The 60,948-nt window shown below is 45.5% G+C and overlaps 2 protein-coding genes, 2 long non-coding RNA genes and 4 other non-coding genes across 9 annotated transcripts; 3 read left to right on the top strand and 5 right to left on the bottom strand.

Annotated features, from left to right (window-relative positions):
- The first annotated feature begins 259 nt into the window (after positions 1-259).
- Positions 260-22,251, top strand: LOC140422130 (uncharacterized). Of its 2 annotated transcripts, none has more exons than XM_072507129.1 (2): positions 260-338; positions 19,620-22,251. In XM_072507129.1, exon 2 carries the CDS (start codon positions 19,976-19,978, stop codon positions 20,984-20,986), a length of 1,011 nt encoding a protein of 336 aa, XP_072363230.1. In that variant the 5' UTR covers positions 260-338; positions 19,620-19,975; the 3' UTR covers positions 20,987-22,251. The 2 variants fall into 2 exon arrangements, with proteins under 2 accessions (XP_072363230.1, XP_072363229.1); XM_072507128.1 differs by lacking the exon at positions 260-338 and adding an exon at positions 18,185-18,384.
- On the bottom strand, positions 10,571-18,181 carry LOC140422152 (uncharacterized). The gene is made up of 2 exons (XR_011947285.1): positions 17,674-18,181; positions 10,571-11,297 (listed from the first exon to the last, which is right to left on the bottom strand). It is a non-coding gene; the product is annotated as an uncharacterized lncRNA (long non-coding RNA).
- Positions 22,252-31,260: 9,009 nt separating the features above from the next.
- Positions 31,261-40,141, bottom strand: LOC140422124 (uncharacterized). The gene is made up of 2 exons (XM_072507119.1): positions 39,935-40,141; positions 31,261-36,751 (listed from the first exon to the last, which is right to left on the bottom strand). The coding sequence occupies exon 2, from the start codon at positions 36,213-36,215 to the stop codon at positions 34,845-34,847; it is 1,371 nt and encodes a 456-aa protein (XP_072363220.1). The 5' UTR covers positions 36,216-36,751; positions 39,935-40,141; the 3' UTR covers positions 31,261-34,844.
- Positions 40,142-40,305: 164 nt separating this feature from the next.
- LOC140422147 (uncharacterized) lies at positions 40,306-42,312 on the top strand. Its single transcript, XR_011947280.1, has 2 exons — positions 40,306-40,398; positions 41,486-42,312. It is a non-coding gene; the product is annotated as an uncharacterized lncRNA (long non-coding RNA).
- A 1,823-nt stretch (positions 42,313-44,135) lies between these two features.
- On the top strand, positions 44,136-44,207 carry trnae-uuc (transfer RNA glutamic acid (anticodon UUC)). Its single transcript has one exon. It is a non-coding gene; the product is annotated as a tRNA-Glu (tRNA).
- Positions 44,208-48,397: 4,190 nt separating this feature from the next.
- Positions 48,398-48,469, bottom strand: trnae-cuc (transfer RNA glutamic acid (anticodon CUC)). Its single transcript has one exon. It is a non-coding gene; the product is annotated as a tRNA-Glu (tRNA).
- A 4,984-nt stretch (positions 48,470-53,453) lies between these two features.
- Positions 53,454-53,525, bottom strand: trnae-cuc (transfer RNA glutamic acid (anticodon CUC)). Its single transcript has one exon. It is a non-coding gene; the product is annotated as a tRNA-Glu (tRNA).
- A 1,195-nt stretch (positions 53,526-54,720) lies between these two features.
- trnae-uuc (transfer RNA glutamic acid (anticodon UUC)) lies at positions 54,721-54,792 on the bottom strand. The gene has a single exon. It is a non-coding gene; the product is annotated as a tRNA-Glu (tRNA).
- Positions 54,793-60,948: the final 6,156 nt, after the last annotated feature.

The following is a 60,948-nucleotide window of genomic DNA, read 5'->3' as shown; positions in this document are numbered from 1 at the left end:
GTGCTGATTATCGGGTTCAGTTTCACTCCCACCTATTATCCTCCCCAATATGTTAGCCACATTGGGTTCCGTATGAATAATGGCGGGTATAACTCCCACAATCCCTCACGCTCGGGAAACTGCTCTATCCGCCGCGCAGGCGTCTCGGGATGCGCATGTCCAAGGGAGATGGAAACTGCGCATGTGTGGAAGTTTCACCCCCCCCCAATTCGGCTGAGATGTTGACCAATGGGAAACTTGGAGGACCGGAAGGACTCTGGTCCTCCAGCCAGAGTGCGGCCTTTCTTGAGGATGAAGATTGAGTAAAAGACTAAAACGTCCTCCTGTCTCCAACATCTGTGAGTAAAACACTTTCATTTCTCCCCCCTTTCCATTTCTTTTCTCATTCTCACCTTCAATTGGTCACTTGCAGCAACTGAAGGGAAAGGAAGTGAATCCAGGGAGGGTGCAGACTCTGCAAAGCTTGGCCCAGGTCTCTCTCTCTCTCTAAGATATTGGCATCCTTTCCTCCCTCAGCTTGACACATTTATTTGTCTGGCTAAAAGGATGGTCTCTTTCCTGATGTTCACAATTAAAAGGCTGCTTTCCGAGGAAGTGGCTGACAGTAAATTAATATCAGACAGAGAAATATCCAGTATTGTTATATTATGCAGATTAGATATATTATTTATGGTTCTGTAATAAAGTACATTTATTATTTCTAGTTGTGTAACATTGTATTGTCGCTACATTTTATATTTCCAGACACAGAGTCATTGAGTCACAGAAGCAATCCATTCTGTAACTGACAGGAGAAATGTTTGTGATTTTGTGAAACCTGTTTTTGATGTATCAGCTATTTAAAGTCGAATTTATCATGTCTATTCAAATATTGGTCATGCCAGTGATGCCGCTATCTTAAGAAGGATAAATAAATTCAGAGTGTTGTGGATGTTCAGTCACTGAGTTTGTTCAAGACAGAGAATAGAGGAATTTTGGATATTTTAGGAATGAACGGACTTGGGGTGAGCGCAGGGATGTGAAGATCAGCCGTTATCTGATGAAGTGACAGAATAGTCTTGAGGGGCTGAATGGCCTCCTGCTGTTCCAGTTTCTCATGTTCTAATGTTATAAGAATTATCAGGAGTAAACAATGGCGACAGAAGGAGCGGGGGAAGTGAGGGTGCATGGGGAGGATTACAGTCAAGATGGGGGAACAACTGAATCAAATATAAAATGGTCTGTTCTGAATTTCTGTCCTGTACTGACAGTGATGACTTTTGAAAACACCTTTTACAGGATGTTCGAAGAGGACGATTTACAGACAGAAATCTCAAACCAATTGTCAAGATATGGCATTCACTCAATTCATCAGGATCTGAATCTCAAGGGTGATTTTTTGTCTCTTTTGTCGGCTTCAAGATATTTAAAATTTCAGTGTGACTGGAAAAGCACTGAGACGCACACACCTGAGTGGGAGTGTTCCAGTGCACTGACTGTGGAAAGAGCTTTAACCAGTTATCCAGTCTGAAAAAATCACAACGTTCCCAGCAGGGTGAGATTGCACCTTTGTTCGCTGTAAAGTCGAGGCTTCAATTGATCGTTCAACGTGGAGATAAACAAGGGCACCCACGCCATGGGGAAACCGTGGACATGTGGGGACTGTGGGAAGGGATTTTGTACCCCATCTGCACTGGAAACTCATCGACGTGGTCACACCGGAGAGAGGCCGTTCACTTGCTCTGTTTGTGGGAAGGGATTCACTCAGTTATCTCACCTGCAGACTCATCAGCGAGTTCACACTGGAGAGAAGCCGTTCACCTGCTCAGAGTGTGGAAAGGGATTCACTAATTCATCCAACCTGTTGGTGCACCAGCGGGTTCACACCAGGGAAAGGTCATTCATCTGCTCTGAATGTGGGAAGGGATTCAGTGATTCATCCACCCTGCTAACACACCAGCGAGTTCACACTGGGGAGAGACCGTTCACCTGTCCAGAGTGTAGGAAGAGATTCACTCAGTTATCCAATCTGCGGAAGCACCAACAGGTTCACACTGGGGAGAGGCCATTCACCTGCTCCGAGTGTGGAAAGGGATTCATTCAGTTATCCAACCTGCTAACACACAAGAGAATTCACACTGGAGAGAGGCCATTCTGTTGCTCTGGGTGTGAGAAGGGATTCACTGATCTATCCAACCTGCTGGCACATCAGCGAGTTCACACCGGGGAGAGGCCGTGCATCTGTTCTGAGTGTGGGAAGGGATTCACTCACTTGTCAAGTCTGCTAAGACACCAGCGAGTTCACAAGCGATGACAGGTTGGATTCTGCTGTTATTGCTGGTGTTAATCACATCCAGGACTGAACCATGTTCATTCTGACACTTGGTGAAGTGGGAGGGTCGCAGGGTTTCTTTCTGCTGGACTGGCCGGTCTCACAACTTTGCTTCCAGTGGGCTGATGCTCTTTGAGCCGAGGAGAGCACATTTCCCTGAAATGATCCACAAAAGCTGATGAAGGACATTTATTTTATCCTGGATAATAAATAGTGTTTTTCCTAACACTACAGGTAGATCTAAAATAAATATGTTCATAAGAAATGGGACTTTGAATTAATGATTCTTTTGAGCGTATGTCTAGAAGTTTTACAGAATCAAGAGGAGGAGGGGGGGTTTAAACTAAAATAGTCAGGGGGTGGGAACCTATGTCAAGATTAAGAGCAGGGGGAATCAGAAACACAAGAAAAATACAGCAAAGAGAATAAAAAAGCAGAGAAACCAAGGGCCTGTATCAGATAACGACATTGTAATAAATAGTAGGGACCGGTCAAGGAATGTTAAAAGGACTATCCTTTTTTTCCCCATAAATTTAGGATACCCAATTATTTTTTTCAATTAAAGGGGAATTTAGCGTGGTTAATCCACCTAACCTGCACATCTTTGGGTTGTGGGGGTGAAACCCACGCAGACAAAGGAGAATGTGCAAACTCCACACGAACGCTGACCCAGGGCTGGGAGCGAACCCGGGTCCTCAGCGCCGTGAGGCAGCAGGGCTAACCACTGTGCCACCCAAGGTTTTGTACTTGAATGCTCAGAGCATTTGAAATAAAATGGATGCATTCGCTGTGCAGACGGATGTCAAGGGGTCTCACACAGCAGATTGCTAAATCAAAGGGCATAGGATTACGGGTAGTGTCTTGAGATGGATAGAAAGCTGGTTCGCTGGCAGGAAGCAAAAAGTTGGAATGAATGTTTTTTTCCGATTGGCAGGCAGTGACTAGTGAAGTGCCACAGGTACTGTGCTGGAACCCCAACTGTTCACATTATATATTAATGATTTGGACAAGGGAAATAAGTTTGCAGATGATGCAAAGTTGGGAGAAGATGATCTGTGAGGAGGATGCAGAGATTATTCAGCAGGATTTAGACAGGCTGAGTGAGTGGGCATATGAATGGTAGTTTCAGTATAACCTGGATAAATGTTAGGTTAGCCACTTTGGTAGAAAAATAGGAAGGCAGATTATTATTTCAATGGGTGTTAATTGAAAGAGGTGGAGACTCAGTGAGACTTTGGTGTCCTCATGCATCAGTCGCTGAGAGTAAACGTGCAGGTATAGGGCGGGGGGGGAAAGAGGCAGCACCCAAAACACAGGGGAAATATATAATACAACAGGGTGCAGGGCCCACGAGCAGCACCCCCAAAAGAAGGTCAAGTTCTCCTGGTGAGGCCTCACCACTCTCACAGCGCTGGGACTATCCACTCCCCCACAGGTGACAACGGGGGGGGGGGGGGTTCTCAAGCCATGAAGTTACCATGCTGGGCACGCATGGTGACACAGTGGTTAGCACTGCTGCCTCACAGCTCCAGGGACCCGGGTCCAATTCCAGCCTCGGGTGACTGGTCTATGTGGAGTTTTCACTTTCGCCCCGTGTCTGCGTGGGTTTCCTTTGGGTGCTCCGGTTTCCTCCACAGTCCAAAGATGTGCAGGTTAGGTGAATTAGCCATACTAAATTGCCCCTTAGTGTCCAAAGGGTTAGGTGGGTTTACTGGGTTATGGGGATAGGGTGGAGGTGTGGGCTTAAGTAGGGTGCTCTTTCCAAGGGCCGGTGCAGACTTGATGGACCAAATGGCCTCCTTCTGCACTGTAAATTCTGTGGTCTAATGATGCACTAACATAGACCACACCGGCAAGATGTAGAGCACAAATGTACAGCCTAACCACACTGTGTCTAGAACGAGTTAAAGATGCAAAATGTTTGTTTCTGTTACCATGGCGAATCCTGTGTTATGTTTTTGTTATTATTATTACTCCTGTGTGGTTTTTTTCTCTCTGGGCAGATACAATTGCGCAGTCGGAGTGTGTGGATGATAAGTCTGTCTGTCATAAAATGAAAATCTTTCAATAAAAATAGTTTTGTTTTAAAGTGAGTGCCCAAAAGCTTGGCAGATGGAAGATGATGTAGCAAAATGTAAAGTTATGCATTTTGGTAGGAGAACTAAAGGGGCTGAGCATTATTTAAATGGAGAAAGACGGCAGAACACTGCAGCACAGAGGGATTTGGGGGTCCTCCTGCATAAATCACAAGGTTGGCATGCAAGTTCAGCAGGTAATTGCCAAGATACATTGAATGTTGGCATTTATTTCAAAGGGAATGGAATATAAAAATAGGGATGTTCTACTAAAACTATACAAGGCAGTAGTTAGACCACACCATAAATACTGCGAGCAGTTTTGGTCCCTTCATCTAAGGAAAGATATACTATCATTGGAGGCAGTCCAGAGAATGCTCACAAGGTCGATCCAGGGTTTGAAGGGATTTTCTGATGAGGAGAGGTTGGGCCTGTACTAATTGGAGTTTAGAAGGATGAGAGGCGACCGTATTGAGACAGGATTCTCAGGGGGCTCGACACGATAGATACTGAGAGGATGTTTCCTCTTGTGGGAGAGCCTAGGACCAGAGAGCATCATCTCAGAGTAAGAGATTGTTGTGTTCTTTGTTTTTGTCCTTCAGGATGGTGAAGGTTGTAGTGTTAACAAAGAACAGCAAGCAGCGTTTAACAAACAAAGCTAATTTATTACACTACACTGAATTAGATTCGAACATATTACTAAGGAATTAGACAAGTCAAGATGACACTACACTTCTACAACACTAAATTATTCTATCAGTTAAACTATCTCACACCTACTCTGTCTGGTTCCCTTCCACTCTCTCCCAGAAGTCAAGGAGGCCAGTGATATTTATATGGTTGCTCTATGGCACCATCTAGTGAGTAGAGTAGTAACATTACATTAACCCTTTATGTGCTTTATAAAATCCACATATTGTGATAGCCCCCTTTCTTTGAAAAATTTGATTCTTGCATTCAAAGTTACATACAGGCAGTGTAATGGCAATGTACAGTAATGAACACCAGTAAAAGTTATACGAGTTAAATCAGTGTTTTATAGTTCATAAATTGAGACGATCAGGTTTCTTCCTTCATCTTGTTGATGTTCTCAATCCAACTGTCATTGATTCAGAATTTTTCTTCTTTTGATTCATATTTGCATCAGTAAGTTGAGCATCAGATGATGTAGTACTGAGTTTTAACCAATGTCCAGGAAACCTACTGTTGGAAAACAATTGTTGAGGTTGAATTGGAGTTGGAGGTTGCTTCACCTTCAACAATGCACGACGATTTCTCCTGAATATCGAACCTTCAGATGTTTTTGCAAGATAGGAATGTGGAGCTGCCTGACTTAAAACACGATCCACCTGTTGGATCTTGTACACGTCCACAATCTCCTGGAACTAGCGGAATCAGCTGTTTGGCTGACTTGTTGTAATACAAGCTTTGAGTTTGCTGCTGCTGTCTCATCTTGTTTACAATTGATTTATCATCAAGATTTGGTACAGTTAGGTTGGCAATGTTGTATGCAGCAGTCTGTTCATAAGAGGTTGCGCTGACGAAAGACCTGTCGATAAAGGAGCAGCTCTATAACTTAATAAAGCTAGCACAAAATCTAGTCTCGCCTCGTATGCTTTCTTCAACAATTTCTTCACGATACCTACACCTTTCTCAGCATTCCCATTGGACCGGGTCCATTCCCAACTGTCGAAACAAGGTCCATTGTCCCTTTCGACGATCAATGTTATCCCGTGTCTAGAAAAAACATCTTTTAGTTGACTTGATGACTGATTTTGAACTTGAGTTTGTAAGTTTAATCACTTCTGGATAATTTGAGTAATAGTCAATAATGACGAGGTAACCTTTGCCTTGAAAGTAGAAAACATCTATTCCCACTTTAGAACATTGAATTGTACAATATTCATCATTGGGAATTTATCTTTTTGTTAAGCAGACTAGTTTCTTTGACAAATGTCACAATCAGAAACATAATTTCAAATGTCTGAATTTATACCAGGGCAATATACGGATTGCCTCGCGCGTCATTTACATTCCTCAATACCCTGGTGTCCTTCATGGACCTGGGTAAGAATCTGTCTTCTCAACTTTGTAGGAATGACTATTCTATCCAGTTTGAGGAAAACTCAATTTACCACAGAAAGGCCATTTTTAACATTTCTGAAGCAAGAACGGCTTGCATTTGGCCATCCATCAGTCATGTGCTGAATCATTCACTGCAAAACTTCATCCTTTGCAGTTTCTTCTTTAATTAATCTTAATTTGCAATCAGAAACATGTAGTGTGTCAGCTAGCATGTCAGCTTGAGCTTCTATCACCTGCACAAGATCTGGAATCTTATCTTCATTTCAGTAGCACGTGATAATGTATCTGCAAGGATCAGAACTTTTCCTGGAGTATATACTGGACAAAAATCATATCTTCTTGGTCTCATTAGGATTCTCTGTAATCTGGGCGAATATCATTAAGACTCTTGTGAATTAGTTAATTTACACACGTGGCCTATGATCAGTCTCGATCACAAATGTAGGTAGACCATAAACACAGGAAAATATTTCAACACCCTTCACCAGACCCAAGACATTCTTCCTCAATCTGTGCGCAGCATTGTTCAGTGGGCATCATGGCTCAAGAAGCATATGCTACCGGTCTCCACAGATCATTTTGAAGTCTTCTGTAGAAGAACAGCTCCCATCCTGACTTGACTCGCGTCCGTCGAGATCTTTGCCTACTTTGTCGGATCGTAAAATGTGAGAAGTGGGGCTGAGGTCAGTGCGGGTTTGAGGTCAGACTTTTCCGTTTCATGCTGTGAAGTCCAAGAAAAAGAAAAATATTTCTTGATCACTTGTCGACGCGCTGTTGTCGCCACATTCCGGCGCCTGTTCGGGGAGGCTGGTACGGGAATTGAACCCGCGCTGCTGGGTCTTGTTCTGGATTACAAGCCAGCTGTTCAGCCCACTGTGCTAAACCAGCCCCTAGCATCAACACCTTGTAGAGATGATTTATTGGCATCAACTATTTCAAATCGCACTGGCAGGTGGATATCATTGTTACTTACTGTTAGACAACACAACCCTCTTGTGCTGATGATGTTGCCACTGCAGTCCCTCAATTGGCATTTAGTAGCTTCAATTGGAGGAAAGAGGTGTGATACAGTGATCAAATTTGCATGAGCTCCAGTATCCAACTTGAAAAATATTTTGGACCCATTTACTTTCAATGATGTGTTCCAATCTTTCTTAATATGAACAGATGATATCTGCTTTGTCATTTTTCAGCATTATCAATCTTGTTGACTGCATCAACAAAGAATGTGTCTTCTAAATCGTATTGTTGTGCTTCAACATCGAAATGAGAACATTTTGCTTTGTTTTGCATACTTTGAATTTTCATGGCCTTGTTAAAAAAGTTTTTTGTATTAATTGGAGGCTTTTTTGTACTTGAACGGCACTGTGAAGCATAATGATAAGTTTGCCAATGGCTGGGCATTTTATACCTTGGTGGGCGTGGCCACAGCGTGCACACATCACCAAGCTGCATATGTCATTTGTAAAATGGCTGCCAGCTGCAGCGCGTCATTTTTAAAACTGCGCCACAGCTGTAATGGCGTCAGCAACGTTGTCTTCTTTCGCGCCTTTTTCCCGGGTCTGTATATCTGCAGACTGACTCGCGGCAAGCTCACTCACTCGGCACAAACATATTGCATCTTCTAACGATACATTGTGCTGCCTAAGCAAATGCTCACAACGTTTTTCAATTTTAATACCAAACACGATTTGGTTACTGAGGAGGGAATCAGTCTGCGCTCTTAAACGGAGACTCCAGAGGATCCATCACCACCTCCAAAATATCCATCAGACCCTCCTCAATATCCATCGCCACCTCCACAATATCCCTCAATGAACATCACTAAAAACATTTGCTCATTATCACATTGCTGTGTGTGGGATCTTGCTGTGTTTCCTACATTACAACAGTGACTGCACTTCAAAAGTACTTCATTGGCTGTAAAGCACTTTGGGACGTTCTGTGGGTGTGGAAGGCGCTAGAGTAATGCATGTTTTTAAATTGAAGATTTGTTATCTGATCTCATTATCTGGAAATTAATTGATTTCAGCCACCCCCAACTTACCATTTAATAAATTCACTTTGGTTCAGACAAGACTTTAACCAATTAAGACAAAGGCAGAATTCTCTGGATAGTAAATTTTAAAATAAGTTTATTAAATGAAAAAGGTTTTCTGAACAACTTTAAGACATTCACTTTTATAACTTCATGTGGGTGATCAGTCTGTAGAAGTGTAACCCTCTCTGGCTCCTTCTTTGATAGTAATTCTTGTGGAATTCAGCCTCGGGAGTCTGGCTCCTTCTTTGACAGTAATTTCCTTGGAACTCGGCCTCGGGAGTCTTCAGTACTTGGCCAGCAAGAAAAACGTTTGGAACCTCTACTTTTATCCCCAAAGTGACCATTATCTCACGTCAGAGTTGGGCCTGTTGTAACAGGATAATTTGGTCACATTTGGGACACATACAGCAACCGACCTACGCCACAAACCTTGGCCCGAACGCAAACCTCCTCAGGATTTCAAACAAATACCTACACCCTACCCAGTCAAAGGCCTTCTCTTAGTCCATTGGCACAGTCACCTCTGGCACTCACCCCCTCCACTTCCTCGCCACAACAGGGTCATAATTATGTTTAACAACCTCCTACTATTGCAGGAGGGAGCTGCCTCCCCTTCACAAACCCCGTCTGATCCTCGGAGACCACCTCCGGCACACACCCCTCCAACCTTCACACCAATACCTTTGCCAGGACTTTCACATCAGTATGCAGCAGCGAGATGGGTCTATAGGACCCGCTGTCCAATGTATTCTTCCCCCTTTTCAAGATTAGTGAAAACGACGCCTGCGCCATAGCCCGAAATCCCCCCCTCTTCTCCGTCGGGAACGACTTATAAAATTCCACCGGAAAGCCATCCAGCCCCGCCGCCTTACCTGACTGCATCGTGCCAATGCATTCCATCACCTCCTTTAGTCCTAACGGCTCATCCAGTGCCTGCCTCTTCCCCTCCTCCAACTCCGGGAAGTCCAGCCCATCTAAAACTGACTGGAACACCTCATTTATACTCTCCGGATCCAACACCATGTTCCCCCCCCCACTCCAGCTTCACCTGAAGAATTTCCCTGACCGCTGTCAGTCATCACAGTTGGTGGGCCAGCGTGCGACTCACCTTCCCCCCCCCCCTACTCTGCACCCCCACTCCCTCTGCAGCTGACCCACCGCCCTTCCCATTGTCAACCGATCAAACTGCCCTTGTAACCTCCTCCTTTCCGCCAACAACTCCATCGTGGGGGCCACAGAATACCTCCTATCCACCTCGACTATCTGGTCCAACAGTCGCCGATGCTCCTCCCTCCCATCTTATCCTTATGGGCCTTGGACAAAATAATTTCCTCCCGGACCACCGCCTTCAAGGCCTCCCAAAGCGTGGCTGCCAATACCTCCCCATTCTGATTAAGCGCAACATAATTCTTAATCACCATTGCTACCTTCCCACGGAACTCCCTTGTTGGTCAAAAGCTCTGAATCCCGCCTCCACCCCAACCTCTGCGCCTATCCCGAACGAACTCTCACATCTCAATAGTCGGGGCGTGGTCCGAAATCACTATTCCTGCATATTCCTCACCTCCCACCCCCATCAGCACCGCCTGCACACTGGGAGCACTGTCAAAATTTGTGATCTCCATTTAGAAAAAGGAAATAGAGGCACTGGAGAAGGTGCAACAAAGATTGACAAGAATAATACCAGAACTGAGGGCATTTCACCCTCAGAAAAGGCTGGAGCTGCTTTTCTCTAGAAAAGAGAAGATTGAAGGGTGACCTGATGGAAGTCTTTAAGATGATGAAGGGGTTCAATAATCCAATAGGCATTTGATGAGAAACCTCTTTACCCAGTGAGAGTGAGAATGTGGAACTCACTCCCACCGCGAGTGGTTGAGGTGAACAGAATTTTTAAAAATTCAGTCATGGGATGTGGGTGTCGCTGGCTGGGCCAACATTTATTGCCCTGGAACTGAGGCCATTTCACAAGGCCCAAGTAGACAAGGACGGCAGATTTCCAGCCCTAAAGGTGAACCACACGGGTTTATGTGACAATCAACAATGGTCTAACCTTTAGACTTTTAATTCCAGATTTTTATTTAATTGAAATTTCACCATCTGTCTTGTGGGATTTGAACCGGGCTCCTGGAACATTACACAGGGCCTCTGGAATACTAGGGACGATGCCACTACGCCACTGCCTCTCCTGAATACATTGAAGGGGAAGCGAGATATATACATGAGGGAGAAAGGAATAGAAGGATATGCTGATGGGGGAGATGAAGAGAGCTGGATGTAGGCTCATGTGGGGCATAAATACAGAGAGACAATTGAGCCGACTGGCCTGGCCCTGTGTTGTAGACTCAATGGAACAGAGACAAATGTGTTTCTTTTCGTTCTACCCGAGGCGGTAGGACTATTTACTCTGCAGGATAAAAGTCCTGTCAGCCCACTGGAAGCAAAGTTGTGAGACCGGCCAGTCCAGCAGAAAGAAACCCTTCGACCCTCCCACTTCACCAAGTGTCAGAATGAACATGATTCAGTCCTGGATGTGATTAACAACAGCAAAAACAGCAGAATCCAACCCCTGTCATCACTCGTGTCTGGGTGTCACAGCAGGTGCAATATTTTTACAGACTGCGTAACTGGTTAAAGCTCTTTCCACAGTCACTGATCTAGAACACTCTCACTCGGGTATGTCTCTCTCTCTCTCTCGGTGCTTTTCCAGTCACACGGATGGTTAAAATCTTCTGAAGCCAACGTGATCTTTGAGATTTCTGTCTGTAATTCCTCCTCTTCTAATATCCTGTAAAAACAATTTACAAAAGACATCACTGTCAGTACAGGATAGAAACTCAGAACAGATAATTCTAGTTTCTATAGTACACTTTTCCTCTCTCATTCCCCAAAAGCTGTAAATCTCCATCCCACACACTCTCCCTCCATTCTCACTCTGCTGTATCTACTATTCACCCTCCCAATTCTCCTGAAGGTGCTGATTCAGGCTGATTGACAGATCCCTGCTCACTGCTTCCTGTCCTGGATGTAGACATTATAACAAATAGGGAAGGGATTCACTCACTTATCCAACCTGCAGTTGGCCATTGGGCCCATCGAGCCTGCTCAACCATTCAATGAGACCATTTACCGATCTACCTCAGTACCATTCCCCCACACTACCCCCATCTCACTTGATATCTTCAATATTGAGAAACCGATCATTCACTGACTTGAAAATACTTGATGACTGAGGCCCCACAATCCTCTAGGGTAGAGAATTCTAAAGCTTCACCACATCGGGGCAGCACGGTAGCATTGTGGATAGCACAATTGCTTCACAGCTCCAGGGCCCCAGGTTCGATTCCGGCTTGGGTCACTGTCTGTGCGGAGTCTGCACATCCTCCCCGTGTGTGCGTGGGTTTCCTCCGGGTGCTCCGGTTTCCTCCCACAGTCCAAAGATGTGCAGGTTAGGTGGATTGGCCATGATAAATTGCCCTTAGTGTCCAAAATTGCCCTTAGTGTTGAGTGGGGTTGCTGGGTTATAGGGATAGGGTAGAGGTGTTGACCTTGGGTAGGGTGCTCTTTCCAAGAGCCGGTGCGGACTCGATGGGCCGAATGGCCTCCTTCTGCACTGTAAATTCTATGATAATCTATGATCCTCGAGTGAAGAAATCCCTCCTCATCTCCGCTTTCTTTCCATTTTCCTGCAGGTTTCCCATAACCCTCGACTCCCTCGTCAATCGGAAATCTATCCTGTGGAGGGCGACATAGTGGTGCAGTGGTTAGCACTGCTGCCTCACGGTGCCGAGGACCCGGTATCGATCCCGGTCCCGGGTCACTGACTGTGTGGAGTTTGCACATTCTCTCCGTGTCTGCGTGGGTCTCACCCCCACAACACAAAGATGTGAGGCTAGGTGAATTGGCCACGCTAAATTGCCCTTTAATAGGCAAATGAAATAATTTACTTTACAATTTTAAAAAAGAAATCTGTCCCGGGTTTGGGGGGTGGAAACCACGTGGTGCGGGCGCTGGAGTAGCTGTTTTTCTGCAGGTTATGGTGCCACTCGCCCATAATGCATCATTTATCTTGAATGCCCGGCACTCATCTACCGAATCCTTGAATTAATATTTGTTATCACGTCCCTGGAAGACTTCGGGATTGAGTTTGCTAAGATTATGCTGAAGAACATCAAGGAATTAGTCGATAAAAGAGCACAGGCAGATTCAGCGGGGCTGGAGTCGCCTTTTCAACATGGCGGCCTGACCCTCAGGAGGTCTCCCGACCCCGCGCTCTCCGGGGCTCTTTCGGAGGCTGTGAAAATGACTGCCGACATTCTCCGTGTTATTGACCAGAGACCGAGTGTGCTGACATTCTAGTGATGTGTCGGTGGGCGTGGAGCATTTATTCTCTTCCCTGAAGCTTCCGGAGGCCTCAGAAAGCCAGTGTGACGCTCTCAATGCTCCCCTTTCCAGGGAAGAGGTGTCAAAGGCCATGAAGGAGCTGCAGCTGGGTAAAGCCCCGGGACCAGATGGCTGTGGGTGAGGTTTATCGGGGGTTTGAGGATTTGTTGTTGGATGACCCGTTGGTAGATATGTATTGTCACTCTTTTGACTCTGTGATGCAGCACCGACTTTTCGTGAGGCTAATATCTCTTTGATTCTGAAGGTGGGCAAGGACCCAGAGAAGTGGGTCTCTCATCACCCAATCTCTCTTTTGAACGTTGACTTGAAACCGCTATCTAAAGTTTTGGCGATAAGGCTGCAGGACATCCTTCCAACAATTGTGCGGGAGGACCAGACTGGGTTTATCAGGGGAAGATTTTCCAGTAACGGTTCGAATGTTGCTGAAGCTTGATGAAGTAAAATGGGAGGAGCCCTGTGTACAGTATAAATGACAGGGACTGAATGTCCTGGTTCTGTGCTGTACATTCTGCGTGAAGAACTTGCATCACACAAGATTCCCCATAAAATACTTTTTCTGAAGATTTGGCATTTGTGTTTTTAAACTTAGGTCGAGACAAAATGTTGTGGCATATAAACCATACAAAAGTTCAGCGTGGCAATCTTGATGTTGAAACAGCACACACTTGGCGGCATGGTGGCGCAGTGGTTAGCAGTCCTGCCTCATGGTGTTGAGGTCCCGGGTTCGATCCTGGCTCCAGGTCACTGTGTGGAGTTTGCACATTCTCCCCGTGTCTGTGTGGGTCTCATCAAAAAGATGTGCAGGGTAACTGGGTTGGCCACAATAAATTGCCCGTTAATTGGGGAAAAAATAATTGGGTACTCTAAGTTTTTGTGAAAAATCACAGACCATCCGCAGCGGTGCTCCAGAATGGTTTACGGTCGTTGAATTTTGAGCTTCAGAGAGGGACTAGACAGGGCTGCCCTCTGTCCCCCTGGTGGTTTACATTGGTCATTGAACCCTTGCCGGGAGCTATTAGATCGGAGTCTCTGATATCAGGACTGGAGGATGGATCACTCTGTGTGCAGATGACGGGCTGCTGTTTGTGTCGATCCCCAGTGTTTCAGTCCCGGCCATTATTGGAGTAGTGGATAGATTTAGTGACTTCTCTGGTTATATGATCAATTTTACATGGGCAGCGCTGTGGTTAGCACTGCTGCCTCATGGTGCTGAGGACCTGGCTTCGATCCCGGCTCAGGTTCACTGTCCGGAATGGAGTTTGCACATTCTCCCTGTGTCTGTGTGGGTCTCACCCGCATAACCCAAAGATTGCAGGGTCGGTGAATTGGCCACGCTAAATTGCCCCTTAATTAGTGGGGCGGGGTAAGCCCCCTCCTCTTGCTAACTTCCCCTTCAGATGGCACCCCCCTTGGGATTTAAATATCTGGGAATGTCAATGACCCCCCCCCCCCCCCTTTCAGACAGCTATATGCAGCCAACGTTCCACAGCTGATGGTGGCTATTAGGTGGGACCTTGCCCAGTGGTCGGCTCTTCCAATTTCATGTAAAATGAAATGTGTTGCCCAGACTGTTGTACCCTCTGCAGATGCTGCCTAAACATCTGTCAACCAGTCATTAAGGAAATTGATGGAATGATTAGTACATTTATCTGGAATTTTAAAAAGCCTTGCCTCAAGTTTGTGCAGCTCCAATTACCAGGAGCTAAAGGAGGTTTGGGTCTCCTGAATATCAGGTTATATCAATTGGCCTCTCATCTAAGTTCGTAAGGGGTTGGGTTAGGATAGACACAAGATCCATCTGGCTCGATATAGAAGCAGACCAGTCAGTTTTCCTTTTACAGGTCTTGTTGCTTTCTGGTGACATTAAGACAGGTTCTGCTAAGTGTGATAATCCTGTTATTATTAATACTCTCAGGAGCGTGGAGGTTGGTCCGCCAATTCGAAGGGAAATCTAAGTTGACTTCCACTGTCTCTCCTGTCCAAGGCAGTCCAGACTTCTCACCCGGTCCCATTGACCATGGATTTGATACCTGGATAGAGGCATTTTGAGGCTGGAAGACATGTTCAGAGATGCTTCCTAGTCATCCTTTGGGCATACTTTTGTCAACAGTTTGACATCCCTAGACTGTCCTTTTTAAGTACTTACAGCTTAGAGACGTTATCTGTAACAAGACATCTTTGCCTCTTGATTCCTCAATTTCCCCAGTGAAAAGAACCGTGAATTCTGTGGAGCCTAAACAATTGATGAGCCAGTTCTATGATGCTCAAAATTCCATAACCTGAATTTCAATGCTGAGATCTTCGTAGTCATGGGACTTAGCAGTCAATATTGATGTGGAGATCCAGGGCAACATATAGGACTATGGCTGATGAAATTTTGAACAGCAATAATAGGAAGGAGACCCAGTTGAAGATACTACACAGCCTTCATCTGACACCCAGTCTTAGACACATGTTTGATCCTAATACGTCCCCTTTCCCTTTCTCTACTGAGTAGTACTGCACTTCTGTATGCTTCACCCAATGCCTTTGTCTATGTATTTACATTGTGTATTCATCTATGCCCTATGTTTTATTTCCATGTATGGAATGATCTGTCTGGATTGTACGCAGCATAATACTTTTCACTGTACCTCGGTACACATGACAATAAATAAATCCAATCCCTGTGAGCCTAAAGTGCCTGGTAGTTGAGGGTGACTATATACATCGTCTATGGAGCTGCATCAAGATTCAATCCTATTGGTCAAATGTAGTCAGGGAATTGGAGAGAATTTTTGATCGAGCCTGATCCTGTATTCCTGATCCTGGGTCTCCCAGATGGGGAAATCACTGATTCGAATGAAAAAAGGTGATATAATAACCTGATCTTTGCTCCTGGATTAGCCACAACTTTCCCTCCATCCAAAACTGGCATGGGCTGGTTATGGAATGCACCCCGATGGAATTTTCAAAGTCTGTACTCCATTCTAAGTCTTATGTTTTCTGGAAGGTATGGGACCCCTATCTCAAATGCATCGGCTCCAATTCGCCTGACTTGCTTCTCCTGGGCTTTCCATGAGCGAATTCAATTTAACTTATTCATTTGAATACGATCATATTGTTAGTATGTTTTGCAATGCTCTGATTGTGCAACTGGCAGTTATCCTCCTGTTTAAACATGATCTTACCCTCTTTCCTCAGTCACTAGTTGTGATCCAATGGCCATGCTGCGCTGGCAGAACATCTCACCGTGGCGCAGCATGGCTGATGAAACCCGGGAGACCCCGCTCCCAGGATCTACCTGGCACGCCATGCCTCGCGAGATTCAACGCGTTCTCGCAAGACATTGTGATGTAAAATCCCAGCCATTGTTAGCAAGATCACTTTTTGGCAAATCTGCATATTAGAGCAAGGAATTAGCCCCACTCTAATGTGCATGTTGCCGAGGTACCGGAGGCTCTGGGATTCATTCCCTTCACCTCAGAGACCTTGGCCGAGCACCGTTCAGCACTAAAACGGGGACCAGATGGAGCAGCACTTATGGGGGTCGCCCAGGTGATCCAAGGCCCCCAAATGCATGCCTTTTGGACAGGTGGTACCCTGGCACTGCTGGTGCCACCTGGGTACCAGCCTGACACTGCCAAGGTGCCTGTATGGCACTGCCAGTGGGAATGGGCACTGCCAAGGTGCCAAACTGGCATTTTCTGCATGTGCATGATCAGGCATGAGGTGCCCGGTGTGGGTCTTGAAAGAGTTACGAGGGGAGGGGATTGTTTCGGAGATCGAGGCACTCTTTAAAAATGATGTCGCGATCTCTCACTGCAAGGGGGAGATCCAGCCAGCCGAGCTCCCCAGTTTACAAAATGTGGCTATGTGTGGCCTTGGTCGCGTGTTCCCATTCAGGTCCCTTTTACAACGCGAGTTGCGTTGAATAGCCATGTGTTTCTCGGAACTGAGTGGCAGGAAACGCACAGCTAAACACGCTTGCTAGGGGACTTTGTTCCCTCTTCGGAGAATCGAGCCCATGATATTAACAAGTTATCTGGTTGTTCAATTGATCCGGCATTTCATCTGGAGGTTTTGGTCCCTCAAATATCCTGTTCAGAATTAATTCTGCAACATGTTGTTGTATTTGTGCTGGCAATCTTTCTTGTTCTGCTCTGTACCCATTTTCTACCAATTTTTCTGTTACTCTGTTGTGTTTATCGTTAAAAAATAGTTTAAAAAAACTATAATAAACAGATTTTTAAAAATCTGTCCAATTTATCTGTGAAAATATTCAATGACCTTCCCGGCCTTCACTGGTCCCGATGGATGTGAATTCCAGAGACGAACAACCCTCTCAGGGAAGTGACGAATGGAAATATATAACGTAGCTACACTACAGTATTACAAGGCTAGAAATGAAAACAAATGTACTTCATTACAGAACCAGAAATAATATATCTAATCTGTACCATATAAACAGACATTTCTCCGTCCAATATTAATTTACTGTCCCCTTAAATGTCAGCCATCTCCTGGGGAAACCACCCTTTAATTGTGAACAGTAGGAAAGGGACCATCCTTTTCGCCAGACAAATAAATGTGTCAAGCTGAGAGAGCAAAAGATGTCAATGTGTTTAAGAGAGAGAGAGAGAGAGACCTGGGCCAAGCTTTGCAGAGTCTGCACCCTCCCTGGATTCACTTCCTTTCCCTTCAGTTGCTGCAAGTGACCAATTGAAGGTCAGAATGAGAAAATAATTGGAAAGGGGGGGAAAAGAAAGTGTTTTACTCACAGGTTTTGGAGACGAGAGGACGTTTTAGTTAGTGTGAAGCTCAATCCTCATTCACACAAAGCCCGCTCTGATTGGCTGGAGGAGCAGAGTCTTTCCGGCCCCAACTCTTCCTATTGGTCAACACCTCAGCAGGAAGGTCAGAGAGGGTTAATTCTGGCTGGCACATGGACACCTTCCCCTCTCCCTTGGACACGCGCAATCCCGGGTAAAAAGGGGGACTCACCGAGCGGCTTCTCGCTCTGGCGGAGCCGTCAGCCGGTTTCCTGGAAACCTTGTTTCGGGGAGGTCCAGGGGGAGGGGAATAACGGGTGAGGCGGGGCTCCTGTGTCGGCACCGAGTCTGCGCACTGGAACCATGAGACGTCACAATGACTCAGAGGGACGTTCCCAGTACACAATATCCCATTGGGGGCAATATCACTGGTTGCAGAAAATAAATACTGCGGATTGGTCAACAGCTCAGCACGTCTGGAGGTCAAATGCCCTCCCACCCCACGTGAGTCGAGGTCCACCCCTTTATTGTCGCCATGAGGGGGATTGACCAATGGAAACACACGGAAGACCGGAAGGGCTCTGGTCATCCAGCCAATCAGATTCTGGGATTTGTCAATGGCTATACAGCTTCTTCCTGCCCAGGAAAGCTGTTACTCTTCTGCCTCTGAATGAAGATTGACTCCCAACAGGCTGAAACGTCCTCTTGTCTCCAATATTTGTGAGTAAAACACATTCTTTTCTCCCCATTGCATTTATGCTCTTTTTCTGGCTTTCAGTTGTTCACTTGTTTAAATCCCCAGGCCCATATGAGATGTATCCAAGGCTGCTGTGGTAGTCAAGGGAGGAGATTGCAGAGATTCTGACAATTTTCACATTTTCTCTGGCCCAGGAAGAAACCTTTCCCCTTGGTAGACCCGTCAGTAACAAGGTGAAGGGCAGGGGATTTGAGGAAAATCATTTTCACCCAGAGGGTGGTGGGAATCTGGAATTCAGTGACTGAAAGTGTGGCAGAGGCGGGAAACCTCACAACATTGAAGTAGCATTGAGGTGTGCACTGGATAAGCCAAAGCATGCAAGGTTACGGACCAAGTGCTGGAAAATGGGATGATCGTAAATAGGTGCTTGATGGCTAGTATAGAAATGAAGGGCCGAAGGGCCTCGTGCTGTACTGTAAAACTCTGATTCCATGAGGACGGGGATATGTTGTTATGGTGATATGGTGTTATCCAGATTGAAATGAAAATGAAAATCGCTTATTGTCACAAGTAGGCTTCAAATGAAGTTACTGTGAAAAGCCCCTAGTCGCCACATTCCGGCGCCTGTTCGGGGAGGCTGTAGATTAGATATATTATTGATGGTTCTGTCATAAAGTACATTAATTATTTTACTCTTGTAACATAGTACAGTAGCTATGTTATATATTTCCAGTCAGATTTATAACGGAAGGGAAGAAGTCCATTGGACTTTTCAAATCGGCAAGCAATTCTGTCAGTCTCAAGTGGGTCCCATTCTGTAAGCCAGCAGAGCCCATCCAGTTTCATGTAGAAATTATTGATCATTTCTGCTGATTACTCTCATCGGCAGCAAATTCAAGGTAATGATCAATCACAACCCCCTGTATCTTAACCAACTGAAACAATCCTATACATTAAACGCATCTTTAGCCCACTAATATAGATATATATCTGACTAGCAGCCTGCATGAAGATTTTCAGTCTCTGCGTCCAGGACAGGAAGCAGTGAGCTTGGATCTGTCAATCAGCTTGAATCAGGAGAATTAAGAGGGTGAATATTAGATACAGCAGAGTGAGAATGGAGGGAGAGTGTGTGAGATGGAGAATTACAACTTTTGGGGAATGAGAGAGGAAAGAATGTTCGATAGAAACTAGAATTGTCTATTCTGAATTTCTATCCTGTACTGACAGTGATGTCTTCTGTAAACTTCTTTTCCAGAATATTACAAAGTGAGGATTTAGAGAAAGAAATCTCTAACCAAATGTCATGTCAAGATCTGACAGAATCACTCGATTCATCAGGACCTGAATATCATCAACCTTTCAATCTAGGAGGAGACGTGTTCTGTTGGCTTCAACAAATGTGAAACATCAGTGTGACTGGAAAAGCCCCGAGACACACACGCCCGAGTGACAGTGTTCCAGAGCACTGACTGTGGAAAGAGCTTTAACCAGTTACACAGCCTGAAAAAACATCACACTATTCGCAGTGGGGAGAAACTGTACACGTGTTCTGTGTGTGGACAAGGCTTCAACTGATTGTCCAACCTGGAAAGACCCGAGGAGACCCAAAACATGGAGAAACCTTGGAAATGTGGGGACTGTGGGAAGGGATTTAACTGCCCATCCAAGCTGGAATATCATCGACACAGTCACACTGGGGAGAGGCCCTTCACTTGCTCTTTGTGTGGGAAGGGATTCACTCAGTTATCCAACCTGCTGAGACACAATCTCACTCATACCAACGAGAGACCTTTTAAATGTTCTGACTGTGGGAACAGCTTCAAAAGCTCTCAGGAACTGATGTTCCACCAGCGAGTTCACAGCGGGGAGAGGCCATTCACCTGCATTCAGTGTAGAAAGAGATTCACTCAATTATCCAGTCTGCAGAAACACCAGCGAATTCACACTGGGGAGAGGCCATTCACCTGCTCTCAGTGTGGGAAGAGATTCACTCAGTTATCCCACCTGCAGACACACCAGCAAATGCACACTGGGGAGAAGCCATTCATCTGCTCTGACTGTGGGAAGGGATTTAATCGGTTTTCCAGTCTGGAGACACACCAGCGAGTTCACACTGGGGAGAAGCCGTACACCTGCTCTCAGTGTGGGAAGGAATTCACTCAGTTATCCAGCCTGCAGACACACCAGCAAATACATACTGGGGAGAGGCCGTTCACCTGCTCTCAGTGTGGGAAGGGATTCCCTCGGTTATCCCACCTGCAGACACACCAGCGAATTCACACTGGGGAGAGACCGTTCACTTGCTCTCAGTGTGGGAAAGGATTCACTCAGTTATCCCACCTGCAGACGCACCAGCGAGTTCACACGGGGGAGAGGGCATTCACCTGCTCTCAGTGTGGAAAGAGATTCATTCACTCATCCAAACTGCAGTCACACCAAAGAGTTCACACGTTGGAGAAACTGTTCACCTGCGCTCAGTGTGGGAAGGGATTCTCTGAGTTAACCATCCTGCAGACACATCAGCGAATTCATACTGAGGAGAGGTCATTCACTTGCTCAGTGTGTGAGAAGGGATTCACTCGGTCAACACACCTGCTGAGACACCAGCGAGTCCACAAATGATGGTACGGGTTGGATTCTGCTGTTATTGCTGCTGTTAATCAGGTGCAGTGGTTAGCACTGCTGCCTCACGGCGCTAAGGTCCCAAGTTCGATTCCAGCTCTGGGTTACTGTTCATGTGCAGTTTGCACATTCTCCCATGTCTGCATGGGTTTTGCCCCCACAACCCAAAGATGTGCAGGGCAGGGTAGGGGCTAAATTGCCCCTTAATTGGAAAAAACGAATTGGGTAGTCTAAAATTTAAAAAACAAATTGCTGATGTTAATCACTTCCAGGATGAACCATGTTCATTCTGACAAGTTGGCGAAATGGGAGGGTCAGAATCTCTGCGGGACGGCCGGTCTCAAGATGCTCTTTGAGCCTGAGAGACCAGATTGCCACTGAAATGATCCGCAAAAGCTGATGAAGGATATTTATTTTATCCTGCAGAGTAAATAGTGTTTTTCCTACACATACAGGAAGATCAAAACTAAATACAGAATACAGCAGGGTGACAATCTGCTAAACACCCACAAAGCATGATGGGAAAAGTAGCCAATCTTGCACAGGGACTGTGAACACAGATGCAGTTTAATGAACCAGCCTGTTGAGTTGGCAGGGTGTGATAAGATAAGATATACTCAACATGAAACTGCTGCAGCTGTAGAGACTGCTCAGCAAGGACAGATAAGAAGAACATGGACAGCACTTGTGCCCTGTTGTTTTCAGCTGGTAATGTACAAACTGATGTACTAAGAACATTCACGATACTGGGAGAAACGGGATAAAAGCGGGGATGCTCAGAGCCACCACAGCAAAGATCTACAGGAATAACCATCACGCAGGGAAACCCTGGGTCCTGGGCTCAGAAAAGAAGACAATCTATCAAAGGGAGACTGACCACCTCACCTTGCAATGAGTAGTATTTGGGCCCAAGCCACGAGTTTTACGATTCATTGTAACAAGTAATCAGTACTTTAACAAGTGAGATAAAGAACAGTTCATGTTGATCTTTTGTTTTCAACATTAATTAAAAAAAAAAAAAATTTAGAGTACCCAATTCATTTTTTCCAATTAAGGGGCAATTTAGCATGGCCAATCCACCTAACCTGCACATCCTTTGGGGCAAAACCCACGCAGACACGGGGAGAATGTGCAAACTCCACACCAACAGTGACCCAGAGCCGGGATCGAACCTGGGACGTCTGCGCCATGAGGCATCAGGGCTAACTCTGCGCCACCGTGTTGCCCCCTGTTTTAAACATTAATAAAGAATGAGTTGTACTTAATATCTTGTGTCAGTGTTTCTTTGTCGCCACGTCAGTTGATATCGTCGTCTGAGGGTCAACATTTGGCGTCTCTGGGTGGGCATGGTTAAGTGATCACCTTAATGTCACACTGTGTCCAAATTAAAATTGTGGCTGGTAATAATCCAGATTGGGAAAGAGTACTCCAAGATTACCGAAAGAATAAATGGCCTAAATGAGTCAAAGATGCCAATAAGGCATTCAAAGGTCCGGGACCCTTTGGACACTGCAAAGGGGTGAGAAAGGGGCAAGCGAAACGTTCCTCCAAGCTGAGGAAGGCTACAGCGAAAGCTAGTTGTATGAGGAGGTAGAAAATGCAAGGTTACAATAGCAATTGAGTGCTGCAAAACAGGAAACCGACACATAGCGCATTAGAGCCTTAGAAACAACCGAGGAATGAAATGCAGGTGTTACAGATGAGTCAATTTCAGACGGTGTGAGGAGGAAACTAGAGAGAGAGAAAGCTTAGAGAGAGATATGCACCTAAGAAGAGGTTTGTGGGTATAGGGCAAAAGTAGCGATTTACAGGCTGCTGTGAAGTCAAACACAGACCAGAGACAGAAATCAACCAACCACACAAAGTGTCAGAAAGAGAGAGAGACACAGATAAAGAGGATAAAGGCATGTGTTCAGACCATCTGTATTATACTGTCCCTTTATACAGACATTTGATCTTTTACCTTGTTACCTCAAGTACGATGTAAAAGCTACTAAGCCGAATTCCCCATTGCCATTTCTTCCTCGTCTGGAGAATAAGATACATTAGGTATATAATCAATATCATTTGCGTTATGACTGGGGCATGGAGATGGTGCAAATCCATAAGTGTATTTGGACATTTGAGCACCAATTCCACAAACTCTCCCACAATGTGGAGGAGTCTATTTGTTCAATATCATTTGTAAAAGCCTTGGTTCATTGTTGGAGTGGATAGTATGACGGGTACACTTGTTGGATTTGCATCTGAATTCCGATCAGGTGCTGTGGTAGTGTGGGATTGTATAAGAGAAGTGATTCAAGTATTGTGTTTATTGATTCAAATATTGTGTTGTGATTCAAGTGTTTTATCTTTTATGTTTTCCATAATTTAAATACCAACTGTTTCTCTGTTATATATTTCAACCAGTTCCACTTTGGTATCTGGGGGTATAAACAAACAGAGCGATTGAACAGGGGGTATACCCGGTTGTTGCCACTGGGGTTCTCATTGTCCTATGGTTGTACAATAAGTCCCATCAAATGTATGCAATATGATACACAGTAGCACAAATGGCTAGCACTGTGGCTTCACAGCGCCAGGGTCCCAGGATCGATTCCCCGCTAGGTCATTGTCTGTGCAGCGTCTGCGCGTTCTCCCCGTGTCTGGGTGGGTTTCCTCCGGATAATCCAGTTTCCTCCCACAGTCCAAAGACGTGTAGGCTAGGTGGACTGGCCATGATAAATTGCCCTTAGTGACCAAAAGGGTTAGGAGGGGTTATTGGGTTATGGGGATAGGGTGAAAGTGAGGGCTTAAATGGGTCCGTTCAGACTCGATGGGCCGAATGTTCTACTTCGGCGTTGTATGTTCTATGTTCTTTGCAGCCCACAGCATTTCCATTGTTAAATTATTGTAGCACTAAATCTACATCTTGCTTCTTCACGGTCATATGTTAGATGTGCAAATACTCCAGAAGTGCCTTCTATCTGTACCCCATTATATTGTATTAACCATAATATCCTCTATTAAAAGAGGAGCATACGATGGAGTGTTATGATATCTGATATAACGACTTCCTCTAAGTACCCAATATTCCCCACTCTGTATAATTAGTGTTGACATTGTTACGACACCCTGGGTGAGAACACGGTCAATTCCAGCCCCACAGACCCCGGAGTCCCAACATAAGTGAATTAACCAATAGTTTGTGTATTTTCCTGAGATCTTTGACCATTGACTGCTCCAATCAATGTGACTTACAGGCACAAGATTGTAAGTAAAATATGAAAATGTGTTTATTCATAAGAAGAGATAAACATGTAATTGTAACAATGGAACAACAGTCTGCGAATCTAATTATTCCCCTCACTGTCCCATCCTCCACCCACACACACACACACATGGCAGGCACACAGTGGGGGTAAGGAAGGGTTAAAAACAAAAAGGTAATTAAACTGGGAATGTGAGATGAGTATCTTTGCTGAGGTTGTGATCTTTGTAGGTAGTGCTCTTCTCAGAACATGAAGTGTTGAAAACCACCAATTGGTTTTGGATCTTTTAGTTCCTGCCTTCAATGAGACCTCGCGGGCTGCAGAAATTCCTCTGGAGAGTCGCCTTTGCCAGATTGACTCTCAGTATCACTGAGATAACATTAGAATTCTCTACCTGAGAGTTTACAGCAGTTCTCCATCCACTCTGCCTTCCAACTGCTTGTCAGGTCTTTGTGCAGGGTTTCTAGCTGTGGTATGAAGAGAGAGAGGTGGGTCTGGTCTTCAGGACCTTTTGGGGTTCTCAGGAGAGAAATATCAGACTAGGCTTTTCCCAGCCTTTCAACAGAGGATTAAGCTTTCACAGGCTTGGCTGGAGAGACCGCTTGCAGCATTGCAATCCGAAGTCACTTTCACAGGCCTGTGTTATGGGCCAGGGTTTAGTGAACCCCAAAGTGTATCATGGAGTTCACCTTACCCACAGGTTTTAATAGATTGTGGTATGGGGAGCACACGGCCACTCTACAGGTGTGATACAGCAGAAATTGAAACGTTTTTTTTTAAGCAAAACAATGTTTATTCTATTAACTCAAGTTAACCTTCTTTTTAAAACATACAGTGAACATCTTAGCAACCATCAATTCAAATACAACCCCCAAAGAATGCAACACTAAGTAATCCTTTAAGCTATCCTTTTAACATGCAAAAGACTTTAAAAAAACGTTTAAAACACAAAGATCAGGTTGAAATTCACTATTGAGAGCAATTATCAGTTTTAAATCACCAAAGGATCGATTTACAGTCTTTAGATTACAGAGAGCGAGACTAATACACCTTCTGGCTGTGACAGCGGCTATCTAGCTCTGAAAATGAAACTAAAACATACCCTGCAGCAAACAGCCTAAAACGAAAGTAAAAAGCTGACAGACAGCCCAGCTCCACCCACACTCTGACATCACTGATAAACACCCATTTCTTAAAGGTACATTTCTTAAACACCCATTTTTTAAATGTACTCTCACATGACGCCTGGCTAAGAATGTTTTAATCACCAGCCTTAGCTGATAGTGAGAGTCCAGAGCTGCTCACTCCAGGGTTTTAACAGAACTAAATTAAAATGGATTCTGTGCTGCTTCTTCGCAGAAATCTCGGAAGCACTCTCCCAATCAAACTTGTAAACTGAATGTGCCCTGGAATTTCAGGAGCATTGGTTAGCTGCTAGCCAAGTCCATCAAAATGATATCACTGGACTATGCCACATAGCACATTGCACTGAGGGCAGTTCTCTTGGGCCAGTTCAAGTAGCACCAGAGGGGTTTCAGTTTAAAACCAAAGCCTGCAATTTCATAGCAGCCAACAAGACAGAAATTAAAAAGGAAAACAAGGGGCAGGTAAGGATTCATAAGAGGTTCCTTACAACATGGCTATAATGGGTATCGCTAAAACAGTACCCATTAACAAATTGTTATTCATAATACATTCAACATCAATACTATATACATGTGTTAATCCCCTGAGTTGGCATCCAGGCAACCTATGGTTGTGACGGGCTAATTAGATGTTCATTTGTAACCCACAGTGGGACCATTCCCTCGCTAATCTGCCTCAGATTTTCTCACACCTGATCAAGCACCCATGATCCATTGGTGCTACAAACATCGTTCTTATTTTCATCATCCAAAATATTTTTCCCAATTAATTGATTACTTTTTTAAAAAGAAAGAAATTTAGAGTACCCAATTCATTTTTTCCAATTAAGGGGCAATTTAGCATGGCCAATCCACCTACCCTGCACATCTTTGGGTTGTGGGGGTGAAATCCACGCAAACACAGGGAGAATGTGCAAGCTCCACACGGACAGTGACCCAGAGCCGGGATTGAACCTGGGACCTCTGCGCCGTGATGCAGCAGTGCTACTCACTGCGCCACCGTGCTGCCCCCCCCCCAATTAATTTATTAATGGAGATTGCATGATTTCCCAATAGAGCGGCCAAGTTTTAAATTACCCAGGTCTGTACCCAGTTGAGTTCACTGAATCCCTTTCCCCTTCCCCAGAATCCTTTTTGCTGTAAGCTGAACGTTCGGACCTTCAGGTTAACAGTTGCTAGATCAATAGAATTAATCATTGTAGTTCTGGTATTAAATGCCGTAGTGGTATTCGTCAAGCTGCATTTTAACCTGTTTTGTTCCTCGGTGCAGCTATTGGCCATGTCTCGCCGTTATAATGGGCAGCTTCGGTCATTGAGGTAGGGCTATGTCTGTAATGTTTAGGACTACGGGCACCAGCTCATGGTGACATTATCATAGAAAATCTTATTCTCATTAATTAATACAACCCCATCTCTGGTCCTGGACTCGTGGTTGGATGAAGTGGGCCAGTTGACACGGGTGGTGACGAGGTCTTGACTGCTTCTTCTGTGGTGATGTCGAGCGAGCGGGTACACCTCCCATTCCTGTGGTCATCAGTCCCACGAGAATAGATACGGCTGTTAACATTCTATAAACTTAAACAAATGCCCACCCCAGTCGTCACCGGTTGGCTACTGCTAATGTTCTAAAAAACAAGATCAATTAGTGAGGTGCTTTGGTTGTGACCAGTGTTTCTAGCGCCCACCTCCTTGGATGTCCAGCATGTATCCCTGGTCATAGTTACTTTGCACGGTCCCACTCACTTGGGTGGAATCCGGGTTTGTCAGCTGATAACATTTTCTTTTAAAGTAGTTTTCGCATTCCCGAATTGTCACTAATTCAAACAGCAGTGTGGTTGGCTTTTAGATTTCCATTACATGTATTTCATCTCCTCTTCAAAAGAAGCCTTGTCCTTGTATCCATAGAAACCATCTCAATTCCCTTTTACTTTCATCCCGCCTTGTCCAACTATCACCCATCTTGTTCTTGCTCTCCATTCACTCCGCCGTAATCCGGCGACACACAGGGCCACATCAACCTCCTCGAACGGATCTTTACCCTATTCACTTCCTCAGCTTCCATCTGCAAATACAGACATGACCCTTTTCCTGAATGTCCAGAGATCCCACTCAATGATACTGGGATGTTTCCCTCATCCTTAACTACTGTAATTCACCCATTGAAGGAATAGACTCTTCCCTCTAGCGTCTGACACTGTTTTCAAAAACAACAATCATTTTCACAGCTGTAAATTTCAAACAGTTCATTCTCTTGTCGCTCGAGGACCTCAAAGACAGAACACTGCAAACTCCCAATCCCTCACTGCAAATTTAGACACACACAGTTATCACTTTTCATAATTCCCTAGAAATATGGGACACATATTAAACAGGCAAGGAGTAAAACTGAGACGACACATGAGCAGACTATAGGGAGCTAACAAGTCATTAGATCGCTCACACAAACAGCACTTACACACACACAAGGAATCATACACACACAAGGAATCATTCACACAGGAAAGGATTTGTGTTCATTTTCTCTCTATTCTTTGTTGTCCTTTCTTAATTATCTTAACCTCACTAGTGACTGGGTGGGATTTAGATTGTGGGAAACAGATTGTTACATTTTGTCAAAAATAAAGAAATTACCACCTGCAAAAATGCTTGTTCCTTATTTGGGGAGATGTGATAAACATGATATATTTCTCACACTGATTCCAAATTGCCCTGAATTACGCTTAAAATTTCCACTTTTAACTGGTCTTGTTGAATTCCTACAAATCCACAATTAAACTTTATTTAAATTAAAATAGACATCTACAGAATCACAGACACACAATTTTCTAGGCGATTTAAAACAAATCTGCTGTCTCCTGAAATGGTTAATTTCCCTACAGAACCTAAAGGGACAGGAAGACTTGGCACGCAATGTGTGTCCCCTTTCGCAATTTAGAACATCTTTTGGCCTATTTGCTTCAATTTCATTTCTGTTGTCTATCCTTTTCCCCTTCAATTTCCAATATTTGCTACTTAACCAAAGTTGCAAGCGATATTTTGTGAAATGAGCTGTTAACTGACTCTCAACATTTTTATCACCCAAATGTACTGGGGAGTTAAAATTGGATTGCTGCCAAACTCGTCTTATCTTTGTTTTGGAACAGACTTACTGAAACATGGGTTACTTACTTTCAAACCTATCTCATAAATCCAAGCGGTTGGAATTTTATTTAAATCAGAGTTTCACATTAGATGAAGTTTAGTTTCCTATCCAAACTAATTGTAAACATTTTTTTAGAACCTCTTACTAGCATCTCAAAGGGAACAGTAAATTCATTTGTTACATTTTTAACTATAACTGTTGTTAACTCGCCAGGACGAGGGGAGAATATATGACAATGTTTAGGGCAGCCTCTCCCTTGGTAATCGCAGGAGGAGCTGTACTTGTCCTTGTCAACTTTGGTTTAAAGTTTGCAAAAATGCTTTTTCACAGACGGAGTTTTCCTTTGAGACACAAGCCTGTATTTCATTTCCAGCAGTCCAGCTGAATGGTTTCATTTTATCGCTCAGTTTCCTGTGTCTTCAGGCAGGTAAAGTGACACCATTGCCTTTCCTCAGCAAATTTGTGTTCCTTCAGGATTAGTCTTACCCTGTGGGTTTACTAAATGTCTCTCCTTTTCCTTCAATTCTCAGTATCTATTGGTTCTGGCCACAGGGAGATGAGGCTCAGTATCCTCGGCCCAAGGGCGATTGGTGATTGTGTTTTATCCACTGGGGCGGCCCCACCCTATCTGCCCAACTGTGTTGCTGCAAACTGCAGCCACCGGCTGGACTGGATTGTCTCATTCCTTTGTCTAATTATTCACTAAATATAGGCTGCTCAAAATTATTACCCCTTTTGTTCTCTATCCTTCTTCTGACCCATCCACCAGCTTTCCTGTTCCCTAGCCGTAAGGTGTGGGTCCCAACCATCTTTCTGCATTAACTGAGATTGATGTTCCGCTATGAACCCTGTGATGGAGCTCACGGCTCCTCAATCAGAACCCGGGACATTCTCTTTCTTTTTGTATTCGGCATTATTTATTTATTTATTTTCTGATGCGACGGAGAAAGAAATATAACAAATAGACAAAAGTAAAGAAAATGCAGTGAACTATGCGGCTTCAACTAGACACTCGAGTGAGCATTGGCCCACTTGCATGGCTTCAACAACCCGAAGCATGGTACATTGGCGAGACCATGCAGACGCTGCGACAACAAATGAACGGACATCGCGCAACAATCGCCAGGCAGGAATGTTCCCTTCCAGTCGGGGAACACTTCAGCAGTCAAGGGCATTCAGCCTCTGACCTCCGGGTAAGCGTTCTCCAAGGCGGCCTTCAGGACCCGCGACAACGCAGAATCGCCGAGCAGAAACTTATAGCCAAGTTCCGCACACATGAGTGCGGCCTCAACCGGGACCTGGGATTCATGTCACATTACATTCATCCCCCGCCATCTGGCCTGCGAAATCCTACCAACTGTCCTGGCTTGAGACAATTCACACCTCTTTAACCTGGGGTTACCCCATCTCTGGATCTGTAAAGATTTAATCACCTGCTAATGCTCGCATTCCTAGCATTGTTTGGCATCATTGAATTTGTCTATATATGTGTTTCTGGAACAGACCTCTTCATTCACCTGAGGAAGGAGCAGCGCTCCGAAAGCTAGTGACATTGAAACAAACCTGTTGGACTTTAACCTGGTGTTGTAAGACTTCGTACTGTGCTCACCCCAGTCCAACGCCGGCATCTCCACATCATTTCAACAACCTGTGCAGCTTCAACCAAACGCTCGAGTGAGCGTTGGCCCATCTCCGCAGCTTCGAATCCGTCAGTCACGTTAGCGTGGCTTCAACCAAAATGGTCTGCCTGCGTTCATTCCCTGGTGCGCGGTTTCAGATAGACACTTGAATGAACGTCAGTCACGCCTGTACAGCTTTGTCAATGTTGGTCACAGCTAGACACAGTGTTCGAGCTGGGAGGGCCAGGCACGTCGAGGATCACTGGGCGCGGGGATGGGGGGGCACCACGCCACCAGGAGTGGGATAATGTACAGCACAATAAATACCTCTTTGCACAAACATTACATTATGATGCCTCTGTCACTTTCTTCTGCAATGTGGGCTGATCCCCGGTCCCTTTGCCCATCTCTCCAGGCATCCCCCCCCCCACCTGATGTGGCACCCATCCACCCTCTGGCCGTGGACGTCCCTGAGGCTCTGTCCCATCCCCTGGGTGTGCGGATGCTGCGTGTATGCTCTTGTCCCCCGCAGTGTTCAGGCACAGTGTCCAGGCATCAAGGTTTGATTGCAATGCTAGGCAATGACTCCCACATGCTACAAGGCCTGCCCACCCACGGGAATCCACTTGGCATCTGTGAAGGGCTCACTTTAAGGGCGCACAATTGCCAATTCCCGATCAGCAATAGCCTTCAGCCACACAGCCAGAGGCCTCAGCAGTCGGTGGGGTTATCGGTGGTCGTTGGGGCAGATGGGCAGGGACAAGGGTTGGCTCTGGAATGGGAACACATGATCCAGGGGTTGGCATGGTGGTGCCCATGTAGTTGCCACCCCCAGAGCCTCCCCTCACCCCTTGGCGACCCACCCCTGCAGAAGGTCCCCCACCCCCCGAGTACTGGGGCAGCATGCCCAGTGCCCCCGGGCTCTTTGCCTGTGAGCAAAGATGGCTACTCACCTCGGCTCACCACAGGAGTCCTTCTGCCTGGTGTTATGGGAGAAGCGTTTTCAGAACCCCAAAATGTATCATGGAGTTCAACCAACCTCCCCCTTTAATGGATTGCTGCTTTTGAAACACGTGGCTTGTTCCCCAGGTGTGATATTACAATTATGGACATGTGGTTTTTAACACAAAACAATGTTTATTCTATGAACTCAACTTAACCTTTTAAATAAACATTGGATCCCTTAACACCCCTTACTTCAAAGACAACCCCGAAAATAATACAACACTAAATAATCCCTCAAAATGTTCCTTCAAACATCCAAAAGACTTCAAACCTTCAAAACAGTAACACACCAGGTCACAGAATATATATATTATCTGTTGGGTGGGAGAGAGAAGCAGCTTGGTTGACTTGAGCTCCAGCACCTTGCTTTTCTTCCTGCAGCTCTCTGGAAACACACAGACACATCCAAGCTGCTTTCTCAAACTGAAACCAAAGCAGAAGTGAGCTCAGCTCCTCCTTGTGACATCACTTCAGTAATATGATCAGCTTAATCTGTTAAAGGTTCATTTCTTAAAGGTACTCTAACATGACACTGGTTTCAGCTTTTCAAAAGAAATACTATTCGGCGCCAGTGTGAGCACTTGCTGAAGAGGCCGCTGAATGACGGGAGGCCATTGGATCTGGGGTAGCTCTTGTTAATTGTATAGAAATGGGGCTGAAGTGGTGATAATTGGTTTCTCACCTCGCTACGGCGAGATCCTGATTTCACCAAGGGGAATGGGCCGGTTGCATCGCAAACTGTTTGGCGCCTGGCGCGGATCTCGTTTTCGGCATTTCCCGCTGTTCAGCAGCCTCGTTCCTCTTAATCGAGAGCGCAACGAGGCCGGAGAATCGCGCCCATAGTCTATAGTGTCAGTCGTGGCTCAGTGGGCAGCTCTCTCACCTCTGAGTCAGAAGTGTGTGGGATCAAATCCCAGTCCAGAGACCTGAGGACAAAACTCCAATCCAACATTCCTGGTCCCAGCACTGAGGGAGTGCTGCACTGTCAGAACAGCCTTCTTTCAAATAAGATGTTAAACTGAGGCCCTGTCTGCCCCTCTCAGGCGGGTGTAAAAGTTCCCACAGCCACTATTTTGAAGAAGAGCAGGGGAGTTATCCCCGGTGTCCTGGTCAATATTTATCCCTCAATCAACATCACTAAAACACATCATCGGCTCATTATCATTTGCTGTTTGTGGAAACTTTGGATACTAAGGGGCAATTTAGCGTGGCCAGTCCACCTAAACTTTGCGCATCTTTGGACTATGGGAGGAAGCCAGAGCACCCAGAGGAAACTCAAGCAGACACAGGGAGAACATACAAACTCCACACATCTCTCATTACTTAGACATGAATACAACAGAACTGTTTCTTACTATCCCTTTATCTGATTCTATGTAATCCCTTATTTATGGTTTCAAATGTTGAGGCTAATCAGAGCTTGAAGGTCTCTCTTGCCAGTACATTTATCCTCATTACACATTCTTTACATATTCAAAGTGAGCATTACATTTTTACAGCAATTAAAACTGTCTTTTAACGTAACAATTGATTTATTAACTAACTCAATTAAAGCTCACTACTTATTCAATCATCTGTTTCTGACAGGCAGCTAATTAATACAGTAATCTTCAATTAATACATTTGGTTAATACAGGATACAGTAGTTCAAAAAGACAGTTTTGTAGAATACAATAGCTTACTTTCTTACTAATTTTGATCAGATGGAACAATGAATCTTATTCTTGAGCCAGATTTTGGCAGTATATGATGACCCAGTAGCTTTTCAAAATTTTGGAATGAGTAGTTTAAACAATTTCCACTACTTCAGCAGTTTCTGGAAACATTTTGATTTATACAGTATTCATTTTTTAATTAGAAGTCCACTCATGTGCTAGAATTTAACACAGCTTCCTTGACCTTGTTACTTATGGATGAAGGTTATTTTTAAATTAAATTTTGTCACGAAGCATACCCATCGTTCCCCACATGACAGCAGTGACTACACTTCAAAAGCACTTCACTGGATGTAAAATGTGTTAGGAGATCCTGTGGTCATGAAAGGTGTCATAGAAATGTAATTTCATTTTAGAAATAGTCCCCAGACTTGGACATATCATCCTCGGCCCACTCACAATGATCATTAATAAAGATTGAGTCGTAGTTTTGTGTAACAACCATGCCTTTCACTCCATTTCAAATACCTTGTGAAAAACCAAACATAGGATATTGTGAAATTATTTAATTTGAAACAGAACGAGTTATTCTGATTTGAGATTCACAGCCTGACAATTGTGCAGGAAGTAAATTCAACTATAGCTTTCAAAATGGAACTGGACACACTCTGGAAAGAAGTATAAACTTTCAGGGTACTGGGATTAATTAGATAGTTCATTCAAAGAGGCAGAATGGGGACGATGGGCAGAATGGCCTTCGCTCTCTGAAACCAATTTGCATTTAAAGAAATTGGTAAACATCTGGAGCCCATTCCCTACGATGGGGGTAGAAGCAGAGATGATGGAATGTTTCCAAAAGGAAATTGGATGGGGACCTGAGGGAAATAAAACGACAGGGATAGAACAAGGCAATGGTGAGATCTACAGAGAGCCAGCATGGACTCAATGGGCCCATTGGCCCCATTCCCAACCCTAATTCCTGTTTGATCTAAAAAGAGAAAATTCAGATGCTCCAGTCTCTCCAACTCACTGAAGTCCGTCATCCCTGGTACCATTCTTGTAAATCTCCTCTGCACCCTCTCTTTTCCTCTTCACATTCCTATAGCAGCTTTTCCAGTCAGTTTTTATGTTTCTCACCAGTTTGCTCTCATATTCTATCTTCTCTTTATCAGTTTCTTGATCCTCCTTTGCTGAATTCTAAAACAAGTTCCCAATCCTCAGGCTTACTACTATTTAACTTTCCTTGTTAGCAACTGTTGTATCACTTTTCCTGTTGGATTTCTGTTCCCAAAAAGAATCTATATTTGGTGTATATATGAGAAATGAGAGGCGCCAAAGTTCCGTCAAGGGAGAGGGAGAAAGTGAAATAGAGGGAGAGAAGGCCTCTTGCGAGGGGCAATGTTGAGATTGAGGGGCAATATCATAGATAACCTCAGCCAGTACGACAGTTGAACCCCTGCTATTGGAATCACTCCACATCATGAACCAGCCATCCAGCTAACTGACCCCCCTCCCCCTCCCCCCCCGGCAGATATATAATAATTCCTTAAATATTAGCTATTGCCTGTCTCTCATTATACCATTTAATGTGGTTTCCCAGTCCCCCTCAGACAACTTGCCCCTCATACCCTGATGGTGTTTCTCACAGAAGAAAACTCAGATAAATTCAACAAAAACATGTAACCACCAGGGCCCATTGTCATGGCAATGTGGTATAATTTGGGACGATCCAAACAGAAATGCAAACTAAATATCGGCTCACTTCCAAACATCCCTTCACTCTGATCCTTGTGAAATTTGAAACAAGGAATTTGCAACAAGGCTCAAAGAGCGTCCGCCCACCGGAGGCAAAGCCGTGAGACTGCCAAGTCCATCAGAAAGAAACCCTACGGCCATCCCCATTGACCAACTCTCAAAATGAACAAAATTCAGTCCTAGATGTAATTGAAGCAGATACAATAACAGCAGAATCCAATCCCTGTAATCACTTGTGAACTTGTTGGTGTCTCAGCAGGTGCAATGAATCAAGTGTTCCCTTCCCTCATCGAGGGGTGATCGGCTTCTCCCCAGTGTGAACCCGCTGGTGTTTCTTCAGGCTGGATAACTGAGTGAATCCCTTCTCACACACAGAGCAGGGGAATGGCCTCTCCCCAGTGTGAATTTGTTGGTGTGACTTCAGACTGGACAACTGAGTGAATGCCTTCCTACACTGAGTGCAGGTAAAAGGCTTCTCCCCAGTGTGAACTCGCTGGTGTATCCGCAGGTGGGATAAATCTCTGAATCCCTTCCCACACTGGGAGCAGGTGAACGGTTTCTCCCTGGTGTGCACTCGCTGATGTGTCCGCAGGGTAGATGAATCACTGAATCCCTTCTCACACACCATGCATATGAATGGCCTCCCTCCAGTGTGGACTCGCTGGTGTCTCCGCAGGCTGGATAACTGAGTGAATCCCTTCCCACATTGAGAGCAGGTGAACGGCCTCTCCCCAGTGTGAACTCGCTGATGTTTCTTCAGGCTGGATAACTCAATGAATCCCTTCCCACACTGGGAGCAGGGGAATGGCCTCTCCCTGGTGTGAACTCGCTGATGTGACTGCAGGTTAGATAACTGAGTGAATCTCTGTCCACACCGAGAGCAGGTGAACGGCCTCTCCCCAGTGTGAACTCGCTGGTGTGACTTCAGACTGGACAACTGAGTGAATGCCTTCCTACACTGAGTGCAGGTAAAAGGCTTCTCCCCAGTGTGAACTCGCTGGTGTATCCGCAGGTGGGATAAATCTCTGAATCCCTTCCCACACTGGGAGCAGGTGAACGGTTTCTCCCTGGTGTGCACTCGCTGATGTGTCCGCAGGGTAGATGAATCACTGAATCCCTTCTCACACACCATGCATATGAATGGCCTCCCTCCAGTGTGGACTCGCTGGTGTCTCCGCAGGCTGGATAACTGAGTGAATCCCTTCCCACATTGAGAGCAGGTGAACGGCCTCTCCCCAGTGTGAACTCGCTGATGTTTCTTCAGGCTGGATAACTCAATGAATCCCTTCCCACACTGGGAGCAGGGGAATGGCCTCTCCCTGGTGTGAACTCGCTGATGTGACTGCAGGTTAGATAACTGAGTGAATCTCTGTCCACACCGAGAGCAGGTGAACGGCCTCTCCCCAGTGTGAACTCGCTGGTGTGACGTCAGACTGGAAAATTGAGTGAATCCTTTCCCACACTGAGAGCAGGTGAACGGCCTCTCCCCAGTGTGAACCCGCTGGTGTTTCTTCAGGCTGGAGAACTGAGCGAATCCCTTCTCACACTGAGAGCAGGTGAACGGCCTCTCACCAGTGTGGCTGCGTCGATGAATCTCCAGCTGAGATGGGACACTGAATCCCTTCCCACAATCCCCACATTTCCACGGTTTCTCCATGTTTTGGCTCTCCTTGTGTCTCTCCAGGTCAGAGAGACAATCAGTTGAAGCCTTGACCACACACAAACTGGTGAAGGGCTGGTTTAGCTCAGTGGCTAGACAGCTGGTTTGTGATGCAGAACAAGGCCAGCAGCGCGGGTTCAATTCCCGTACCAGCTTACCCGAACAGGCGCCGGAATGTGGCGGCGAGGGGCTTTTCACAGTAACTTCATACTTGTGACAATAAAAGATTATTATTAAACACGAGTATGGTCTCTCCCCGCTGTGAATGGTGTGATGTCTTTTTCAGGCTGTGTAACAGGTTAAAGCTCTTTCCACAGTCAGTGTTCTGGAACACTCTCACTCGGGTGTGTGTGTCTCGGTGCTTTTCCAGTCACACTGATGGTTAAAATCTTTTGAAGCCGCCAGATTGGGCAAACATTTCTCCTTCTAGATTCAAAGGCCGATGATACTCAGATCCCAAGGTATCGAGTGACTCTGTAAGACCGAGACGTGATAATTGAGATTTCTGTCTGTAATTCCTCCTTTTGTAATATCTGTAAAAGGAGTTTACAAAAGTCAACACTCAGTACAGGATAGAAATTCAGAACAGAGAATTCTAGTTTTTGTGGAACATTCCTTCCTCTCATTCCCCAATACCTCGTCTCCAATACCTATTCCCCAGACCTAGTCTCCAGGGAGCGGACTTGGAGGGACGGAGTTTCGGAGCTGTGACTGTCAGAAGGATGAGCTGGCTGACCACTGCACTCTGGTACAGGAGGCCATTCAAGCGGGGAGAGAAAGTGGTAGCTGATGGGGATTCTGTAATTAGGGAACTGATTCCCTTTGGAAGCAGGACCGAGAGTCCCACATGGTATGTTGCCTGCCTGGTGCCAGGGTGAGGGGCATCTTTAACCGGCTTGAAAGGATATTGGAGAGGGAGGGGGAGGATCCAGTTGTTGGGGTCCACATTGGGACAAACAATATCGGCAAGACTCGGAAAGAGGACCTGTTTGGGAATATCAGGAACTAGGAACAAAATTAAAGAACAGATCCTCAAGGGTTATAATCTCTGGATTATTCCCCAAGCCATGTGTAATTTGGCATAGGGACGAGAAAATTAGGGAAGTAAACACGTGGCTAAAGGAGTGGTGCAGGAAAGAAGGGTTCCATTTCATGGGGCACTGGCATCAGTATTGGGACAGGAGGGATCTGTACAGTTGGGACGGTCTCCACCTGAACCGATCTGGGACCAGTGTCCTCACGGAACGGATAAATAAGGGGGTAACAAGGACTTTAAACTAACAAATGGTGGGGGAGGGGAAGGTCTCAGGGGAACTCAATACAGTTCCAAAAACAAGTAGCAGGATGGTCTGGACTGGACAAATATACCGGTTATAGAGTTTACAGGAGGGACAGAGAATACAGCAGAGTGGGTGGAGTAGCCTTACTGATTAGAAATACTATCACCTCAATGGTGAGGATTGGATTTGTTAATTGTCACGTGTACCGGGATACAGTGAAAAGTATTGTTCTGTGTACAGTTCAGACAGATCATTCCATACATGAGAACAATACATAGGGCAAACATAAATATACAGGGCGCCTTCTCCTCCTCAAAAATAGCCCCGTAAACCGGCAATACTACCCCTTCCCCAGTCCCCCTGTCGTCAGCACCTCCTCCAGCAATGTGGAAGCCGGCTTTACTTCGAAGCTCTGTATCTCCTTTCTGGCAAAGTCTCGAATCTGCATGTATCTAAATATTTCCCCTTGCTCCAGCCCATACTTCGCTCCCAGTTCCTTCAATCCCGCAAAACGACCCCCAAGAAATAAATCTTTTAGTGTCCTAATTCCTTTCCAATCCCATCTCCGACAATTTCCAATCCCACTTCCCTATCTCAAATCTATGGTTATCCTCTCCTTTTTTAAGGAGAAAGTCGACATAGCTTTATTACAGGAAACTCATCTGGACGATGAGGAACACTTTAAATTGGGGTGGGATTAGGTGGGGCAGGTTTTTTCATCTCCTTTTCATCTACTTGATAGCAGGGGTATTGCAATCCTTTTTAATAAAAATATCTCTTTTAAGGTTGAAACCTGCACCAAGGACAAAGGAGGTAGATATGGGATCATTAGAGGTTCGGTGCATGGAGATATTGTTTCAATAATGAATGTTTATGGATCGCCAAATTACTCCCCGGAGGCCTTTGTGGATTTGCAGAGTTAGCTTCAACTAACTCTTTTGTGGTTGGTGACTTCAACTGTCCCTTAAATCCTCTGGGCGTTGGCCTTTACTTGTGATGAGGTGGGTTATGTGGATGTTTAGAGCACTTTGCACCTGAGGGGAGGAGATTTTACCTTCTTTCTAGTCCTAATCAATGTCATACTAGAATCAACGACATTTATATGTCAAGGACGATCCTACACCTCTTGCACCGTAGTGAACATCGATTGTGGACCATTCCCCTGTTTCTCTGGAATTCTACTCGAGGGTTCACCCCCAGGTCGAGAATGTGGAGGGTTGCTGCCTCTCTGATAAGAGATATTTCATTTACTATGCATTTTAAGAACGGGTTTGAGTTCTTCCTTTGGATTAACTTGACCCCTGGTATTCCCCCTCCATTTTATGGGAGACATGTAAAGTTTATGCTCGGATGCTGAAGAACCAGCAATGTCTGGGGGTTTGTTTCACGAAGGCCGAGCAGAATTATGAGGAGATTTTGAATAAGCTATTGCTGAAGGAGGTGAATGCGGCAAGAGTGGCTTTGGACTCCCTGTTGATTCAGCAGGTTGAGAAAGGTTTGCTAGACAGACGTTGTACGAGTTTGGGAATAAACCGAGCAAATACTTGACCTGTTGGACAAAGAAAAAGGCCGACATTGGAACAATTCCCTCTGTGTGACGTGGGGGAGGGAACAGGGTTGTGAAGACAGAGGAGATAAACAGGGATTTGGGGAATTCTATGCAGGATTATAAAGTCTCTGAAGTCTGGTGAAGTGTTGTTGGATATGGAGCATTTATTCTCTTCCCTGAAGCTTACGGAGGCCTCAGAGAGCCTCTTAATGCTCCCCTTTCTAGGGAAGAGGTCTCAAAGGCCATGAAGGAGCTGCAGCCGGGTAAAGCCCCGGGACCGCAATGGCTGTGGGTTTGAGTACTATCGGGCGCTTGAGGGTTTGTGGTTGGACCCATTGCTGGGTATGTATTGTCACTCTTTTGACTCAGGGATGCTGCCATCGACTCTTCGGGAGGCTACTATTTCTTTGATTCTGAAGGACCCAGAGGAGTGTGTCTCTTATTGGCCAATATCTCTTTTGAATCTTGACTTCAAATTACGATCTAAAGTTTTGGCGAGAAAGCTGGAGGACATCCTTCCAACAATCTAAAGTTTTGGCGAGAAAGCTGGAGGACATCCTTCCACCAATCCAAATGGCGGGGGGACCAGTCTGGGTTTATAAGGGGGAAGACTTTCCAGTAACAATGTTGGAAGGTTGCTGAATGTGATTCAGGCTTTTCAGAAATACAGTGGATGGGCTGGTGATCTCCTTCGATGCAGAGAAAGCTTTTGCTCGAGCCTCCATGAATGTCTTTAAGAGAGAGATAGAAAGATCTAGACCAAGCTTTCCAGAGTCTGCACCCTCCCTGGATTCACTTCCTTTCCCTTCAGTTGCTGCAAGTCACCAATTGAAGGTGAGAATGAGAAAAGAAATGGAAAGGGGGAGAAAAGAAAGTGTTTTACTCACAGATGTTGCAGACAAGAGGAGGTTTCAGTCTGTGTGCAGGTCAATCTCCATTCACACAAAGCCCGCGCGCTGATTGCCTGGAGTACCACAGGCCTACCGGTCATCCAATCTTTCCCATTGGTCAACGCTTCAGCAGGAAGGTCAGGGGTGAACTTTCCCTCGCACATGCGCAATCTCTCCTCTCCCTCGGACATGCGCATCCCCGGGCCGGGGGGGGGGGGAAATCACCGTGAGACTTCTCGGTCTGGCCGGAGCTGTCAGCCGGTTGCCTGGAAACCTTGTCTCGAGCAGGGGGAACAATGAGTGGGGCGGAGGAAGGTTGTTGACCAATGGGAAGAGTTGGTGAACCGGAAGGACTTTTCCACCATCCAATCAGCTCCCCCGTTGTTCGAACGTGGAAACTGGACAATGAGGAAAACTGGGGCCTCACACAGACTGAAAACCTCCTCTTGTCTCCAACATCTGTGAGTAAAACTCTTTCTTTTCTCCCCCTTTCCATTTCTTTTCTCATTCTCACCTTCAATTGGTCACTTGCAGCAACTGAAGGGAAAGGAAGTCAATCCAGGGAGGGTGCAGACTCTGGAAAGCTTGGCCCACGTCTCTCTCTCTCTCAAAGACATTGACATCCTTTGCTCCCTCAGCTTCTCACATTTATTTGTCTGGGTAAAAGGATGGTCCCTTTCCTAATGGTCACCATTAAAGGGCTGGTTTCTCCAGGTGATGGCTGACATTTAAGGGGACAGTAAATTAATACCAGACAGAGACATTTCTCGTGCTGTTATATGGTACAGATTAGATATATTATTTATGGTTCTGTAATAAAGTACAATCCAGTCATCTCTTCCCTTGGAGGGTTATTAGTCTCTGGATTTCTCTTCCACAGGGACCAGTGGGGTGTGGGGTCATTGAATATATTCACAGATGAGTTGGACAGATTTTTAATAAATTGTTATGTTTTAAATAATTTTTAAACACTGAATGCAACAGAATAACAAAACGAATCGTGGGAAATGGGCACAGAGTGAAACAAGAGATATTACCAACATAAATCCAAGCAACACATTGCAGAATTAATTTGGAACAGGATATTTGAGAGACAAGAGCCTCAAGATGAAATACCAGATCAATTGAAGAACCAGTTAACAGGTTAAAGTAGTGAGTGGGGAAAGAGGGTAAGATTATATAACAATTCAGTTTGTAAACCCAAAAATTTCACAAACTGACTAACCGCATAATCAAATTAAAATGAATAACACAACATAGATGACATAGAACTCCTGTAGTGCAGAAGGCTATTCGCCCCTTCACATCTGCACTGAGCCTCAGAAAGAGCATTTCACTGAGGCCCACTCCCCATCCTCTCCTCGTAAGCCGGTGCATTGATCATGGTCAACCCACCTAACCTACACATCTTGGACACGAAGGGGCAAATTAGTGTGACCAGGGTTACCCCATCTCTGGATCTGTAAAGATTTAATCACCTGCTAATGTTCGCATTCCAAGCATTGTTTGGCATCTTTGAATTTGTCTATATATGTGTTTCTGGAACAGACCTCTTCATTCACCTGAGGAAGGAGCAGCGCTCCGAAAGCTAGTGACATCGAAACAAACCTGTTGGACTTTAACCTGGTGTTGTAAGACTTCGTACTGTGCTCACCCCAGTCCAACGCCGGCATCTCCACATCACCTTCAAGTTAGGGTGAGCACAATGGCGTATGCAAATTTCCCCCGCAACAGCCAATCAGCATCTCCGCTCTACTGCCCTCTGCTGGATGCTTGTCTTCACTTGAACAGCTAGGGTCTCTTTCTCAGGTACACCTTCAAGTTAGGGTGAGCACAACGGCGTATGCAAATTTCCCCCACAACAGCCAATCAGCAAATCAGCCAATCAGCCAATCAGCAGCTCCGCTCTAATGATAGTTTTCAATTCATTCACATGAAGAGATCGCTTAAAGTCCGAGCCGGATATAACACATTTTAAATACAAGTGTTGTTATTAATTTATTTTTGTGCTCTGTTATTGCATATATTATTTGGGCGGCACAGTGGTTAGCACTGCTGCCTCACAGCGCCATGGCCCCAGGTTCAATTCAGCCCTGTGTGGAGGTTGTTCTCCCCGTAGTGCATGGGTTTCCTGTGGGTGCTCCGGTTTTCTCCCACAGTCCAAAGATGTGATGGTTCGGTGGACTGGCCATGCTTAAATTGTCCCTGAATCTGAAAGGTTTAGATGGGGTTACAGGATTATGGAAATAGGCCGGGGGAGTGGGCCTGGGTGTTCTTTCAGAGGGTTGGTGCAGACTCAATGAGCCGAATGGTCTTCTTCTGTACTGTAGGGATTCTATTCTGTAAAGTATAAAGTATTTAGAGATGTTGTGTAATACGTTATTGATTTTATTTTTTCTACTTGATGTGGTGCCCATTAGTTTGGTTCATGTTATTTCTGATAACCGTTATGTTCTCCGGCATGGTCTACTAGATTATTGTACATTGTTGTATCATTCACACAGTTCAGTGATAATAAAATACATTCGCGATTTTTAGCACAGAAAAGGAGTTGGTCATGTAAGCCCAATTTTGAAAAAGGGAGGGAGGGAGAAAACGGGGAATCATAGACCGGCTAGCCTGACATCAGTGGTGGAGAGAATACTGGAGTCAATTACTATGGATGAAATAACTGAACCATTTGGAAAGTGGGACAGGATCGGTCCAAGTCAAGATGGATTCACTAAAGGGAAATCATGCTTGACAAACTTTCTGGAATTTTTGAGGATGTGACCAGTAGAATGGACAATGGTGAAGCAGTGGATGTTGTGTATCTGGACTTTCCACATACGAGATTAGTGAGCAAAATTAAAACTCATGGAATGGGGCGGGAGGTTGGGGAGTGGGGGGGGGGGGGGGTCGGTGGCAATGTATTGACATGGATAGAGAACTGGTTGGCAGACAGGAATCAGAGAGTGGGAATAAATGGGTCATTTTCAGAGTGGCAGGAAGTGACTAGTGGGGTACTGCAGGTTTCAGTGCTGGGAACCCAACTGTTCACAAAATACACTAATGATTTGGACGAAGGAATTGCATGCAATATCTCCAAATGTGCAAATGACACTAAGCTAGGTGGCAGAGTGTGCAGTGAGAAAGAAGCAAAGAGGCTGCAGGGTGACTTCGACAGGCTGGCTGAGTGGGCATATACTTGGCGAATGCAATATAAAATGGTAAATGTGAGGTTATCCACTTTGGTGGCAAACACAGGAAGGCAGATTATTATCTGAATGGTGGCAGTTTAGGAACAGGGGAAGTGTAACGAGGCCTGGGTAACATGGTGGAACAGTCGCTGAAGGTTGGCATACAGGTACGGCAGGTGGTGAGGAAAGCTAATGGCGTGCTGGCCTTCATAGCGAGAGGATTTGAGTATAGGAGTAGGGATGTCTTGCTGCAGTTATATAGGGCCTTAGTGAGGCCACACCTTGAGTATTGTGTGCAGTTTCGGTCTCTTAGTTTGAGCAAGGATATCCTTACTATTGAGGGTGTCCAGCGAGGGTTCACCAGACTAATTCACAGGATGGCAGGACTGACATATGAAGAAAGACAGGATCGACTGGGCTTGTACTCACTGGAGTTTAGAAGAATGAGAGGGGATCTCATAGAAACATATAAAATCCTGATGGGACTGGACATGCTAAATGCGGGGGAAATGTTCCCGATGTTGGGGTGTACAGAACTAGGGAGTCACAGCCTAAGAATAAGGGGTAAGCCACTCAGGACTGAGGTGAGGAAGAACGTCTTCTCTCAGAGAGTTGTGAACTTGTGGAATTCTCTACCACAAAAAGTTGTTGGGTCCAGTTCATCGGATATATTCAAGAAGGAGCTGGACGTGGCCCTTGTGGCTAAAGGGATCAAGGGTACGAGAGAGAGTGGGAGTGGGATACTGAATTTATATGATCAGCCATGATCATATTGAATGGTGGTACAGGCTCGAAGGGCCGAATGGCCCTATTTTCTATGTCGGGGTTGAGCATTGACAAGAAACTACCAAGAGAAAAGGTGGAGATTTCACAAATAAGGCACTAGAATTATGATTTTTATTTGGATGTAAGTGGAATTTAGCTGCTGTCGTAATCTCACCAGCACACATTCTACGCATCCATCTGTCTCTCTTTATTTCCTAATTGTTGCAGCAAACTTGGCGGCGATCGTGATCCTGTCCCTGGTGGTCTAGTGGTTAGGATTCGGCGCTTTCACCGCCGCGGCCCGGGTTCGATTCCCGGTCAGGGAATGATCAATTATTAGGGCAGCACGGTAGCCTTGTGGATAGCACAATTGCTTCACAGCGCCAGGGTCCCAGGTTCGATTCTGGCTTGGGTCACTGTCTGTGCGGAGTCTGCACATCCTCCCCGTGTGTGCGTGGGTTTCCTCCGGGTGCTCCGGTTTCCTCCCACAGTCCAAAGATGTGCAGGTTAGGTGGATTGGCCATGATAAATTGCCCTTAGTGTCCAAAATTGCCCTTAGTGGTGGGTGGGGTTACTGGGTTATGGGGATAGGGTGGCGGTGTTGACCTTGGGTAGGGTGCTCTTTCCAAGAGCCGGTGCAGACTCGATGGGCCGAATGGCCTCCTTCTGCACTGTAAATTCTATGTTCTATGTTCTAAGATGTGGCTTCTCCCGATGTATCACCTGCTACTTGGTGTCTATGGCAGTGTCAGACTGCACAGTCATTGTTAGCTCTGTGATACTAAACCGGATTGCTGGCATTTATTTCCCATTCACTTTCCTGTCCATCACACACGTATGTCGTTGCCGGGCTGTCCTAAACTGCACAGTGTTTGGAGTTTCTGTATGGCTAACAGTGGCTTTCACCTTTGACAGATACGTGGCAATTTGTTGCCGAAATATGAAAACAAAATATTGCAGAGCAAAGACAGCGGCAGTTGCCATCGTGGCAATTTGTATATGTTGCTTTTTTGCATCTTCTTTCCTGTATTTGATTTATAAACCGTTGTACATAATTAATGACGTGCCCTGGTTCTGCAGTGTAAAGGTCATGTTTTATACATCACCAGTATGGATCGCATATGAATGGACAATCCGCATTTCCACCCCTTGTCTCCCATTCATTCTGATTATATTGCTCAATGCTCTGACCATCAGAAACATCCGAGTGGCCAACAGAGCCCGCAGGAGACTCAGGAGCCAGAAGAATGGAAAGAATGAGAGTGACCCGGAGATGGAGAAGCGGAGAAAGTCCATTGTTTTACTGGTCGCCATCTCGGGCAGCTTCATCCTGTCCTATGTGTTAACTGTGATTGCCTTCCTCTACGTTAGGATTGCGGGAACTACTTATTTCTCTGGCTCCAACTTCGAGGAATCAAATTATATTCTGGAGGAAAGCGGAATTATCTTGCAGGTGCTCAGTTACTGCAGCAACCCGTTTATTTATGCTGGGACTCAGAGTAAATTCCGAGACGAGTTAAGGAATGGGGTGAAATATCCATTCATTCTGATCCGGAAAATATTTAAATAATGCCAACAGCCCAATGCTGTAATAATTCACCGTTATAGTCCACGTATAAATATTATCCAATCCCAGTTACATTGTCATATTTTGTGTCGTTTATCCTCTGAACGATTTTAGAAATATACAAGCCTGATCACCGCATAATTCAGATTTATAACCACTTTTCAGTTAGTTGCCAATTCTCTGCCCGTTCCAATAAATATTTTGCCATTCCAACCATATGTTGATCTCTGCGGTGTCCGCAGGAAATGCAGGAGAGAGATTCTGGCCACTCAGCTGCCATTGGACAGGAAACAATTCTGTGCAATGTGGGGGTCTCGATATCTCTCTGGGTGTGGATTGAATGCTAACGTTGAGCCCTCAATGTATTCTCACAGTAACTTCACTGTAGTGTTAATGTAAGCCGACGTGTCACTAAGAAAGATTATTATTATAACGAGAATGTGGGCTGCCCCACGCACTGCTCTTTCCTCAAAAAACGCCCAGGCACACTTGTAACCTTGTGTAGCCAAGCTGTGTCCATATTCATAAGAGCAGAGCAATTTATTGAAGAAAAAGATGAATTCACGTCCACTGCCCACTCTGCTAGTTTCTCTGTTCGGGCCTGCATCCCATCTGTTATCGAGCAGGATAAACTAAACTGAACAACCAGCACCCCCAACCCCCCACCCACACCCCCAGCCATCTCCACCCCCTTAAATGGGAATGTACAGGAAGGAACATTAAAAAAATACATTTATGAAATTAAATTTGAATAGAATCCTCATTATTGATTGTTAATGCTTTCTGCCCTCTTGTTGTCTGAATGTTTGGTTTTGCTAATCTGACGGGGAAATTATCCATATTTGTCCGCAGCGATCCAGACAGGCAGTCCCAGACAGGCAGAGCCAGACAGGCAGTCCCAGACAGGCAGAACCAGACAGGCAGTCCCACACAGGCAGACCCAGACAGGCAGATCCACACAGGCAGTCCCACACAGGCAGACCCAGACAGGCAGTCCCACACAGGCAGACCTAGACAGGCAGACCCAGACAGGCAATCCCAGACAGGCAGTCCGCACTGGTGATGGTGGGGAACTGGAGGGAGCTTGATTGTGCGGGGCCACATTTGTCAATTGGCTCTTTGTTGCTGCTCGAAGCTCCCGCTGCCGCATCGCCGTCATGTCTTTGGCAGCGTCCCGGAACACTCTGTGTGTGTGGGACGCGCTGGGATGTCATGGGACACTCGCTGCTGTGTGGGACACTCTAGGCTGAGGCAGCGTCCCAGGAGAGTCACTGTGTGTGTGGGACGCTCTGGGATGAGACGGCGTTCCGGGACACTCACTGTGTGTGAGCCGCTCTGGGACACTCACTGTGTGTGTGGGATGCTCTGTATTGAAGTGATCCTGAATTCACACAGTTCAACCTCTGGTGTGACCCAGGAACCAACTTCCACCAAACAATGGCATTTACCAAATTCAAACAAAATCTGGCCGAATACCACCCAGATTTTCGCTTGCGTCAACATCTCTCTCACTTTGCAGCCAATCACTGTCCGTTACTTCCTGCCTCTGGATGAGTTCTCGACCTGCTGCACTTGTGACTTTTTCAGCTTTTTCACCACTAGACCACCAGGGAAACTAGCGAACAGTGTTTTAACCCGGCTGACAGTATATCATTCGCCTTTTATTTTCATTTCCGAGTTTTGATTAGAAATATACAAAATTACATATTTAAAATGAATACAAGTGACATCATAAGCCAATCACAACACCAATTGCTGTCGCTGAAACATGAAATTGACAGTGAGGTGAAATAGCCCAACAAGCTGCTCATGTGTAACTTTAAATTTCCAAAACCTACCAACTTGATCACTGTGGCTCCTGTGAAACTTACAACGCAACATCCGTCGGACATTCATCAGTAAATAGAAATAATTCATTTCAGTTGTTAAAAACATTTTTTTGTCGCAATTAAGTCTTGATCAAGATTTGAATAGTTTCCAGTTTGTGTTGATCTTTTTCTGAAGTGAAACTATCACGTTTGCTGAACATACACAAACTTCCTTGTTTCACACTGGGCAGGAACATTAAAACTTACTCATCTGTAATTATGAGGCAAAGCTTCGTCGTTCCGATTTGCTGTTAAACATTAGCACACGTCATCTCACAGCCTTGTGACATTTTCACTTCCACAAGTTTTGAATGAGATTCTTTCTTCCCCGCTCCACAGTTGGCGAGAGAGGGACAAGCAGCACGATTTTACCCAAACTCTCCATTCACCCGCAGCCAGCAGGACGCGGGGACTGCAGCTTCAATCAGCGGGTTACTGCCCATCCCGGGGACACTCCAACCAGGAGCAAACCTCGCTGGCTCTGAAAACAGACGACGGCAGGCCAGCAGCACGGTTCAATTCCTGTACCAGCCTCCCAGAACAGGCGCCGGAATGTGGCGACTAGGGGCTTTTCACAGTAACTTCATTGAAGCCTACTTGTGACAATAAGCGGTTTTCATTTTCATACACCGAGCACAGGCTGAGAAACATGCAGGTAGATTATACCCCGCTCACGTAACCTCCGCGCAGCATTTACACAATCCCTCAGTGAGAGGAACTTCCTTGTAGCTTCTTCTGTTGCATTCAGCTCCCGTGACCTCAATGGACTGAATACGTTCAGTTAGAAGTTTTATTGTCATCACCTTGGAGGTTTGCACCCAGATCGGGGAGATATTTCTGTCTTTGTGAGCAATAATATCTGGTCCAATACCACGCAGTTTTGCGCTTGTGTCAACATCTCTCTCACTTGCAGCCAATCACTGTCCATTTCTTCCTCCCTCTGGATGAGTTCTCGACTTGTAACATTTTCAGCTCTGATGTGAAGCAACAAATGTCACTGAACTGATGCTGGCAGAGATCTTTTCTGTGAAACTGCGATTCAGCTTCGTTGAACGGTTTGGTGGACAACAATAAAGCATCATTCCCTGACCAGGAATTGAACCCGGGCCGCGGCGGTGAGAGCGCCGAATCCAAACCACTAGACCACCAGGGAAAGTAACGATCAGCGCTTTAACCCGGCTGACAGTATATCATTCGCATTTTATTTTCATTTGCGAGTTTTGATGAGAAATATACAAAATGACATGTTTAGAACGAACAGAAGTGACATCTTCAGCCAATCACAACACCAATTGCTGTCGCTGAAACATGAAATTGACAGTGAGGTGAAATAGCCCAACAAGCTGCTCATGTGTAACTTCCAATTTCCAAAACCCACCAACTTGATCACTGTGGCTCCTGTGAAACTTACAACGCAACATCCGTCGGACATTCATCAGTAAATAGAAATAACTCATTTCAGTTGTTAAAAACATTTTTTGTCGCAATTAAGTCTTGATCAAGATTTGAATAGTTTCCAGTTTGTGTTGATCTTTTTCTGAAGTGAAACTATCACGTTTGCTGAACATACACAAACTCCCTTGTTTCACACTGGGCAGGAACATTAAAACTTACTCATCTGTAATTATGAGGCAAAGCTTCCTCGTTCCGATTTGTTGTTAGTAAACATTAACACAATTCGTCATCCCACAACCTGTTACATTTACACTTCCACAAGTTTGGAATGTGTTACTTTCTTCCCGGGCTCCACAGTGGGTGAGAGAGGAACAAGCAGCAGGATTTTACCCGAAATCTCCATTCACCCGCTGCCAGCAGAACGCGGAGACTACAGCTTCAATCAGCGGGTTACCGCCCATCCCGGGGACACTCCAACCAGGAGCAAAGCTCCCAATACTCCGAGCACAGGCTCAGAAACATGCAGGTAGATTATACCCCGCTCACTGAACCTCCGAGCAGCATTTACACAATCCCTCAGTGAGTGGCATTTCCTTTGAGCTTCTTCTGTTGTATTCAGCTCCTGTGACCTCAATGGACTGAATGATTTCAGTTCGAAGTTTTCTTGTCATCACGCCCGAGATTCGGACCCTGATCTGGGGGATAATTGTGTCTGTGTGAGCAACAAAATCTGGCCCAATACCACCCAAATTTTCCCTTGCTTCATAATGTCTCTCACTTTGCAGCCAATCACTGTCCGTTTCTTCCTGCCTCTGTATTTGTTCTCCACCTGCTGCACTTGTGACTTTTTCAGCTCTGATGTGAAGCAACAAATGTCACTGAACTGATTCTGGCACAGCTCTTTTCTGTGAAACTGCAATTCAGCTTCATTGAAGGGTTTGGTAGACAACAATAATTCATCATTCCCTGACTGGGAATCGAACGCGGGCCACGGCGGTGAAAGCGCCGAATCCTAACCACTAGAACATCAGAGAAACTGACAAGGAAAGTTTTAACACGTGTTTACAGTATATCATTCACCGTTTATTTTGGTTTCCGAGTTTTCATTAGAAGTATACAAAATTACATGTTTAAAATGAACACAAGTGACATCTTCAGCCAATCACAACACCAATTGTTCGCTGGAACATGAAATCGACAGTGAGGTGAAATAGCCCAACAAGCTGCTCATGTGTAACTTCCAATTTCCAAAACCCATCAACTTGATCACTGTGGCTCCTGTGAAACTTACAACACAACATCCGGCAGACATTCATCAGTAAATAGAAATAACTAATTTCAATTGTTAAAAACAGTTTTTGTCGCAATTAAGTTTTGATCAAGATTTGAATAGTTTCCAGTTTGTGTTGATCTTTTTCTGAAGTGAAACTATCACGTTTGCTGAACATACACAAACTCCCTTGTTTCACACTGGGCAGGAACATTAAAACTTACTCATCTGTAATTATGAGGCAAAGCTTCCTGGTTCCGATTTGTTGATAAACATTAACACTATTCGTCATCCCACAACTTGTGACATTTACACTTCCACAAGTTTCGAATGTGTTTCTTTCTTCCCCGGCTCCACAGTGGGTGAGAGAGGAACAAGCAGCAGGATTTTACCCGAACTCTCAATTCACCCGTTGCCAGCAGAACGCGGGGTCTTCAGCTTCAATCAGCGGGTTACTGCCCATCCCGGGGACTCTCCAACCAGGAGCAAAGCTCCCAAAACACCGAGCACAGGCTCAGGGACATGCAGGTAGATTATACCCCGCTCACTGAACCTCCGTGCAGCATTTACGCGATCCCTCAGTGAGTAACACTTCCTTTGAGCTTCTTCTGTTGTATTCAGCTCCTGTGACCTCAATGGACTGAATAATTTCAGTTCGAAGTTTTCTTGTCATCACGCCCGAGATTCGGACCCTGATCTGGGGGATAATTGTGTCTGTGTGAGCAACAAAAACTGGCCCAATACCACCCAAACTTTCGCTTGCTTCATAATCTCTCTCACTTTGCAGCCAATCACTGTCCGTTTCTTCCTGCCTCGGTATTTGTTCCCGACCTGCTGCACTTGTGACTTTTTCAGCGCTGATGTGAAACAACAAATGTCACTGAACTGATTCTGGCAGAGCTCTTTTCTGTGAAACTGCAATTCAGCTTCATTGAAGGGTTTGGTAGACAACAATAATTATCATTCCCTGACTGGGAATCGAACGCGGGCCACGGCGGTGAAAGAGCCGAATCCTAACCACGAGAACATCAGAGAAACTGACAAGGAAAGTTTTAACCCGGGTTGACAGTATATCATTCACCTTTTATTTGGGTTTCCGAGTTTTCATTAGAAATATACAAAATTACATGTTTAAAATGAACACAAGTAACATCTTCAGCCAATCACAACACCAATTGTTGTTCGCTGTAACATGAAATCGACAGTGAGGTGAAATAGTCCCAAAAGCTGCTCATGTGTAACTTCCAATTTCCAAAACCCACCAACCTTATCACTGTGGCAGCTGTGAAACTTATCCGGTGGACATTCATTAGTAATTCCAAATAACTCATTTCAATTTTTCAAAACATTGATAGTTAATCCTTTTCGCAATTAAGTTTTGATCAATATTAGAAGTTTTGTTGATCTTTTTCTGACGTGAAACTATCACGTTTGCTTAACATACACAAACTCCCCTGTTTCATACTGGGCATAAACAAGAAACTTACTCATCTGTAACAATGAGGCAAAGCTTCCTCGGTCCGATTTGTTGTTAAACATTAACACACGTCATCTCACAGCCTTGTGACATTTATACTTCCACAAGTTTTGAATGAGATTCTTTCTTCCCCGGCTCCACAGTGGGTGAGAGAGGGACAAGCAGCAGGATTTTACCCTAATTCTCCATTCACCCGCTGCCAGCAGAACGCGGGGACTGCAGCTTCAATCAGCGGCTAACTGCCCATCCCGGGGACACTCTAACCAGGAGCAAACCTCGCAGGCTTTGAAAGCAGACGACGGCAGGCCAGAAGCACGGTTCAATTCCTGTACCAGCCTCCCAGAGCAGGCGCCGGAATGTGGTGACTAGGGGCTTTTCACAGTAACTTCATTGAAGCCTACTTGTGACAATAAGCGGTTTTCATTTTCATACACCGAGCACAGGCTCAGAAACATGCAGGTAGATTATACCCCGCTCACGTAACCTCCGCGCAGCATTTACACAATTCCTCAGTGAGTGGAACTTCCTTTGAGCTTCTTCTGTTGTATTCAGCTCCTGTGACCTCAATGGACTGAATACGTTCAGTTAGAAGTTTTATTGTCATCACCTTGGAGGTTTGCACCCAGATCGGGGAGATATTTCTGTCTGTGTGAGCAATAAAATCTGGCCCAATACCACGCAGATTTGCGCTTGCGTCAACATCTCTCTCACTTGCAGCCAATCACTGTCCGTTTCTTCCTCCCTCTGGATGAGTTCTCCCCTTGTAACTTTTTCAGCTCTGATGTGAAACGACAAATGTCACTTAACTGATTCTGTGATGTGGAGATGCCGGCGTTGGACTGGGGTGAGCACAGTACGAAGTCTTACAACACCAGGTTAAAGTCCAACAGGTTTGTTTCGATGTCACTAGCTTTCGGAGCGCTGCTCCTTCCTCAGGTGAATGAAGAGGTCTGTTCCAGAAACACATATATAGACAAATTCAAAGATGCCAAACAATGCTTGGAATGCGAGCATTAGCAGGTGATTAAAACTTTACAGATCCAGAGATGGGGTAACCCCAGGTTAAAGAGGTGTGAATTGTCTCAAGCCAGGACAGTTGGTAGGATTTCGCAGGCCAGATGGTGGGGGATGAATGTAATGTGACATGAATCCCAGGTCCCGGTTGAGGCCGCACTCATGTGTGCGGAACTTGGCTATAAGTTTCTGCTCGGCGATTCTGCGTTGTCGCGGGTCCTGAAGGCCGCCTTGGAGAACGCTTACCCGGAGATCAGAGGCTGAATGCCCTTGACTGCTGAAGTGTTCCCCGACTGGAAGGGAACATTCCTGCCTGGTGATTGTTGCGCGATGTCCGTTCATTCGTTGTTGCAGCGTCTGCATGGTAGACGCTGTGACATGCAGACGCTGCGACAACGAATGAACGGACATCGCGCAACAATCACCAGGCAGGAATGTTCCCTTCCAGTCGGGGAACACTTCAGCAGTCAAGGGCATTCAGCCTCTGATCTCCGGGTAAGCGTTCTCCAAGGCGGCCTTCAGGACCCGCGACAACGCAGAATCGCCGAGCAGAAACTTATAGCCAAGTTCCGCACACATGAGTGCGGCCTCAACCGGGACCTGGGATTCATGTCACATTACATTCATCCCCCACCATCTGGCCTGCGAAATCCTACCAACTGTCCTGGCTTGAGACAATTCACACCTCTTTAACCTGGGGTTACCCCATCTCTGGATCTGTAAAGATTTAATCACCTGCTAATGCTCGCATTCCTAGCATTGTTTGGCATCTTTGAATTTGTCTATATATGTGTTTCTGGAACAGACCTCTTCATTCACCTGAGGAAGGAGCAGCGCTCCGAAAGCTAGTGACATCGAAACAAACCTGTTGGACTTTAACCTGGTGTTGTAAGACTTCGTACTTAACTGATTCTGGCAGAGTTTCTGTGAAACTGCGATTCAGCTTCGTTGAACGGTTTGGTGGACAACAATAAAGCATCATTCCCTGACCAGGAATCGAACCCAGGCCGCGGCAGTGAGAGCGCCGAATCCTAACCACTAGACCACCAGGGAAACTGACAACCAGGTTTTTAACCCGTCTGACAGTATATCATTCGCCTTTGATTTTCATTTCCGAGTTTTGATTAGAAATATACAAAATGACATGTTTAGAATGAACAGAAGTGACATCTTCAGCCAATCACAACACCAATTGCTGTCGCTGTAACATGAAATTGACAGTGAGGTGAAATAGCCCAACAAGCTGCTCATGTGTAACTTCCAATTTCCAAAACCCACCAACTTGATCACTGTGGCTCCTGTGAAACTTACAACGCAACATCCGGCGGACATTCATCAGTAAATAGAAATAACTCATTTCAGTTGTTAAAAACATTTTTTGTCGCAATTAAGTCTTGAGCAAGATTTGAATAGTTTCAAGTTTGTGTTGATCTTTTTCTGAAGTGAAACTATCACGTTTGCTGAACATACACAAACTCCCTTGTTTCACACTGGGCAGGAACATTAAAACTTACTCATCTGTAATTATGAGGCAAAGCTTCCTCGTTCCGATTTGTTGTTAAACATTAATACTATTCGTCATCCCACAACTTGTGACATTTATACTTCCACAAGTTTGGAATGTGTTTCTTTCTTCCCCGGCTCCACAGTGGGTGAGAGAGGAACAAGCAGCAGGATTTTAACCGAACTCTCCATTCACCCGCTGCCAGCAGAACGCGGGGACTTCAATCAGCGGGTTACTGCCCATCCCGGGGACACTCCAACCAGGAGCAAACCTCCCAATACACCGAGCACAGGCTCAGGGACATGCAGGTAGATTATACCCCGCTCACTTAACCTCCGAGCAGCATTTACACAATCCCTCAGTGAGTATCATTTCCTTTGAGCTTCTTCTGTTGTATTCAGCTCCTGTGACCTCAATGGACTGAATAATTTGAGTTCGAAGTTTTCTTGTCATCACGCCCGAGATTCGGACCCTGATCTGGGGGATAATTGTGTCCGTGTGAGCAACAAAATCTGCCCCAATACCACCCAAATATTCCCTTGCTTCATAATCTCTCTCACTTTGCAGCTAATCACTGTCCGTTTATTCCTGCCTCAGTATTTGTTCTCGACCTGCTGCACTTATGACTTTTTCATCTCTGATGTGAAGCAAGAAATGTCACTGAACTGATTCTGGCAGAGCTCTTTTCTGTGAAACTGCGATTCAGCTTCATTGAAGGTTTTGGTGGGCAACAATAATTCATCATCCCCTGACCGGGAATCGAACCCGGGCCGCGGTGGTGAAAGCACCGAATCCTAACCACTAGACCACCAGGGAAACTAACAAGGAAAGTTTTAACCCGGGTTGACAGTATATCATTCACCTTTTATTTGGGTTTCCGAGTTTTCATTAGAAATATACAAAATGACATGTTTAAAATGAACACAAGTAACATCTTCAGCCAATCACAACACCAATTGTTGTTCGCTGTAACATGAAATCGACAGTGAGGTGAAATAGTCCCAAAAGCTGCTCATGTGTAACTTCCAATTTCCAAAACCCACCAACCTTATCACTGTGGCTGCTGTGAAACTTATTCGGCGGACATTCATTAGTAATTCCAAATAACTCATTTCAATTTTTCAAAACATTGATAGTTAATCCTTTTTGCAATTAAGTTTTGATCAAAATTAGAATAGTTTAAATTTTTGTTGATGTTTTTCTGACGTGAAACTGTCATGTTTGCTTAACATACACAAACTCCCCTGTTTCATACTGGGCATCAGCAAGAAACTTACTCATCTGTAACTATGAGGCAAAGCTTCCTCGTTCCGATTAGTTGTTAAACATCAACACACGTCATCTCACAGCCTTGTGATATTTACACTTCCACATGTTTTGAATGAGATTCTTTCTTCCCTGGCTCCACAGTGGGTGAGAGAGGGACAAGCAGCAGGATTTTACCCGAACTCTCCATTCACCCGCTGCCAGCAGAACGCGGGGACTGCAGCTTCAATCAGCGGGTTACTGCCCATCCCGTGGACACTCCAACCAGGAGCAAACCTCCCAATACAGAAACATGCAGGTAAATTATACCCCGTTCACTTAACCTCCGCGCAGCATTTACACAATCCCTAAATTACTGATGCTTCTTTCGTTGTATTCAGCTCCTGAGACCTCAATGCACTGAATAATTTGAGTGAGAAATGTTCCTGATGCCACGGCCGAGATTTTGGAGATACTTGTGTCTGGTGAGCAATAACATCTGGCCCATTACCACCCAAATTTTGGCTGACGTCAACATCTCTCCATTTCTTCCAGCATCTGTACTTGTTCTCGACCTGCTGCACTTGGACTTTTTAAGCTCTGATGTGAAACAACAAATGTCACTTAACTGATTCTGGCAGAGCTCTTTTCTGTGAAACTGCGATTCAGCTTCGTTGAACGGATTGCTGGATAACAATAAAGCATCATGCCCTGCCCGGGAATCGAACCCAGATCCGTGTCAACTTCCCCCTCATTTTGCTGAATTCCAGTCGATTTGTCAAGCATAATTTTCCCTTTCATAAATCCATGCTGACTCTGCCCAATCCTGCCACTGTTTTCCAAGTGCTGTGCAATAATTTTGGGATTCTCAAATCCCTACAGTGCAGGAGGCCATTCACCGTATTTTATTACAATGAAATAAAGGTAACTACAAAGACATGAGAGAGGAGCTAGCAGGAGTTGATTGGAAAATGAACCTAGTAGGGAAGATAGTGGAACAGCAATGGCAGGAGTTTTCGGGGGTCATTAGGGAGGCACAACAGAAATTCATCCCAAGGAGCAGAAGATATGCTAAGGGGAGGACAACGCATCGATGGCTGATGAGGGATGTCAAGGACAGCATAAAAACTAAAGAAAAAGCTTACCAAGTGGCGAGGAATAGTGGGACGCCAGAGGATTGGGAAGCCTTTAAAAGCGAGCAGAGGACAAATTTTGTTCGTTTTAGCCTTAGTTTAATTGCTCTTGTTCTATCACCTTTGCTCTTGAGTCGCCAGGTATCTTTCTGATACCGCCACGTGGTTCAGGTCCGAGTAATGATCAATAATCCAATACACCGCTTAGTAAGAGTTAAATCACCGCACATTTATTATATACAGTAATCAATACTTATACATTAATTCTACTTCTAAGCTACTTCCTACAACTAACAGGCCAATACTTAACTTTGGGAATGGCCCACCACGTCAGGGAAATGAGGAGCGCCTATCTCGTAGCGAGCGTTGAAGTAAGACTTACGATTTTAGCAGCTGTTGCAGAAGGTCAGCAGAAGGGTCTCGAAGGCTGGAGAGAGAAGAAGGGTGCAGAGAGATCGATTTGAACTTGGACTCTATTCTTATAGTCCCCAGAGGCTTCCCACCTTTCGGGGCGGACCCTGTACCTGGTTCCAAGTGATTGGACTTTGTCCCAATCACTTGGTTTGATGTTCTCCAATGCTGGAGCGATTCCTTGATCAATGGGCGGTTTTGGGGTGGTCGTTCATCTCTCTTTGTGTAGGCTCCTGCTGGGGCCGAAAAGTCTGGGTTGGTTTTGTGTGTCTAATTTGTTGCACATTGTAGCCGGGGATTGCTAATTAATATTCAGATGGCTGGTGTGTTGTTATGCTGATGGCTGCAGGTATCGATTCTGTCTGGCCTCCGCAGAGGTGAATACACAGTTTTACCTGCAGCTGTTTGTTTTAGTCCTGTTGGCTGATTTTCCCATCAGCCTCTTCCGTTTGCCATTTTAAATCGGGGTTTGGCCATTCTAATCGGGAGTTAGCCATTTTAACTGGCTACATTTCCTCCTTGTGATCCTAACGCGAAGCGTGAAGGATCACATCATTATGTTACTTTCCATTCCCTGACCCCGGGGGGGGGGGGGGGGGGGGGGGGGGGCACTTCCTTCATGGCCTCTGCACTGACCATATCTATGCACAAAATTTTTTAACTAACAATTCTAAGGGCACTATGTCAGACAGGGACATGCATTACAAAACAACAAACTTGGAACCTCTAACTTATCCTTAATATACTACACTCGCTTAAACATTCCATTATCCTACCTTCCTCAATCATACAACAAAATCATAGCATTTCAGACAGTCTTTCCTGGCTTGGCAGTCAAGCTCAGGATCATACAATTTTTGCTCATGAAAAAGTTTTTCACATCTCTTTATTTACAACAACAATAAACGCAAGTGAATGCACTTTATTATTTTATAATAGATCGCGGGGGTCGGGGGTCTGGTTGTAACCGAACATAAGGGATCTGATCCTATATACCGGGGTTCGAGCGTGGTAGGTTATCCTTCTTTATTTTCATAGACGCATAGTCTGCACTACACAGCAGAGTATCACCAACGCTAATAGTGTTTCGATCACATAGGACAGGGAGTACCAGGTTATGAACCTGGCACACCAAGAAGATGTAGTGTCGCTGGTGACTGGGCTCTGGGTACTGCGGGGCAATGAAACATTAACGGCTGGGGGGGGGGTTGAAGTCATGGGGTTCGCGGTCACGCGCAACCAAATGTCCAATAACATTATGTTGATCCATATGAAGGAAGTCCTCATGGCTGTTCTCTTTCCTTTTCTTTCTTTGTTTTCTCCGATCCTGGAGCTTCTGGAGTTCTGTAGAAACAAGCATAGTGTCTGTAACTATCTTTGTTTAATATCTGGTATGCTAGTGTGTCTGTCCTTTTGTGCCAATTATTCCCTTTATAATTGGTCACTATGTGTGACTCCCTCATTTAAAAAAAAAAAAAATTTTAGGAGAAGACACACTTCCCAATCATGAACCAGTGCTGATTTAGCATCCAAATGTTCCAGGATGTAAATAGCAGGTGGCTGGCAACCTAAAGGCTACCTAAACAAACAAAATCTTTTGAACTGAAAAATGCCAAAATGAGGTGCGTATGGGTCGCGACGGGTACGATTTGGATGGAGTCCCCGGGTAGGAAGGCTACCAATGCCGTGGCTCTACTACCCGAGCGTAGTTGACCAGTGGGGGGTTTCCAGGCAGGGCGGGTCTCAAACTGTTTCTCCACTGCCTGAGCAACCGACAAGTACGGGCAAAAATGTAGTCATCGTGGTGGGGCTGCCGTAGTGGTTCTATCCTTCGAACCAGAAAGGCAGTTACGATCGGGCATCTGGTACCCGAACAAGTGTCTGCAGACAAGCTAGTTCCTCTGAACAAGTGTCTGGCAACAATGGGTCTCTGTGGGCAAGTCCTCAGAGGTTTCAGGTGAATTGGCGTCTGGCAATGGTTAGTCTCCGAAGGCAAGTTCTCAGAGGTTTCGGCCGAATAGGCGTGTGGCAGTGAGAAAAATTCTCCTGTCGGACATACAACATTTAACAAACTTGCAAACACCATAAAAAATTCTGCAGGTGCCATCAGAAAGGACAACACTTCTCCCAAGCGGTTCCTTTAAAACATCATCAGGACACCTCAGTTCTCGGTTGCGAACAGGGTCGCAAAGGGGTTGGCGGTTTGGGAGTCAGACCCGAGGTCGTCACCTTCTCCCGGGTGCCAAACTCTGGCGTGGATTAGGGCTGAAAGGGCTGCATGGTGTGAGGTGGGGGTCACTCTCGTCATTGCGGACGAGTCGGTACGAGTTGTCTCGGTGCCAATAATTGGTGTCTAGTTGTTTGGGGACAAAATCGGGGTCGTCAGTGTGGTTCGGTGGTTGGTGGTGGGGCTTGTTCAGGAAAGTGATCAGGAAGGGATCACTTGGATCGAAGTCGGAGTCGCTAGGTGTGGGTCCTGGTGAATGAGGATAGTAGGGAGGCGTGCTGTGGCTATCGTCCGAGTCACAGTCGCTGTCTCTGCTGCTGCAGTCTGTGGGCGTTCCGGGGCGGAGTGTATATTTCGGGGATGGAGTCGAGGTCGAGTCCGTGGCTGGGCTGGACGTGGTGGGGGTTGGTAGGGTTATGTTGGCTGTGGGCGGGGTGTGGTGTGCTGCGTCAAGCATGACGTGGTGTGCGTGGTTCGACTGTGTTCCATAAGCCTTCAGCTGGTTTATATGAAACCACGCAGTCTTACCATTGGGGTACTTTATTTTGTAAACGGAAGGGCTTACTTTATCCGCAATGGAATACGGACCCGAGTATTTTGGTGACAGGAACGTGCTGGGGTTATATACAGAAAGCATCACTTGCTGTCCGATACTGTACTCAGTCGCATGCACTGTCTTGTCGAAATAAGCCTTGCTCTGTTTCTTCTTGGTGCCCAATTTTACTGCGGCTGCTAGCTGAGCCGTTTTAACATTTGCAACAATTGCTCCACGGCTTTCTCGTGTGTGAGGGCCGTCACTTCGGGCTGGTCAGGTCCAAACCTAACAAATATTCTGTGCCTTGCATGGGGCGTCCGGTCATGAGGGTGTGTGGTATGTAACCTGTGGAGTTAGAAATAGTGTTACGCAAAACATCGGCGCAAAAGGGAGGACTGAGTCCCAAGTGGTGTTGTTCTGCTGGACCATTTTTCTGAGGGTGGTTTTTAGGGTCCGATTCATGCACTCCACGATACCACTCGACTGTGGGTGGTATGCTATGTGGAATTTTTGGGTGATGCCAAATATCGTGAGGACGTTCTGCATTACACGTCCCGTAAGGTGGATACAGAACTGGCTAGGCCATAGAAGGCAGAGAGTAGCAATGGAGGGATGCTTTTCTAATTGGAGGGCTGTGACCAGTGGTGTTCCACAGGGATCAGTGCTGGGACCTTTGCTCTTTGTAGTATATATAAATGATTTGGAGGAAAATGTAACTGGTCTGATTAGTAAGTTTGCAGACGACACAAAGGTTGGTGGAATTGTGGATAGCGATGAGGACTGTCGGAGGATACAGCAGGATTTAGATTGTCTGGAGACTTGGGCGGAGAGATGGCAGATGGAGTTTAATCCGGACAAATGTGAGGTAATGCATTTTGGAAGGTCTAATGCAGGTAGGGAATATACAGTGAATGGTAGAACCCTCAAGAGTATTGAAAGTCAAAGAGATCTAGGAGTACAGGTCCACAGGTCATTGAAAGGGGCAACACAGGTGGAGAAGGTAGTCAAGAAGGCATACGGCATGCTTGCCTTCATTGGCCGGGGCATTGAGTATAAGAATTGGCAAGTCATGTTGCAGCTGTATAGAACCTTCGTTAGGCCACACTTGGAGTATAGTGTTCAATTCTGGTCGCCACACTACCAGAAGGATGTGGAGGCTTTAGAGAGGGTGCAGAAGAGATTTACCAGAATGTTGCCTGGTATGGAGGGCATTAGCTATGAGGAGCGATTGAATAAACTCAGTTTGTTCTCACTGGAACGAAGGAGGTTGAAGGGAGACCTGATAGAGGTATACAAAATTATGAGGGGCATAGACAGAGTGGATAGTCAGAGGCTTTTCCCCAGGGTAGAGGGGTCAATTACTAGGGGGCATAGGTTTAAGGTGAGAGGGGCAAGGTTTAGAGTAGATGTACGAGGCAAGT

The sequence above is a fragment of the Scyliorhinus torazame genome, chromosome 5, assembly GCF_047496885.1.
Source record: "Scyliorhinus torazame isolate Kashiwa2021f chromosome 5, sScyTor2.1, whole genome shotgun sequence".
Lineage (NCBI taxonomy): Eukaryota > Metazoa > Chordata > Chondrichthyes > Carcharhiniformes > Scyliorhinidae > Scyliorhinus > Scyliorhinus torazame.
The sequence above is the reverse complement of the archived record's forward strand: the minus strand, read 5'-3'. Positions and strand labels throughout refer to the sequence as shown.

Bases quoted from the DNA above. Each gene is read 5' to 3' on its own strand.
- LOC140422130 (XM_072507129.1), top strand. From the start codon at position 19,976: ATGGAGAAACCTTGGAAATGTGGGGACTGTGGGAAGGGATTTAACTGC.
- LOC140422124 (XM_072507119.1), bottom strand. From the start codon at position 36,215: ATGGAGAAACCGTGGAAATGTGGGGATTGTGGGAAGGGATTCAGTGTC.